Raw genomic sequence first — 72089 nt, 5'->3', positions numbered from 1 at the left:
TGTGTGTCTGTGTGTGTCTGTGTGTGTGTGTCTGTGTGTGTCTGTCTGTGTGTGTCTGTGTGTGTGTGCCTGTGTGTGTGTGTGTCTGTGTGTGTGTCTCTGTGTGTCTGTGTGTGTGTGCCTGTGTGTGTGTCTGTGTGTGTGTCTGTGTGTGTCTGTGTGTGTGTCTGTCCGTCTGCTACAGCAGAGGTGTAGGGAATTCCAACAAGACCTACATCTCTGCTTTATTGACCTGGTCAAGGCCTATGATACCATCAGTAGGCCTGGGCTCTGGGTCGTTCTTCGTGCTTTTGGAGTACCTGACCCTCTGCTCACGATCATTAAGGACCTTCATGATGGTGAGCGGGCCCGGGTAAAACTACGTGGCCTGGAGTCAGAGCCATTCCCTGTACACCTTGGGGTGCGACAGGGATGTCCTCTGGCTCCCACATTATTTAACATCTATTTTGACCACGTAGTTCGTGAAGCCTTCAATAGCTGTACCGGGGGAATCTCCATATGGTACAGATATAATGGGAGGCTAATCGATGCCCGGGTGCGGTCAAGGGATGGCTCCCTATTGCTCAACCACGTTATGTATGCTGATGATTTGGTAATAGCTGCTCAGTCAGAGGAGGAGTTGGAGACGCTGCTGCTGAGACTGGAGCGTGCCACTAAGAGGTGGGGCCTTACCATCAGCCCCACCAAAACTAAGCACCTGCCTGGGTATTTTGTACCATCGGACACTCCACCCCCACAACTCCCAATCGGTGATGGGGCAGTTGTGGAGAGAGTGGAGAGTTTCCCATACCTGGGCAGTGTGCTTATGTCTGGCTCCAGTTTAACAGCAGAGGTCTCACTCCGAATCAGTCGAGCGGCAATATCTTTTCATCGGTTGCGTAACGCTGTGTGGAAGCTACCTGGTCTGTCGCTCCGCACTAAGCTTCAGGTCTTCTCGGCTACGGTCATTCCCTCCCTTCTCTACGCTTGCGAAAAGTGGACCCCCCTAATGGAACATCTTCGCCGGTCAGAAACATTTAGGCTGGCCTGCCTACGATCCATCCTGGGTTTAACCAGACTGGATTGTGTGAGGAGCTCACAAATCCTTGAAAGATCTGGGCAGGGTCCCATCGGTGAGCTCCTCCGGCAGGCAAGGCTGCGATGGCTGGGTCATGTAGCCCGCATGCCCAGCCACCGCATGCCGAAACAGCTTTTGTTTGGCCGGATTGAGGGGGCTGAGCGGGCGCGGCACGGGCTAGAGAAGAGATGGAGTGATGTGGTACAGGAGGACGTGGAGCTGAGTGGACTTGCCGATGACTGGTACCAGCGGTGTCAAGATCGGCCTCTGTGGAGGAGGCTCGTGAAGGATGCTACTGGGCAGTTGGAGGCAGTCGCCCTCCAACAACAACGGAGGGCGGAGGAGCGACGCTCAGAACAACGAGCGGAGCGCCGGGTGGCTAAAGCACAGCAGGTTGGCACAGTAGGGGGCACAGGTGGTGCATCAGCCAGTCATCTCAGTCAGTCGACCCGTGACACCTGGGTCTGCCCAGTGACCTCCTGCCAGCGGGCGTTCGACACTTCACGTGGCCTCACGGTGCACATAGCCTGGCACAAGCGTCGTGGTGACGTCACCGCCACTTAGTGGCGAATGGCGGTTGTTGTTGTTGTTGTGTGTCTGTGTATGTCTGTGTTCCTGTGTGTGTCTGTGTGTGTGTCTGTGTGTGTGTCTCTGTGTGTGTGTGTCTCTGTGTGTGTGTCTGTGTGTGTATGTGTGTGTCTCTGTGTGTGTGTCTGTGTGTGCCTCTGTGTGTGTGTCTGTGTGTCTGTGTGTGTGTCTGTGAGTGTGTGTCTGTGTGCGTCTGTGTGTGTGTGTCTGTGTGTGGGTGTCTGTGTGTGTCTCTGTGTGTGTGTGTCTGTGTGTGTGTCTGTGTGTGTGTGTCTGTGTGTGTGTCTGTGTGTGTGTCTGTGTGTGTCTCTGTGTGTATGTCTGTGTGTGTGTGTCTGTGTGTGTATGTGTGTGTCTCTATGTGTGTGTGTCTGTGTGTGCCTCTGTGTGTGTGTCTGTGTGTCTGTGTGTGTCTGTCTGTCTGTGTGTGTGTCTGTGTGTGTGTCTCTGTGTGTGTGTTTGTGTGTCTGTGTGTATGTCTGTGTGTGTCTCTGTGTGTGTGTTTGTGTGTGTGTGTCTGTGTGTGTGCCTTTGTGTGTCTCTGTGTGTGTGTCTGTGTGTCTGTGTGTTTGTCTGTGTGTCTGTGTGTGTCTCTGTGTGTGTCTGTGTGTGTGTGTCTGTGTGTCTGTGTGTGTGTGTCTGTGTGTGTCTGTGTGTGTGTGTCTGTGTGTGTCTGTGTGTGTGGCACAAAGTGGGGATGACCCTGCTGAGGCTTTCGGTGCCTGAAATATTGGAAGAAGTCACCCTCTGTGAGTGACTGGCTGAGGTGCCATCTGTTGAGGAAGTACTGAAGGCGATCCGGAGTCTGAGACCAGGAAAGGCAGCGGGCAGAGATGATCTCCCAAGCGAAATGCTGAGGGAGGGTGGTGTTTGTGCACAGACTGCCCTATATGACATCATAACAACAGTCTGGACCACTGGACGGGTGCCGCAGGATTGGAAGGATGCCCTGGTGGTCCCCCTTTTTAAGAAGGGGGACCGCACAGACTGTAACAACTACTGGGGCATCTCACTCCTCAGTGTGCCGGGGAAGGTCCTGGCAAGGATTATTCAGCATCGCCTTGCCAGGCACGCTGAGGAGAAGCTTGCGGAGCCCCAATGCGGTTTTAGGAAAGGGCGGTCCTGCACAGATGCCATATTTTCTGTCCGTAAGCTACAGCAGAGGTGTAGGGAATTCCAACAAGACCTACATCTCTGCTTTATTGACCTGGTCAAGGCCTATGATACCATCTATAGGCCTGGGCTCTGGGTTGTTCTTCGTGCTTTTGGAGTACCTGACCCTCTGCTCACGATCTTTAAGGACCATCATGATGGTAAGCGGGCCCGGGTAAAACTACGTGGCCGGGAGTCAGAGCCATTCCCTGTACACCTTGGGGTGCGACAGAGATGTCCTCTCGCTCCCACATTATTTAACATCTATTTTGACCACGTAGTTCGTGAAGCCTTCAATAGCTGTACCTGGGGAATCTCCATGTGGTACAGATATGATGGGAGGCTGATTGATGCCCTGGTGCGGTCAAGGGATGGCTCCCTATTGCACAACCACGTTATGTATGCTGATGATTTGGTAATAGCTGCTCATTCAGAGGAGGAGTTGGAGACGCTGCTGCTGAGACTGGAGTGTGCCACTAAGAGGTGGGTCCTTACCATCAGCCCCACCAAAACTAAGCACCTGCCTGGGTATTTTGTACCATCGGACACTCCACCCCCACAACTCCCAATCGGTGATGGGGCAGTTGTGGAGAGAGTGGAGAGTTCCCCATACCTGGGCAGTGTGCTTATGACCGGCTCCAGTTTAACAGCAGAGGTCTCACTCCGAATCAGTCGAGCGGCAATATCTTTTCATCGGTTGCGTAACGCTGTGTGGAAGCTACCTGGTCTGTCGCTCCGCACTAAGCTTCAGGTCTTCTTGGCCACGGTCATTCCCTCCCTTCTCTATGCTTGCGAAACGTGGACCCCCCTAATGGAACATTTTCGCCGGTTAGAAACATTTAGGTTGGCCTGCCTACGATCCATCCTGGGTTTAACCAGACTGCATTGTGTGAGGAGCTCACAAATCCTTGAAAGATCTGGGCACGGTCCCATCGGTGAGCTCCTCCGGCGGGCAAGGCTGCGATGGCTGGGTCATGTAGCCCGCATGCCCAGCCACCGCATGCCGAAACAGCTTTTGTTCGGCCGGATTGAGGGGGCTAAACGGGCGCGGCACGGGCTAGAGAATACCTGGAGTGATGTGGTACAGGAGGACGTGGAGCTGAGTGAACTTGCGATGACTGGTACCAGCGGTGTCAAGACAGCCCTGTGTGGAGGAGGCTCGTGAAGGATGCTACTGGGCAGTTGGAGGTAGTCGCCCTCCAACAACAACGGAGGGCGGAGGAGCGACGCTCACAACAACTAGCGGAGCGCCGGGTGGCTGAAGCACAGCGGGTTGGCACAGTAGGGGGCACAGGTGGTGCATCAGCCAGTCATCTCAGTCAGTCGACCCGTGGCACCTGGGTCTGCCCCGTGACCTCCTGCCAGCGGGCGTTCGACACTTCACGTGGCCTCAGGGTGCACATAGCCTGGCACAAGCGTCGTGGTGACGTCACCGCCACTTAGTGGCGAATGGCGGTTGTTGTTGTTGTTGTCTGTGTGTATGTATGTATGTCTGTGTGTGTGTCTTTGTCTTGTGTCTGTGTGTGTGTCTGTGTGTATGTCTGTGTGTGTGTCTGTGTGTGTGTCTGTGTGTGTCTGTGTGTGTGTGTCTTTGTGTGTCTGTGTGTGTATGTTGTGGGGAAGCGGTGGTGTAGCGGTTAGCGCATTGCGCTACGAACCCGGCCTCAAATGAGTACCTGGTGCGTTGCCACGAAGGAGACAAAGGCGGCCGGGCGTGGTGCTGGCCACCCACCCCCTCGTATGCCGTAGCGGCCTTCATAGGTGCTCACTAACAGCACTTTCCCCTACACCATATGTAGGCTACACGGGGGTTCTATGCCTGTGTGCACGTGTCTGTCTGTTTGCGTCTGCATCATCTTCACCAAAGGCAAAGATCCCCTTTATAGCTTGATCAGACTGTTGGGGCAAGTGCTTTTAATGAGCACCTATGAAGGCCAGCACGGCACACGAGGGGGGTGGCCAACATCGCACCGGGCACCCATTTAAGGCTGAGTCGACTTAAGGGAGACTCGAGACCGGTTCAAATAATCGCCACTGTTATTGGTTGAACTCAGGTGGATGGGTACATAACCACTACGCCACCGCTCCTCCTCCACTATCACCACTACCAACAGTAGCAGCAGCAGCATGATAATATTTCCCATGATTTCTGTGATAATGATGATCACCACCACCACCACCACCACCATCGGCATCAAGCAACAATCAACAGTGTCATCATTTGTGCCACCACAACGGTCATTTCCATAATCACCACCACCACAACCAGCAGCAGCATCAGCAGCATCGTTTTTAGTTTGTTCCACCGGTAAATGTTATTTCGCGATGCACCATTCACCAACGCACGTGGCACCGCTTATCCGTCAAGACGTCTTCCCACCTCCGATCAGCAGCAGGTACGGTGCGAAAGAACTTCAACATACATACTACTATACATTACACTGCCACAGTACACTATCCACTACACTATACACTGCACCGGTAAACACAACGCTACGATACACTACACTGCTATACTTCGTTTTAAACGAATTTCTTTCGAACTGCTTTTTGTGTTCAGTTTGTTGTTCTTCCCCCGCACCTCCGATGAACAGCACGGCTGGCCACGTACGGTGCGAAAGAAGTTCAACCTACGTATAAACACATGCATTCCTCATTTATTCGGAGAGGTCAACCAATCACGCACCAGCGTCCGGGTGTATGAGAGGTGTCTTTGCTAATGGCCACATACATTATGTGAAACAGTTTCTGGAAAAAGACTATTAAACATTAATTGCTCATTAGTCTTTTATATTCTTGGTTCTTTCGGTAAAGTCACGTAGAAGGGAAACAATAAAATAATAAAAATATAAAACAATAAAATTCTCACGACGTTTTATTATTTTATTGTTTCCCTTCTACGTGACTTTACCGAAAGAACCAAGAATATGAATCCCTGCAGTCATGAAAGCTTTAAATCATTAGTTTTTGTTGACTATGACGTAGCATTTCAGTCAGTGGAAAAGACGACCTCGTAACAGAAGTAACTGTGGTAGTCCCTGATAGATGTTTTTGGGTTAGATCGCGTAAATATAAATGTGTCGTTAAACCCGCCACCACCCGACACAGCCAATTAGTAAGGTTTGTCACGTAAACAGAACGTGACAATTCGCTACTAGTTCAGCACACCGGTCTGTTGGAGAGCAAACCCACAACACTTACAGTAAACCAACAACATTTAGCATCTAAGTACGACGTTTCGCCAGTAATTACAACTAGCTTCATCAGGCGACGTCCAGATTTGTGGAAAAAGCCTCCTGTTTCGTTCATAAATGTGTGTACATAGTACCTTGACGTTTCAAGCCATAGCCCTTTTTGAGAGTAAAGACTTTACACTTGTAGATTGTTTTTACGCTTGTGGGGGTAAAGTCAGATTTCCCACAACAATTTTTTCGTGTTATCTCTTTATATTCTGCATGAGGGATATTGCTCGGAACATCAGACCACTGATTTACGTACGTGGATCGTTGTTAATACGTAGTATTAATTAGAACGCTTTTTTTTAAAATTATTATTGGTATTGCGTTCCCCTGCCATTCGTCATTATCGTCAGCCATGGTCTATTCACTGCTGGATGAAAGCCCCCCCCCCCCCCGCCACTGACGTCTCTCATGATCCTGCGATGTATGTACTTATGTTGAACTTCTTTCGCACCGTACGTAGCCAACCGTGCTGAATTGGGCGGGCGGGGCGGGGTGTAACAAACTCAGCACAACGTGGCGATCAATTATAGCACCCGCGTACGAGCCGATTTCATTGCTCCGTCTCCCCCCGGTGGAGCAGAGGAGTCCCATCCCCGCCATGGCTGCAGCTGCCCCATCCCAACATGATTCCTGCCCCATCCCAACATGATCCTGCCCCATCCCAACATGATCCTGCCCCATCCCAACATGATCCTGCCCCATCCCAACATGATCCTGCCCCATCCCAACATGATCCTGCCCCATCCCAACATGATTCCTGCCCCATCCCAACATGATCCTGCCCCATCCCAACATGATCCTGCCCCATCCCAACATGATCCTGCCCCATCCCAACATGATCCTGCCCCATCCCAACATGATCCTGCCCCATCCCAACATGATCCTACCCCATCCCAACATGATCCTGCCCCATCCCAACATGATCCTGCCCCATCCCAACATGATCCTGCCCCATCCCAACATGATCCTGCCCCATCCCAACATGATCCTGCCCCATCCCAACATGATCCTGCCCCATCCCAACATGATCCTGCCCCATCCCAACATGATCCTGCCCCATCCCAACATGATCCTGCCCCATCCCAACATGATTCTGCCCCATTCCAACATGATTCCTGCACCGTCGACCATCCCCGTCCCTTCCAGCGACGCGTCCTGCCAAAGCCGCCGCTCACCTTTTAGCACAGATAGAGTTACGCCATTAGCCCGTTGTACTGCACGTTCTCTAACCCCTATGTCTTCCTCTATGTTGAGTCACTCTCCCACTGAAATCGTTCCGTGCGCACCCTTCGGCTTAGTCTCACCGCTACCACAGCTGAATAATTGTCCCAATGCTCCCGATTTGCCGCTTCCCCTAAGCCTTTATGGACCACGGCGAGGTACGAACCGCGGTGATTGCGTGAAGCGGTTTCGGTGGTGAGGTCGACCCTCCCCCCCCCTCTCGCCTGCCCCCCCCCCACGCCTCTCCCTTCGATAGGCTGGGCCCATTACCCAGAAGTGCACACCTGAAGCCCGGGGGCTAGCGAGAGCAGGGCTCGCTAAAGGCTCTTCACGTGATGGGCTCTGCAAAAAAGACCGTTCTTCAAACAGCCCACGCACGCACGCACCCACGCGCTCTTCTTCCCGAAGCACTGCACGTACTGGCGACTGGACGGCGGACCCTTTTCAATCATCATCATTATTGTAACTGTATTATTGGCCGTGCCCAAATAACAGCTGCTGCTAACACACAAATAAACACGGGCGCCTGCCTTTCACTAATTTGTCCTAAATGGATGCATTATTAGTCAAAGCGTGACACACGCGAGATCATTTCTGATGGGTATTTATATTTCTTTCATTTTTCACGATTCGTTGGCCTGAAACCGAAGACACGGATGCGAAATTGCGTTCCACCGTTCGCTTCCCTTTACCTAGCGCCTATCCACACCGCCCCCTCTCTAACCCCCTTGAGTTGTCACGACCGAGACATCAGCATATTCCCGCTGCTCGAATACTTATTCACTTAGGGTCTTCGCGAAGGCCCGCAAACTTCAAATTTCGCACGAAACTAAAGCAACGAGGGAGCATCGCCGTGGCCCGTATTCACAACGCACGCTTTGTAGCAAACAAAAAAGAAATAAAATACTCGTCCCAGTACGTAACCTACTCAGCAGCAGGTGTAAATGCGTACGTGGTAACGTTTTGAAAGAGGCGGTTGCTGGAGCGGCGTGACCAAATTGTTGGCGCACGTTCGCTATATGAACCTGGCGACCTGAGTTCAATTTTCCGGCGCTGGCTAACGTCACGGTGGCGAGATGTTAACTACCTCGCCTGTTTGCGTGTCTCTCTCTCTCTCTCCCCGTGGTCGTGTGGAAATTGTCTCCGGCTCCTCCGGTTTTCACCTGCACATTTACAATGAACATCACGCGTTTAGAGTATTCGGCTGCTGCTATAAATGTCCACGTGATAAGCCCACTTCGTTGAGCTATCATTTGTGGCCAGATCGCTTTTGAACCAGAGCAATGGGCCTTACCTGGTAATATAAAAAAAATAGTTAAATGTTTAGTTTTAGGCCTCACCCGGTCAGGCCCACTGAGCTGGTACATACAAAAAATGTTAGTTTCGATATACATTTTGTATGCATATACGTACTCCAGGGATAATACCAACTCTCGTTTGAAGTGTATGAAGTACGAGTGGTATTATTGACACTTGTAGAAATCAACTTTACCCTTTCGCAGTATAAAAAAAAAACGGGAAAGTTTCTGAACCACATGGTATAAATTTGGACACCATCAAAGAGAAGAGTATTCATTAGTATCAAAGCGCCATCCTGAGAGAGAGAGAGAATTGGGACTCCGCGAGGCTTCCCCAACGGGCTGGAAGTTGACTGAGCCCTCAATCCCTCCGGAAGAGATGAGACAAATGCCACTGCTGTTTTTAAAAAAGGACTTTATTTAGGTGTTTCTTTTTAAAACAGTTTCCCCCTGCAGCAGACCATGCCTTCTCACCTGATAACGGACGCTTGTGTTGCGCCCGAAACGTCGTGATTCATTTGATTTTATTTCTACCTACGTGACTTTACCGAAAGAACAAAAGAGCATGGATTCCTGCAGTGACGAAAGCTTCAAATTAAGATTTTATTTAGGTTCGTATCGAGGAAACCCTCTGGAAGCCTCGGGACTTCCTTCCGTGCGGGAGAGTCACATTCCGCGGATGACTTCTTCGACACGAGCGGGGGAACCGGAATCTCGAGTCCCAGCGAGGCAGCATCTCGGGCTCAAAGCGAGGTGCCATCGTATTACTGGTAGGAACGAAGTTGTAAACTGAGTGTACCAGCCTGCAATAGATTAATGTGTCCGTCCGTCCGTCCGTCCCCTTTCAATACTTTAACGAAGTGAAATCTCGTGCTGTTGGGTGTAAAAATCAGCAATAGACAGCGCAGAGACTTGTCCTACCAGCCCACCCTGCAGGGACCTGTTAAAATGACGTAGTCAAATAACGCAAATCAAAGGGGGCTCGTGCTGTGACATCGCCGAGCACCTATTGTCGCGCACCAACGGGAGGAAGGCGTCTCCTACAGCTTCGTTAGCGGCGACCGTTACGACGCCGAACCTCAAGGCGTGCGCCTTTCGCGAAGGGGATTCCTCAAACGAGCGGCACAGCCTTCCCTTGGCGAGGCACACGCGGAGAAAATTCGCGTTAAGCATGCGGAATTGTGACTTATTGCGCCAAATGAGCTCATCCTGGCAACCTAATTCGACCGTATCACCTTCTTACGTTTTCGCCGGCACAGGAGGCGATAATGAAAGAGTTCACCCGGGAGCCAGAGCATCGGCGCTCGCTTTTAATTCGGAAACTGATTTCACGAGGAATATTTAATCGAGGTGCCTGCACGCGACACATCCTGGCCCCGGGTGTGAACCAATCAATCAAATATTATTTAGTACCGTACGGCCGCCCTTCGCGACAACATTGTCACAGAGCGCTTCTCAGATGGACACAATTAGACAGGTACACAACATTATATCGCTACGAAATGTAAGTGACACAACGCAATGAAAGCTACGCACGTTGCTTAAACAAACAAAACCCCACAACGGGTTATCAATCCACTCCCTGAGCGAGTAAGCAGGCCCCATACGCCGACCATCAAAGAGTGATCTCAAGCTGACAAAAATATCAACCCATTGGGATTTGCGTCAGACCTGAAGAGATGGGTCTTCAGCAGCCGCTTACATGTCAGAATCAGAATATTCATTTAAACTGGAGGAATCCGATAGGCTGCAGAGCTCTTTTCCCACAGATGTCCAACATGTACAAAGACGACGAGCTTCCCTTATGCCAATGGTGAGGCCGTTCCACGACCCGAATGCAGTCACCCAGGCAGCTTCGATCGGGAATGACCAAAGTGCACTCCAGTCTCGAGTGGACGTTAAAGACCCGCGTGACCCTCTTTCACCATACATCTAACGTCCCATCTGCGGAAATTACTCACGAGACCGATCCCGAACCCCAGGCTCTTAGCGGTGCCCTCGTCGCCAGAGAGACATTTCGCCATTTAATTGTGGGAAGTTTTCCTCCGGCGAGGCAGCGGTCAAGGCCCTTCGTCTCACAGTCAGAAGGTCGAGAGTCCAAATTTCCCCGGTATGGGTCGACTCGGTGCCTTGAACACTTTGTCAGGAGGGGCCGGTCTCTCCCCCTCCCCCTCGGCCACGTGAATGTGGAATTTCCACCACTTAGCTTAGTGATGCCATCGGAGATGAGCGCCATTTTATTGCTCGCTGAAGCAAGGAGAACGTCATCACAATCATCAGCCACGATCTATCAACTGCTGGATGAGGGCCCCCCGGTACCCCTGCATGCGTGTATGTTGAACTTCTGTCGCACCGTACGTAGCCAACCGTGCTAATCGGAGGTGCGGGGGATGGACAACAAACGAAAAACGAAGTAACAGTTAAACAAAAAAAAGAGTTTTCAATCTCGATGTACTCCTTTTCTGTGTAAGCGCTTCGTGAACGAGCCCGCTCGTCTTGATCCAGCGGTTGGACAGCAGTGATCTCCGGAACGTCGTCCGCAGACGAATCCCACGTGGTCCTGTGACGTCACAAAGCATCTCACGACGCAACGGCTGTGTCGCAAGTGCCGTAAGTCAATTTCCAGCGGTTGGGTACGACTCTGCCCTTCGTCAAATCGGAGCACGTCATACTTTCTCCGTTCATGTGATCGCCTTTATTACATTTTAACGTGATAGTTGCTACATGTACAAAAGCCTTTTCCCAGACTTTACGGGAATTGCAAAGCCGTGTTCGGTTGGCACCCATTGATTTGTACCGATATCTGGTGGTGGTGATGGTGGTGGTGTTGCTGCGTTGAACTGTGTCAAGAATAATAATCAGAAATCTTTATTTTATACTGGAGGAATCCGATAAGCTACAAAGCTCTCTGTTAACAGATGTCCAGTATTGGCGAGTCAGAAAGTTACAACAACAAACAATAATAAAAATATGAGAGGAGTGCAAAGTATAGGAAAGATAAGCAAATGACGAAAACAAAAAATATCTTTATTTTACCAGGTAAAGCCCATTGAGCTATTAGCTTCTTTTTCAGAAACCACCTGGCCACACACGATTGCTCAATAAGCAAATGACAAAAAAAATATTTTTATTTTACCAGGTAAAGCCCATTGAGCTATTAGCTTCTTTTTCAGAAACCACCTGGCCACACACGATTGCTCAACGAAGTGGCTAATGACGTGGACATTTATAGCAGCTAAATAATATATAATCATTTTGATTTAAAGCTTTCGTGACTGCAGGCATTCATATTCTTGGTTCTTTCGGTAAAGTCACGTAGAAGGGAAACAATAAAATAATAAAAATATAAAACAATAAAGTTCTCACGACGTTTCGACTGCAACACAAGCAATCATCATCAGGTGTGAAAACCACAGCAAGAACATTTGAAAAAAAATTGCTGTGGTTTTCACACCTGATGATGATTGCTTGTGTTGCAGTCGAAACGTCGTGATAATTTTATTGTTTCATATTTTTATTATTTTATTGTTTCTCTTCTACGTGACTTTACCGAAAGAACCAAGAATATAATATATAATGATGTTTCTAAATGTAAAGGAAAACCAGAGAAAACATCCACGTGACCACGGGGAGAACAAGCAAACTCTAAATATACAGGCGTCAGGGTCGGGGCGAAACCACAACCCCCTGTTTATTGCTGCACCAAGCGAAGAAGATTTTCTTATTTCGTACGGCTAATGCAGATGCAGAGTAACAACCACAATTTCACATTCAGGTGGTCAATCCAGATAACCGTGTCAGGAGCAACGGAGTGTACCGCTGCGATGTCTCCTTTGTATTTGTGGAATTGGGCAGCCTTGCGTCGTTATATCATATCACGCCACCGTTGGCACCCATTAAGTAAGTAAATAATAAATAAAACAACATACTGTGGTAGACTGCACAGTGTTGAGAAACCCTATAGAACGGTGCTTCTTAACCGGGGGTGCACCACGCACCCCCTAGGGGTGCGAGACATGACCAGATTTTTTTTAAGTAAATCACCGAAATAAACATTTAGCACGGGCACGGAAATGCAACTACTTCGTGCCATCAAACCCATGTATGTATTCAAAATTGTAAAAAAAATAAAAATACGACTGGGAACCAAATTTGGTGTAATGCTGCAGTCAAGGTTAAGAATCACTGCTGTAGACCGACTGAGAAATATTTCAGGGGTTTGGGTCGACAGGCCGAATAATATAAACTCCCCGACACTTGAGAACCCATTTTAATCACGGGCGACTGAATCCCAGATTCGGATCCAGGACCTCAGCGGTGTCGAGCCCCGGAGCTGCGCGGGTCACATCGACAGAGGCCTCCCGCTAATGAGAGCTCACCTGCAGACAAAGCCAACGCTGTAAACGTGCCTTGCCCTAGCTGGCTCAGTGATGAGGACACATTCCACGAGACTATACGACCGTGGTGTGTGTGTGTGTACGTGCGTGCGTACGCACACGAGCACACACACACATCGCCGATGAGCACGGTTGGCTACGTACGGTGCGAAAGAAATTTCAACATACGTACGTGGGGGAGGGGTCGTGCAGCGGTTTAGCGCGCTGCCAATGACGCTAGTAAAACTAGCGTAAAACTAGCGTCATTGGCGGATGTGTTAAGTTTATATTTGTGCTTAGGCTGCACTGTCATGTCAATATCACACACACACACATAAGCATGTTGAAAATATGCTTTAAATAACAAATCCGGGTGCGTTGTACAATTATTTTTTTATATGTATATTTTTTATGAATACAGAGTATTCCACATCTGCAGGCATTCGAATGATGACAAAAAAATAATAATAATGCCACCATTGCCTTGAGCGCTGATGCATTGCTATGACAACCATGTTACCACCCCCCTCCCTCCCACGCACGTGGCTGCACCCGGGCCCATCGTGAACAACAACAACAACAACCTCGCGTGCATTCCGCCAGACTCAACCCCAACTCACACGCCCCCTTCTCTTGTAACCCACCGACCCACCCACGATGATTTCGTACCAATTCGCTAGTCGGTTCTTGACCGTGTGGCGGTTGTTTGTGTGGATTGTTTTGTTTGTGTGTGCGGTGTGTTGTTGTTGTTGTCGATGGCGTGAACCAGATCCTCTATGGATAATGAGCATGCGTCACTCAATGGCGGTTTAGCACGAGCCCAAGATACAAGCATGCAACAAGAAAATAATTTGTCCATGAACGGCGATTTGTCGCGGAAGAGTTTTGCAGCCGTTCCTGCCTTTAATTCCACCCATCTTACTTCTCGGGGAACATATCTAGAACACATCTAGAACATATCCAAAACACATCTAGAACACATCTAGACAGCGATAGTAGGTGGGGGCAAGGGTGGTGGGGGGGGGGTACACGAGAAATAATGATGGAACATTTACAAATGAAAAGTGTGACGCCTACGACGACGAGACGAGGTGGGGTGGGTGGAGGTTGCGGTGGGATGGAGGGAGGGGGGAGGTAGGGAATAATTAAATAATTAATGCCCCGATTGTCAAAAGACAAAAAAAAAGATGAACAAGCGCCCGAACGAGGAATCCGATGAAAAGGGGCATAACAGCGGCGCCGCAATTACGAGAGGCAATGCACTGGGGTCCGAATGCAGGCGCCATGCCGCGCGTGTAATGGCCGCAATCACGCGACGCGAGGCCCTCCTGCGTGGACGCTAATTTTCAAATTAACGATTTCCCCCCCCCCCCCACCACCACCACACAACCCCCCCACACACACACACACCCATTCACACAACACTACCCTCCATCCTCCCCGCGGCAGCCTCAGTGAGAACACCTGATTCAAGGATCGTGGCGAGAGGTCCGGGTCGCCGTGCGACTCAGCGAGACAAACGCGAATTTCAATTTCTATTCGGGGGGGGGCAGGGGGGGGGGGTGCTGCTTCAGCTTATTTCGTGCATTTTTACGAATTGCGGTTTTTGTTTTGTTAAACAATAACAAAAATCAGGAACATTCTCGGTGTCTGGGAAACCAGATAACGGAACGAATGCAATTTTTGTTTTTTTCTTCATGAAATTCCATAATTAATTATAATAATTTACATGTATTTGTAATTGCTCGTGCGTAACGGGTAACGAAGGGCGAAACGCGAGTGACTATATTCTTGAGATGCTGGGCTGCCCATTGCCATGGGAATGTTGGAATTTCCATCGCAGTCGAGGAGCGTTGCCAACCGAGGTTTTCTGGTTTTGAGCGGGGGCACAGTTTGACTTTGACATTGAAAGTAAGGATGTGATCATCTTGCGCAACGCGGTGGCGCCCGTCAAAAGCACAGTAAGCAAACGCTCACGGATCCCAAGCAACTCAAGTGGTCTAGGATTTAAAATAATAATACATGGGTGCATGAAATAAACATCTCAATCCAAATCGTAACGAACATAATCCACTAATGACCGCTAAAGAGCAAATGCATTTCTCCAATCTCTATCTTGTCTGCAGTCATCTTCTCTAATCTCTGTCTCTTCCCGTATCGTCTAAATTCACTACACGTCTGTCTCATCTGCGTCTCTTTTCTATCATCTCACGCAGGAGTTTATTAATCGAAAGAGGTGAGTGTCTCCTACCCCGGATGCCCCCTCCCCCCCAAAATGTTCCGTAGGGCCCCCAAATGGGCCAACTCCAACCACTGTTTGAACCCTTAACGTTAAAACCACTCTCGTGGGTTACATTTGGTACAGGATGGGCAAATTAAATCTATACCAAACACAACTGTGGCATGGCAATTGAGGCCTAGAAATACCAAAGTGTGCAACCCCCCCACCCACCCCTCCCCATATAGTAAAAAAACATTAAATGTGGCATTATTCAGAAAAAAGGTGAAGCAAATACAATTCCCAGTCAATGTGAAAAAGCGCTAAGGCTACGATTTTAGCCACGGTAATTTTCTCGTGAAATTCAAGACCAAAGTGCGGTGGGGGAAAAAATTCCCTGCTCCCCCCCCCCCCCCACCAATAATTTACGGAAAGGTCACAATAATGTGGGTGGCTCTCCCCCTCTCCCTTGGGTAGGACATAGTGCATTATTGAAAATAAATAAAGGAAGCGCCTAATCCAATGTGTTTCGACAGCCATTTCCAAGATTTCACTTTAGACTTTACTAAAAGTCACGATTTTCGTGACCACATGTGATCGTAATACAAAAATCGTTGCCCATATCCAGTGTTCATAGAAAAGAGACAACACCATTTAAGATGAAGATAAATTGTCACCATCCCCAACGAGCACTGGTCAGTACCCATCTCTGCCGGTGGCTCGAGACAGTTGTGTGCGTTCAACATTTTTATTCCCGGGACCCGGCTTCTCACAAAGGGGTACTATTGTTATTTTTATACTTACATTTGATCAGGTATGGCCCACTGAGCTATATACAGTAGCTGTTTTTTTTTTTAGAAGCGACCTAGCCACAAATGATCGCAAAAAAAAAGCGGCTAATCATTTGGAAATGTATAGCAGCCAGATACCCGAAACGCATATTTCTAAATGTGGAGAGAAAAGCGTAGAGGCCCCGGAGAGCAATCCACGCGACCACAGAAGGAACGTGCAAACTCCAAATATACATGCGTCAGGGTCGGGAGTCGAACCCACGCCCATCTTGCATACCAGGGGAGGTAGTTAACATCTCGCCACCGTCGCACCCCTGATATTAGTTGGCTGATTGTGAGTTGAGTGTTCCAAACTGCACGCTGATCCATTTCTAGGTACTCCACTGATTGCTAATGACCCTCTTACTATCTTCTCAACAGGTGACTGAATATTGTTAAGGCAATGTTTTACGGAGGGAGAGAGTTAAAGGATTGTATAAGTGCAAATGAGATTATACGGGAGACATGTAGAGACTTTAAATTAAATATGTAGTTCTCTCAATGATTCCTCTCCTAATATTTTAGTGGGGTGTTTATAAATGGGTTAGCCTGGGTAAGGTTGTCTATGCAAGAGCTCATTGAAAGTTCTGTGGAGTGGTGCCTAAATGCCAGCATTGTATCAGAGTTTTAGATGTACATTTAATAAAGATTATCATAATAACAATATATGAACCCTGTAACTTTTATAGGTGCTTCATATCATCTTGGTTCCGTGTTAACTGAAAAATGGAGCAATTTGTAAATATTCACCAATCTATTGTATAGACAATTAAGAGAAACCGGACACCTCTTATTAGACGGTGAGAGCACATTTGTGGTCAGGGCAGTTTTCCAGTGGCAACGAAGCGACCTTAGCTGTGATCTCTGAGCGGCCGAACAATCTATACGCGTGGTGCTTATTCTTAATTGGGAGGGGAAAACTGGATGACTCAGAGAAAAATCCACGCGACCACGGCGAGAACATGCAAACTCCACATATAAAGGCATCAGGCTCAGGCTCGAACCCACAACCTCCTGTACATCAGGCGAGGTAGTTGACATCGCGCCACTGTGGCGTCCTCAACAGGATCCTCAACAAGATCTATCTCATATTCTTAGTTTTTTCGGTAAAGTCACTCAAACGGTCATCTTCAGGATGACCGTTTGAGTTATGGTCGAAACGTCGTGAGAATTTTTTTTATTGTTATATATATATTTTATTATTTTGTTGTTTCTCTTCAACGTGACTTTACCGAAAAAACTAAGAATATGAATTACTGCAGTCACGAAAGCTTTAAATCAAAATTTAAGATCTATCTCGCATTCTTCTTCGTATTCGTATGGCCGATGTTCATGCAAAGCAACAGCTGTAATTTGACCTGGAGGTGGTTGAACCAGATGACTGTATCAGGTAAGGCAGTACGGTGCATCGCTGTGATGATGCCTCCTGCCTTGTGTTTGTGAATCGGGCATTGAGTCCTTAGGTGTCCCATGATTCTTTTCTGGTAGGTGACCACAGTCGGACGCCGAACATTTTCTGTTTTATTTTTGATTTGTGGATCGCCTAACGGAAGTACAATAAATGACATGGCGCATTGAACTGAAACAAGATTGGAACCGGACGTCAATCTGTAACAGGTGTCACGGGGGAAAAAAATGTTAAAAGCGTCTCTCTGCTCCAATAAGCGTGGGGGGATGCTCATGTCTCTTTGAGGCACAGACCCATTAACCAATAAGCGTGGGGGGATGCTCATGTCTCTTTGAGGCACAGACCCATTAAGTGGAAATTCCACATTCCCATGGCGGTGGCCATACGTATGTATGCACGTCGAACTTGTTTCACACCATGCGCAGCCAACCATGCTAATCGGAGGTGCGGGGAAAGGACAACTAAAACACAATGCAGTTCTAACAAAAATAGTTTTTTTTAAATCTATATTTTAGCATGGTTCCAGTGGTTTCCAAATATCAGAGTGGCCTCCTGATATCGGATGTGGCTTCCTAATATCGGCCAGTAAATGCTGCCAAAGTGCTCCCTATTTTTACTGACTCCAGAGGGATGAGAGGTGGATTCGACCCCAATGGGGTATGCATGGAGGGGCGCCACGGTGGCTTGGAGATGTTAACTACCTCGCATGGTATACAGGAGGTCGTGGGTTTGATCCCGACCCTGACGCCTGCTGCTGCTGTATATTTGGAGTTTGCGTGTCTCTCTCATCATCACGGTGGCTAGGAGATGTTAACTACCTCGCCTGGTATACAGGAGGTCGTGGGTTTGATCCCGACCCTGACGCCTGCTGCTGCTGTATATTTGGAGTTTGCGTGTCTCTCTCTCTCTCTCATCATCACGGTGGCTAGGAGATGTTAACTACCTCGCCTGGTATACAGGAGGTCGTGGGTTTGATCCCGACCCTGACGCCTACTGCTGCTGTATATTTGGAGTTTGCGTGTCTCTCTCTCTCTCTCTCATCATCACGGTGGCTAGGAGATGTTAACTACCTCGCCTGGTATACAGGAGGTCGTGGGTTTGATCCCGACCCTGACGCCTGCTGCTGTATATTTGGAGTTTGCGTGTCTCTCTCTCTAATCATCATCATCACGGTGGCTAGGATATGTTAACTACCTCGCCTGGTATACAGGAGGTCGTGGGTTTGATCCCGACGCTGACGCCTGCTGCTGCTGTATATTTGGAGTTTGCGTGTCTCTCTCTCCCCGTGGTTGTGTGTATTTTTCTCCAGGCCCTCCGGGTTTTTCCGTCCACGTTTAGAATCAACATCACGCGCGTCACGTATTTGGCTGCTATAAATGTCCACTTGATGATAATCAACTTCGTTGAGCGATCATTTTTGTGATAGCCAGGCCGCTTCTGAAACAAGAGATGTAAAGCTTAGCGGGCCTCACCTTGTAAAATAAAAAAAAAATAGTTGACAGTTTAATAGTCGTATGCGCCCGGATCGCCGCTCGTGATGTACGTGACCAGGAATTAAAAACTAGTCCTTGTTGTTTCGAGTGGAGTACAGCACCGACCACTGCTATCCTCGCACCCCCTAATACCCACGCCACCGTGAGAAGAACGCCAATAGTTCTCGCCACTTTGCAGCTTTTCATTGAGCCGGAGGGGTTGAAAGGTGTGGCCAAAGCACATCACGAGTTGCAAAGTGGATGTCACCTGCAAGAAAAAAACCGTGTTGCTAAAAAATAAAAGTTTCAAACTCGGTTTCGAAGAAACTAATAAATAAATACATCCTTGTACAAATGAGCAATGGGACAGCAATCGCCTCCGTTAGCTGCCCCCTGAACTAGCATTGGTGATTCCACATTCTCGTGGCAGGGGCCGGGGTTGGCCAACGTAGAACAGAACAACCGCTGCTGACTTGCCTCAAAACGGCACTAATTGTTTCTCTCTCGACTCTGGGATTTTTGTTTATTTGAATCGGAGCACACTATCTGACATGAACAACGTGGTTCAGAAGCACAGTCGCGACCCAAGGAAGTAAAACAATCATCTAAAGGTGCCCTGAGGAACGCGGAAAGATGCGTGCTTTGATTTGCATGGATGGAGAGACGCAAAAGTGGAACGCGTGGATTAAAGAGCCTACGCAGGGTCATATATACCGTGTCATTAATATACGGTACAGTTTAGGTCGTGGATGCGTTCCTGAAATGTGCGACGACGGATATCGAAACGACGTAAAATCGAAGCGATTGATGGGGTAGGTGGTGGAGGCGATGGCTGAGAGGTCATATATACCATATCATTAATATACAGTACAGTTTAGGTCTGGGATGCGTTCTTAAAATGTGCAACGACGGATATCGAAACGACGTAAAATCGAAGCGATTGATGGGGTAGGTGGTGGAGGCGATGGCTGAGAGGTCATTTATACCATATCATTAATATACAGTACAGTTTAGGTCGGGGATGCGTTCTTAAAATGTGCGACGACGGATATCGAAACGACGTAAAATCGAAGCGATTGATGGGGTAGGTGGTGGTGGCGATGGCTGAGAGGCGGCGGATAATGAGAAGGGACGGATGACGATGATGCCGTCAGCGAGGTGAGCGTTTGGTGTCTCTGGCAACGCAAATCGGGTAGCGGTGTTAATCATGAAGTGACGACGTATTTACGAAACGACGTGAAATGGGGGAGACGTAAATCGGGGTTATTATCGTACGTATGTGCGTTGAACTTCTTTCGCACCGTACGTAGCCAACCGTGCTAATCGGAGGTGCGAGGGGAAGGACAACAAACTAAACACACCCAAAAAAGCAGTGGCTCTCGAGAAATTCGTTTTTTTAAAATCTCATATCGGAAGGGAGAGCGTTCCAGACGGCCGCAAGAAGCGCGTCTGTTTCGTGTGGGCTCGGGCAGCACGCCGCCGCTGTGAGGGATGGTGGTCGACGGCCAGGGATCGTTATGGAGTGGCAGCCAAGGTAAAGGAACGCTGACGAGTTGGGCGGCTCCAACAGAAGGAGGCAGTGTTGTCAGCTCGTGTGCAGTTTGGCGGTAGGTCGCGTCAATACGAATGTGTCGTTAACCCACCCACCACCACCGCATGGCCGATTAAGTAACGTTTGTCACGTCAACGTTTTGTTTATGGGACAAAGGGGCCGTCCATAAATGACGTCACGCACCTAGGGGTGTGGGGGGGGGGGTCAGACATTTGTGACGATGTGTGACGAGGGGGGGGGGGATTTGAGAAATGTGACGTTACATCAAAATGCGCAACTTTAATTCAATAGACTTTTTAATAAATGTTTTCTCCTACAACATCAAAGTGCAGCGCCACATTAAATAAGCACTACAATGACAATAGTTTAAAGCGCTTTAAAGCATGCTTTACTTTCAAAATGGAAATATGGTTTTGGGGAGGGGGGGGGGGGCAGAGCTTTGTGACGTCATATTTGAGGGGGGGGGGTCTGACTTTTTGTGACGCCGCGTGACGAGGGAGGGGGGGGGGTCAAAAATCGTCCAACATCGCGTGACGTCATTTATGGACGGCCCCAAACTACTTCAGCACACCGGTAGGTCGGAGAGTAAAACCCACCACTCGAGGACCGTGACGTCGCGCTTGCGATTGCAACAAGCAGCCTCATCGGGCGATTTGCCAGAAGTGTGAAGAAGTCCCCACGCTTTCGCTCTTGAATACAGCAGTGAAGGCCACGGGCGGCGGCATCTTCGGGAGCCCTTCATCCAGCAGTGGATTGACCATGGCTGCTGCTGGAGCACTCCGACCACCCGGTAATTCATCCATGTACTGCACTCAACTTAGACCTTCATATGCGCGGCTGCCCCCCCCCACCCCCCACCACGCTCCCTCACTTTGCCAAGGCCTCATGCTGTTTCTGGCTTTGAGTGCAGCCTTTTTCTCAGATTTGCATCACAATACTTAATTGTGTGTTGAATTTAATGGCTGATTGTATGCAAGGTATGTGTGGCCGTTGATTGTTGAATTGTACACTCGCGAAAACATCTTCAGGATGGAGGAGGAGGAGGAGGCAGAATGAAGGGTGATTTGCGTCGCTTTCAATTTGTGTTCCACCCATGAGCATCGGGGCAGGGACCGAAGCTCCGTTTCCAAGGCTGGCAAGACATTCCCACTGGTGCCATTAATAACCATTTCCTTATTGGTCGGTAGGTTGCCCCAGTGGTAGCGCTTGTTCCGTCACAGCAAGAAGCGCCTCGGTTTGGATCCCGACTCCACGTTCTGCATAGGACAAGATCATTACGCACAAGGTGCTTGCCATCAATGAACCGCAATCATTGCCGGATTATCCCAGTAGCACAAGTAGCTACACATACTACGGGCCCCGCACTTTCAAGGGCTCCGCGCTAAATGCTTTCAAGCCTTCAATTCCGGTTCAGTGATTCTGCACTTGCTCTACTACTATAGCACTATACCGCCTTCAACTTTTATGGACTGGGTGTTTAAGGTTAGCGATATTGTCGTATTATCTGGCTGTATAGCAAATGAAAAAAATGCAATGACTTTACTATGCAAGTAAAAAAAATTGTGTTTTAATATTTACGTGTTTTTTTTTTAATTTAGGGCTCCTTTATAACATATGCTACAGGCCCCGCACTAGCTTGATCCGGCACTGACCACAACACCTTGATCATCTCGTCAAGGAGCATACACCATCACGTATCCTCGCAGCAGCGGCTTTTGGATAGCCATCGAACAAAGACGGTCGCTGCATTGTGCGCTTTCAGATGTGTTTCTGCCGCCATCTGGAACGCTCTTGCGTCCGATATTGAGAAGCCAGTGGTGTTACGCACTATTAAGGCTAGATTGAAAACTCATTTCTTTGTGACTGATTATTGTGTTGAGTTTGTTGTCCTTCCCCCGCACCTCCGATGTTTATTTCATCAGGTAAGGCCCACTGAGCTCCATAGCTTTTTGTCAGTAGTGACATGGCCACACATGATGTGGAAATGAATAGCAGCCAACCACTTTGAACGCGTGATGCTGATTCTAAATGCGGAGGAAAAGACCGGAGGACCCGGAGAAAAAATCCACGCAACCACGTTGAGAGAGACATGCACACTAAAAATATACAGCAGCAGCTTGTCAGGGTCGGGAGCGAAAACCCACGACCTCCTGCATACCAGGCGAGGTAGTTAACATCTCGCCACCGTGTCGCCGTTCCCGGTTCTGCTATATTGTGCCCCGATGCCTACTTAATTGAGGTCGATATTGGCACGTTTAAAATAAATAAAAAAATGCTTGTTTGACCGAACTTATCGCAATGGAATTATTTTGTGCTGCTGTGAAATATCTGGTCTGCCTGCGCTCACGGACTTTTACAGCAATTGCCTGCAGAAATAACTGGGTAGCATTTGGCAAGGTAGCTGTTGACTCGGTACAAGCTGGAGCGATGGGGAGTCACTCTGCCCACTCGGAGAGCCTGCCAATTGTCATCTCTCTCTCTCTCCACATTGATTTTGAAACCTCCCCGAGTCGGTCTGTGCTTATAGCCTCATCTTTGTACGGAATGTCACCGTATTACCGCATTGCTTAAAATTATGTTCTTAAGAAAATTTCGCTGAGGTTCACCGATTGAGGAATTTCTAATATATTCCGTTTAAACCCTGAGCGTCATCTTCGAGCCTCACTTAAAGCCATCTTTTTCGGAGGCAGCTATTGTTTTGCCTGCATTGATCTGCAATGTTCCTATCCAAATCATGTTTTGTCCTTCGGCGCCGATGAACCCCCAATTGTTGCTCTCAGTGTTTTCACATTTTTTTTGTTGGGCTTTTGTTCCACGGTAATTCAGGGTGCACATTTTCACGAATGCAGTTGTCTTGTGACGCGGCTTCGAATCGTTATTGAGCGCCATTCAAGCGGTTGTGCATTGATGTGCGTTGCCTCGACTGCAGTGTTCATCTTTATTTACATATTGTAATGCCCGTGCACAACATCGTGGTTTAGTGGCGACGGTAGCAACATTGAGAATTCTCATCCCAACTTCGCCCATCATCGTTCGAGGGTAAAACAAGCGAAAGCTATACACCACTCTTAACATTTTACTTGTGTGGCCAAACGCACGAACAAAATGGAGACTGCTTGTCGAACTCATTTTTACACAAAGTGCTCGCCACAGATGAACCTAAATGCCTTGATGATCTCGTCAAAGGGGGATGAGCCATCACGCAAACTCTGGTCATACTCGCAGCAGAGGATTTTGGCTAACCATCGAACAAAGACGGTCACCTTATCATACACTCTCAGATGCGCTTCTGTGGCCGTCTGGAACGCTGATTTATTTAGAACTGCTTTTTGTGTTATGGTCTCCACGGTGGCGAGATGTTAACTACCTCGCCTGGTATACAGGAGGTCGTGGGTTCAATCCCAACCCTGACGATACCTGTATATTTGGAGTTTGCATGTCTTTCTCCCCGTGGGTGCATGGATTTTTCTCTGGGTCCTCCGGTTTCTCCCTCCACATTTAGAAACATGCGTTGAGAGTACTTGGCTGCTTATACGTTTCCACGTGATAAGCCACTTAATTGGGCTATCATTTGTGGCCAGGTCGCTTCTACAAAAGAGCTACATAGCTCAGTGGGCCTTACCTGGTAAAATTTAAAAAAATGTGTTTAGTTCAGTAAATAGTTGAGTTTGTTGTCCTCCGATTAGCGCGGTTGGCTACGTACGGAGCAAAATAAGTTAAATATATAGACATACTATATATCACGGCCATAGCCATGGAGTGAACATTGGGGGGGACCAAATCTTCCAGGGGGTCTGGGGTTCCCCTCCAGAAAAAAATATACATTTGAAAACTAATTTCCTGCCATTTCCTGCCCAAAATATTAAAAAATTCACTAACACATGGGATGGAATTTTTTTTTTACAATAATGTCTAATAGTGTATTGTATTACATTGCTCTGATTTTTCTTTTTCACCTTTTCTTGTGTCATTGTATGTAATGGCAGAGATTAGGGATTAATAAAGTACAACCATAACCACAATCATATAAACAGAAATCTATTTTATAGCAATATATTGGGGGGGGGGGACATTTTGAGCATATTTGAATATTGGGGGGGATGTGTCCCAATACATATTGGGAGGGACGTGGCCACCCCAATATATATTATAATTACGGCCTTGCTATATACATATATACAATATGTACTGTATACATACAATGACTGCACACACAAAAACATTTTTTTGTTTATTTCGGCTCTTAATTGGGCTGAATTACATTTCACAGAATTTAAATATCAGTGTGCGTGCCGATGTGAATTGTCTTTTAAACTGATTGGTCTGATGCTGGTGAGACTAGACCATGAAGAAGGCTGTCTCTGGTGTAGGCCACTCAGTTTCAAAGACAATGCATTTGTTATCAGAGCGTGTTTGTTCGTGTGCATGTTCGCCACAAGTACATGCGGTTAATGCAGAGGTGATTCCTTGCAAAAGATTTGTATTTGGTGGTTGAACATCTTCACACCTGTTTCATTGCCAGAAAGGGTAAAAACCTATTGTTATTTTAATACTTTGATTACTGGCAAATAGCTCCGTCCCATGATAAAGCGAAGTGTCTTAAATTTCACCTGCGGCAGGAACGCACGTGTCCTCGCTGTCAAGGGAGACCTCTCTCGCGTGATTGTTTGGAGCCGATGAAACGAACAAACTTTCCCAGCAAATTCAACATAGAGGGAGGTGCACAGATAATAAACTCGGTTGGTCAATTAATACATTGTCTATTGGGAATGATTAGTCTGCACAAGGTGAAATTTACTGTAAGAACATTGAGTTTTGATTGCACGTAAGTGTAGCCGAGTAACAGGCACAGCTAATATCCGTTGAATCCTACGGAGGCAGGTATTGAAGCATGCATATTAAAACTGCAGATTTATGTCCATGCAATTCACAGAATGTGGTAAGGTGAAAAATCAAATAAACCAATGCTTCTTAAATGTAATTATTATTGCAGACATCGGACTTTCGTTTCAGAAAACAATGAAGTGAAAAAGTAGTGCATTAAGCATTCGTTTGTGAAATTTATACCGTATGCCCATTGCGCCCTATTGTGTATCTTAGTAATATAATTCTGAATTTGTAAAAACGGTGTTATTAAACTTGTTTTTCATCTTCTGTATGTAACATTCTCATTACTCTAAGCAGTGTCTTGACATACTGTTGTTTTGGAACATTATACAGTCTGTTCTCCTATAACGCAGTGTTTTGTTTTGATGACGCGAATTGGATATAACGCGATGGGATGTATTAGGGAACGCATTTTTTTTTTATCGCGCGGATGTGAATTGGATATAACGCGATCGAGTGAAGAGAACTACAGTGAGGGAAAAAAGTATTTGATCCCCTGTTGATTTTGTACGTTTGCCCACTGACAAAGGAATAATCAGTGTATAATTTTAATGGTAGGTTTATTTGAACAGTGAGAGACAGAATAACAACAACAAAAATCCAGACAAACGCATGTCAAAAATGTTATAAATTGATTTGCATTTTAATGAGGGAAATAAGTATTTGACCCCCTCTCAATCAGAAAGATTTCTGGCTCCCAGGTGTCTTTTATACAGGTAACGAGCTGAGATTAGGAGCACACTCTTAAAGGGAGTGCTCCTTATCTCAGCTTGTTACCTGTATAAAAGACACCTGTCCACAGAAGCAATCAATCAATCAGATTCCAAACTCTCCACCATGGCCAAGACCAAAGAGCTCTCAAAGGATGTCAGGGACAAGATTGTAGACCTACACAAGGCTGGAATGGGCTACAAGACCATTGCCAAGCAGCTTGGTGAGAAGGTGACAACAGTTGGTGCGATAATTCACAAATGGAAGAAACACAAAAGAACTGTCAATCTCCCTCGGCCTGTGGCTCCATTCAAGATCTCACCTCGTGGAGTTGCAATGATCATGAGAACGGTGAGGAATCAGCCCAGAACTACACGGGAGGATCTTGTCAATGATCTAAAGGCAGCTGGGACCATAATCACCAAGAAAACAATTGGTAACACTACGCCGTGAAGGACTGAAATCCTGCAGCGCCCACAAGGTCCCCCTGCTCAAGAAAGCACATATACATGCCGTCTGAAGTTTGCCAATGAACATCTGAATGATTCAGAGGACAACTGGGTGAAAGTGTTGTGGTCAGGTGAGAACAAAATAGAGCTCTTTGGCATCAACTCAACTCGCCGTGTTTGGAGGAGGAGGAATGCTGCCTATGACCCCAAGAACACCATCCCCACCGTCAAACATGGAGGTGGAAACATTATGCTTTAGGGGTGTTTTTCTGCTAAGGGGACAGGACAACTTCACTGCATCAAAGGGACGATGGACGGGGCCATGTACCGTCAAATCTTGGGTGAGAACCTCCTTCCCTCAGCCAGGGCATTGAAAATGGGTCGTGGATGGGTATTCCAGCATGACAATGACCCAAAAGACACGGCCAAGGCAACAAAGGAGTGGCTCAAGAAGAAGCAAATTAAGGTCCTGGAGTGGCCTAGCCAGCCTCCAGACCTTAATCCCATAGAAAATCTGTGGAGGGAGCTGAAGGTTCGAGTTGCCAAACGTCAGCCTCGAAACCTTAATGACTTGGAGACAAAATCCCTCCTGAGATGTGTGCAAACCTGGTGGCCAACTACAAGAAACGTCTGACCTCTGTGATTGCCAGCAAGGGTTTTGCCACCAAGTACTAAGTCATGTTTTGCAGAGGGGTCACATACTTATTTCCCTCATTAAAATGCAAATCAATTTATAAAAATTTTGACATGCGTTTTTCTGGATTTTGTTGTCGTTATTCTGTCTCTCACTGTTCAAACAAACCTACCATTAAAATTATAGACTGATCATTTCTTTATCAGTGGGCAAACGTACAAAATCAGCCGGGGATCAAATACTTTTTTCCCTCACTGTACGTCGCCTGAGTAGGGATAAGCGGCTGTACGGCTGCCTCGGCGTAGCATCATTACCCAAGGCGGGATGCTGCTGGATGCTTCTAAACGCTACCTATGGGCCTCAGTCTTTATTCAGCCTGCGTACGCATTTCACATGTCATCGAGGACTGTGCTTTACCCTATATTATATATCATTTAATATAACGCCATTTTCCCCATCATACGGTGTTCTTCAGGAACGCAACTACCGCGTTATACGAGAACAAACTGTACATGTGACACGGTGGGCAAGTGGCAACATGTGTGGAGCTCTGTGCATTGAAACCCGGCGACATGGGTTTTATTCCTGATTCACGACTAACTTTGAGTGGCGAGTGACATCTCAAACGGTCCTGGCCCTGCTTCATTGACCCAGACCATGGGGCAGCCCCAGAGCTAAAAACCACGAATCTCTGCGGCAAGTGGAAAATGAGATACCGCTGGGCCACATCACCTCCTAAATAGATAAGTTGTGAATAAAACAGGAATGATGGCTGCCCCTACATCAACGGTGGAAAACCTCTGGCAAGCCATTCCATTCTGTGTCCGGTCAGCCGTCAAAAATCATTGCTTTCAAGATCAGACTAAAAGCTTTCTGTTTAGTTTAATTTCGTTTTTTTCCCCCCCATGCCATCCACGCTTCCATCTCAGCTTGTTGCAGAATATGGCGCTTGACAAACCTTGGATTCATTGATTGATAGAATATACGCGTCGTGATGTCGCAGATAAGTGAAGCTGAAATGTCGCAGGAACAGGACATGCTGCGATGTTACAGAAATAAGAGAATGCTGCGATGTCACAGCCTTTTCAGTGCTCTGGGACGGGTCCATGGCTCAAGCTCCCTCAATATAATCTGGCAAAAATCCCCCGTATAGCCTGAACAGACGTTTGGGGCAAGTGCTTTTAGCGAGGACCTATGAAGGCCACCATGGCACACGAGGGGGTGGGTGGCCAACACCACGCCCGACTGCCTTTGTCTCCCCAGTGGCGATGTTTACACACCACACCAGGTACTCATTTGAGGCTGAATCTACCCAGGGGAGGCCCAGGATCGGTTCAGATAATCGTCACTGGGTTGTGTTGGTGGCCGTGAGTGGGAATCGAACTCGGGTCACCGTGTTTGTAGCGCAGCGTGCTAACTGCTGCACAACTGCTCCCCGCACCACACTCCATACCAGGGACGTAAAATACAATATCAACAAAAAGCAATGGTTCTTACACACGCGATATGATGCACGCATGCATCGTAAGCTTCAATGCCAACTTCAATCATGAGTGGCCCAGTCGTTATCACGTTACGCTATTACAAGCAGCAACTTGGATTAATAAAGCCGTCTTTCTCTGTCTGTAACACACAGGTCAAGTTAACCCTTCAAACAACGTCCATCCATATCCACACAAGTTCCAACCCCGTGTCCGGGGAAGGAGGTGGGGCTTACGCAGAAAGAGGAGGAGCTAAGGGAACAAGGGGGTGGGGCTCTAAAAAAGGAAAGGTGCAGGGAGCTGAAAGAGGAAGAGGCAGGGCCTAATCAGGAAGGAGTGGGACTTAAGGAGGTAGCAGATAGATGTGGCCACAGGCCAATTAAGTTGAGCATAAAGTTGTGTTGATATTAAGAGCATATTCTATATAAACCAGATGAATTGATCAAAGGGTTGGCCAACACTTGTCAATAATAATAATAATACCGGTAGGAAACGTAGTGGACTGGAAGCCCAACCGGGATTAATTCACAGGAGGCAGGGGATTAATTGTGTATGTCTGTGGATGTCTGTCCACGTGGGAGGGGTGGGGCTGGGTGGAGAGGGGAGGGTAGGGAGGGGCTGGGTGGGGAGGGGCTGGTTAGGGAGGGGAAGGTGGGGAGGGGCTGGGTGGGGAGGGTGGGGCTGTGTGGGGGGTGGGAGGGGTGGGGCTGGGTGGGGTGGGGCTGGGTAGGGAGGGGCTGGTCACCCGTGGTGCCCTTATAAAACTCAACGTTTAACCTACTCACGCCGGCTTGTGCCCGCCCTCACAGTTGGGCATATTGCGGAATACACCACGTGGTGCCGCCGTTGACCCTGGCCATTGACCGAGCAACCCAACGTTCCTACCAGCTCCCTCCGCAGGAATATGTTCAAGTGCTTAAACGAAAAGGCCTTTTCTGCCAAGGTGATAATGTCACATGCCTCGTGGACATTCCCCTGCCCAAGACATTGTTGCATGCGACATTATCTCGAGACGTCACACGCGTGGCATTTTTTATGCTCTCAGAAGGTAGCGCTATTATCACTCATAAATACTGCGGTTAGATGCACGTTTTAAAGCGAAAATCCATGCATTTGCATGCACTTATTCTTGGCTCTACACTGTAGTATGATGGTCCATTCGCAGCTGCAGGGGACATGTAAATCTTTAAATAAATACGTACGAATCGAAAAACATCAATTCTGGGATATAACACATCACCCCACCTCTGTGACGATTACATTAATTGTTGTGATTCCAGGTTGCAATTTGAATTAAGAATGAATTATTTTGTCTATTTCCTCTTGGTTTCTTGTTAATATATTTGTTTGCTCAATAACGTCATCGTCATATTGGCATATGATTTGCAAACCATACTGCCTCTACTTGATTACTGTGATATCGTGTATAAATCAGCCCCAAGTACTGTACTGAAGAAGCTTGATTCCATCTATCACTCGGCCTTAAGATTTGCATTGAACTGCCAATATAGGACTCGCCACTGTGATCTCTACATTGGGTCAAACTTAACATCTCTTAATGTTAGACGGCTTATACACCAGATCTTATTTATTTACGATGTACTTACAAAAAAATCCGCAGACTACTTGCTGGATCTTCTCTCTGTTTCAAAGAACAAATTTGACCTCAGGTCTTCGCTCATCTACCAGCTTCACATTCCCTATTGCCGTACAAAAACCGGAGGAAGGGCCTTTGCTATTGATGGCCCCAGGGTCTGGAATGCTATTGCCAATAAACTGCAACTTGAATCACTACCTATGAGATCTTCACTCAAAACTGCTCTAGAGGAGTTGTACACCCCTAGCTGCCACTGCTATTCAGTGGCCTAAAATAAAATAAATGTTTCACTCCGGATGACCGCTGCAAAGTATTATCTGTATTTTGATTTAAAGGTGCATTGAAAAATGTGATACTCCGACTGATGCCCCTGTTGTTTGTGGAGTGACTCATGAAGCCAGCTGTGGCTCTAGGGTTTGGTGTTACATGTTATGTAATTTATTGTTAAAAACTCGGTCACAGTTCCTATGATCACTGTTACATTGCATTTATGGCTTTATTTTGGTGATTTCTAAAAGTTTTTGGTTTGGCCAGGTTTTTGTTTATTGTAGTGCGGAGTTAGACTGATGGCCTTAATCTAAGTTTTGTTGTTGTTGTTTGACTTGCATCCCACTGGGATTTTTGCACACAGCGTTGGTGTACGGTGCTATATCAGGAATATTTTGATGTTTTTTTCCTGGAATTTATGTTTGCACATGCACAAAGTCACTTTAAGATGTTTTCTTGTTCATGTTTTTGTTTTGTTTGTTTGTTGCGGTTGCACCCGATTCAAGAGCCGAATGGCTCACAGGGCTATACCAAATAAATAATACTATGAAACTATGAAACCCTGTAAATATGTATATATGGAGTGGAGGCATCCCTCGCGCAACGCGACCCACATGGCACAAATTCACAGTTACGCGATTCATATTTTAGGGACATACTCGCACTTACACGATGCGTTTCATAGTTACGGGCTCAAGAAACAAAAATTGTAACGTAAGCATTTTCTAAATAGTAACGTTTAATGATGAAAATTGAAAGTTAAACACAAATATTTCGCAGGTTAACCAACTGTAATCTCGATCTGATGGCGTCACCCCGTCATGGCAGGGCCCAGTGTCACGGGCTGGGCGTAGCCATCTGCTGCTGCTGCTGCTAGCTTCGGTTGTTCTTTTTGTCGAAGGAAATATGTCGAAGTAATTTTACATACCCCTTGCAGAAAGGAGCACATTGAATACGAGTGCCAAAACGAAAGGCGAAAGCAGTGGACAGGAGTGTCAAAAGGTCAGGAAAGGGTTGAGCAATGGATGTGAAGCTACACGTTTTACAGAAGTACGATGAGAGGTGCCGTGACATGTGTACATGTTGAACTTCTTCCGCACCGTACGTAGCCAACCGTGATAATGGGAGGTGTCATGGATGTTGCTTGGGCCTTAAATTTGTTAGAATCAATAGTGCGTACAATACAAGTAGAATTGAATAATGTTCAACAAGTACTGAAGCCTCAAGTTCGTCAAAGATTGTATGGCCCAGTGATAACGCCTTCGAAAACATGGAAAGACCATTGTAACACGTACGTCTATGAGAAAATAGGCTTCATCCAGCGAGATTTTTCAGGAGGGACGCTCTATATACTGTATATTTGTTTTAAAACAAGAGAATCAATGCGTGTTCTTGTGAACCGTATGATCAATATCGTCCAATGAATCGATACATCGATACAACCCTGATTCTTACACATGGGATTGATGCACCTCTTGTAAACTTATGAACTTACATGAATTGCAACCTTAGTCTCCACACTACATCTCTCTTGTGATATCACAGCCTTATTGTTGTCTGTAACATGGTCTTCTCTGCAACGTTGCAGTGTATTCTGTGGCCTGTGACATTATAACGTGTCCATACATTGACGCGGAGACAGAATGGAATGGCCTGTCGCAAATTACTCAATTGTGATTAGGTACAGCAAGCAATGCCCCCTACTGGCAGACTAATGCCCTAGGAAGGATGCTTTGCTGCCTCTCCGTTATTTTCTGTGGTTCTTTCTCAAGTCTCCGAGTCGTCCCCTCTCTCTCCTCTCTCTATACCTGCCAACCCCTTACCAGTGCCCTACCTTATTACAGACCAATTCAGACCTTATTGGTCACCCCGTGCCCTTATAAATCTCAACGTCCATCCTACAAAGTCCCATCATCACAAGGGAGAAACGCAAACACATAGACAAAAACAATGTTGCCCTTATTGAAACGGCTGTACGCCGTATGGCCCTGAAAACTACATTTCCCAGTACAAGAAGACGGGTAAACCGTATGGGTTGACAGGTATGATCTCTCTCTATTCGAGAGCGGAGCTGCTCTAGAAATCAGAGCCAGTCAATTAAACCTGCAGCAACCGCATGGACCCCATTAACGCAGTATAGGCTATGGGATGCCATCTGCTGGAAATTGATGGATGGTACAAACTCAATGTTATTCTCAAACTCGATTCTCTGCTCGTCAAAGAGAAAAAAAAGCCAATGACGAAGGACGTCTGCTCGCCACGGGGAGGGCTTCAGGAGAGAAGAGTTCACGCAGGCTTGCTTTTTCTCTGTCGAAGGAGCGCAGACTACGTGTGTATGTTGAACTTCTTTCGCACCGTACGTAACCAGCCTTGCCAATCGGAGGTGCGGGGAAATGATAACAAACTAACACACGCAAACAGGTCCCTGCAGGGTGGGCTGGTAGGAACATTGGAATTTTGCGCAATTTTATTTTTACACCCCAACAGCACGAGATTTCACTTCGTTAAAGTATTGAAAGGGGACGGACGGACACATTAATCTATTGCAGGCTGGTACACTCAGTTTATCAGTTTACAACTTCGTTCCTACCAGTAAAAGGAGACTACATGGGTACCACAGTGATACAACACTTCGGAAGATCCTAATTTAACTTTCCTTTCGCATTCACGTGATAACTGGAAGTGACAAAATTCACTGAACTCGAATATTTTACCGCTCAAAAGCGGTGACACAAAGTGCCGTAGTGTGACGGCACTGTTGTTAGCACCAATATATCTTCACATCAACATATAAATGTTACGTAAAATCGGAAAAAGATCCGAAATTGTCCTTAGAAATACGATGGGGTTTTTATTATTCTTATCCGAAACTCTAAATACCTCACGAGACAAGAGCTTCAAACTCTGCAAGCGAGGGCACTTGCAGGCGTTTTAACACGTCAACGCACTTGACAGCAGTGCCGTGACCTAACAATGCCACGGCACGCTTCACCGTCACTTGCTAACGAATCCAATCTAAATTTAAAGGGCGCCTTCACTTGAGGCGCTTGCCACAACGGCGACGCAGAACGGGATAAGGGGCCGTCCATAAATGACATCACGCACCTTGGGGGGGGGGAGGGGGTACGACAATGTGACGAGGGGGGGGGGGTTGAGAAATGTGACGTCACATCAAAATGCGAAACTTTAAATGAATATAGAATTGTTATAACAACACTAATTGTTATAACAACACTCCTACAACATCAGAGTGCAGCGCCACATTAAATACGCACTACAATGACAATAGTTTAAAGCGATTTGAAGCATGCTTTATTTTCAGAATGGAAATGTTTTTTTTGGGGGGAGGGGGGCAGAGCCTTGTGACGTCATATTTGAGGGGGGGTCTGACTTTTTGTGACGCCGTGTGACGAGGGGGGGGGGGGGGTCAAAATTCGTCCAAAATCGCGTGACGTCATTTATGGACGGCGCCTAATGTACCGTGTAGTTGGCAGGGGCAGTGCCACAAGGAGGTGTTGGGGAATGAGTGACAGCGGCGACAGAGGAGTACTTTGTGGGGAGGGGTGGGGGTTGGTCACTAAAGGGCTTAAGCATGGGGAGGGACGGGAAGGAGTGGAGGGGACAATGGGAGGGAAGAGAATGGGCAACAGAGAAGAGTGGGAGGCTTCATTATAATGGAGCTACAAGCGTGTTAATCAAGCGGCATTCGTTCAAACAAGCCCGGCTCTAAAAAAAATGGGACCTTTTTTGCCAGTATCAAAGTGTGAAAAAAATAAGAATTAAGTTGGCATTATCCACACATACTTGTGAACATGCAAACAACTTCACTCCTTGCAAAAGGTTTCGATTTGGTACTTGAACATCTTAACACCTGTTTTATTGCCAGAAAGCGTAAATCCTATTCTAAAATTTTCAAGCCTGACTCTGCTTATGAGACACAGAATCAGAATATTTATTCACACTGGAGGAATCCGATGAGCTATGAAGCTCTTTTTTCACAGATGTCCAGTTAGGGGCGGTTAAGAACAACAGTACAAAAAAAAAACCGATAGCAGTGCAAAGTACAAGAAAGGTAAACAATCTTGATTTGAAGCTTTCGTGATCGCCAAGAATATTTGGTTCTTTCGGTAAAGTCACGCAAGTAGAAAAATAAAATAATTATTTTTTGTTTCATTAAATTTTTCTACCTACGTGACTTTACCGAAAGAACCATTAGAGTAAAGGTAAACAAATCAGCCAAACACATACAAGACACATCCTACAAGGCAGAACCCCACTTGGGCATTAACTGATTTGATCAGAAGCGACCTGCCCACAAGTGACAGCTCAACAAAGTGGCCTTATATTTCGATTTAAAGCTTTCGTGACTGCAAGAATTCATCTTCTTTGGTTCTTTCGGTAAAGTCATTGTAGAATGAGAATAAAATAATAAAATAAAACAATAAAATTCTCACGACGTTTCGGCCACAACGCAAGCGGCCTTCTTCAGGTGAAGGAACAAAAAACTGTCGGGACGACAGAGCTGGGGAACAATGGGGCCAGACGCGCACGCTCGCTGCGCGCTTACGTCACGAAGCAGCGTAACGACGTTGGACGCGCACGCTCTCGCTGCGCGCTTACGTCACGAAGCAGCGTAATGACGTCGACGGTCGCTCGTCAACCAATGGGAGAGGCGCGATTGTGATCGTCTGAGAACGCGGCGGCCCTGTTTCGCCAGTCCGCCGTGCACAGCAACAGAGGATCATCTTCTGCACTCTGGCCAACATTTAAACTCCCGCCGCCTTCTTACAAAACAATAACAACAAGCAAGCGTCATGCCGGTCCGCTACCTCGGCGCGCTGCTCGGTCTGGCGGCGCTCGCCACCTCCAGCCTCGCCGCGGCTGCCGCCACGGCGATCCCCGGCAAAGCCTCGGCCTCGCCTAACAAGGCTGCCGCGTTCAACCGCACCGAGTCCCCCAGCAAGGAGGCCTCGGCGCCTGACGGCGCGTACAAGTCCCCGTTCGACAACCTCATGATCCAGCGCGCTCTCTACGTCCTCATCGGCGTCACGGCCGTGGTGGTCATATACTTTATCATCCGCACCATTAGGTACGGACCTTGTTTGCTGCTAAGGGTGATCGCCAAAGCCGCTCTTGACCAATGCGGTGAAGTTTTTGATTACTGTACAGGTTGGTCCACATGTCTTGTGATTCTCCAATTAATTGACCGAGAACATCCCCCCTCCCCCACCTTTGCATATAAATTTATGTATTAAATAAGTCTCACTTACTAAAGAAACATTGCGTTTTAGAGAAATAAAGGGGGCGGGGGTGGGGGGTCGCAAGACATCTATATCACTTTGTGCAACACAATTGGGTATTGCTCTGCGAGTTTACATAGCGTCTAATTCGGTGTTCTTAGCTAATATTCAGAGGTGTGTGGGGGGGTTACTTTCGCCGATAAGACATCGATGTTGAAGGCCGCCACACCGCCTGCAAGGGGTGTTTCAAAATGCGGTGGATTGTCGGGTGGCCGCACTGAAGGCCACCAGGGACCGCTAGTGGTCCGTGGGCCTTGCAGTGAACGCCACTGGTACCATAGCTGACAACCCATACGGGTTACCCGTATTCTTGTACAGAGAAATTGAGTTTTCACGTCCGTAGGACGACGTACAGCCGTTTTAATACGGGAAAAATAAAATTGTCTGTTTCTCCCTTGTGATGGGACTTTGTAGGATGAACGTTGAGATTTTTAAGGGCACGTGGTGACCAATAAGGTCTGAATTTGTCTGTAATTTAGGCACTGATAATGGGTTGACATGTATGCTGGTCGAATGCAACCGCATCTCAAGACGCTTGACGGAAGCCGTGGGCATATTGAATTTGTTGTACGTATTTTGTTCAGAGGCAGTCGGTCGTAGGCAGAGGAGAAGATGAAGCTATTGAGCAGGGGGTTGGAGGCACGGGTGATTCAGGAAAGGGAACTTTCAGGCCATGGGGCTGGACGCAGGAATAAGGAGCAACGTTTCACTCAGAATCAGAACCTTGATTTGTCCTGGAGAAATCCGATGAGCTATGAAGCTCTTTTTCGCAGATGTGCAGTCGTAGAAAACGCCACGACCTGTGCCCTTTAACCGTACCCACTTGCCCAGCTGCTGGTGCTACATGGAAATCCTTGAGGTGGGAGTCACCAATAGTCTCTGTTGACAGCGTGGGCAAGCGGTCGAGAAGGAACAAGCGATACGGGGTGCTGAGCACATCAGCTGAGCACATCGAACTCGCCGCCCTGGAGCAGGAGGACGATGACGACGATGAGGACACCACCCTCTTCGAAGCTCGCCAGGGCCGGAGATGAGGTGCATTTCACATGTCAGCGCATCTGCATGTAACGACAACACCGTTCGCCAATAAGTGGTGAGGACGTCACCACGGCGTCTGTGCCAGGCCCAGGTGCACTTTTGAGGCCACGTGAAGTGTCGAAGGTTTGCTGGCAGGAGGTCACGGGACAGTCCCAGGTGCCATGGGTTGACTGACTGAGATTACTGGCAGATGCAGTAGCTGTGCCCTCTACTGTGCTAACTGTATCTAACAAACAGCTCTCTACATGCACACTGGGACACATCACCTACTTCCCAGTGCTCAATAGTAGAGTAATTGTGCACATTTGTTGCCTAACTACATAAGATGTACCACAGCCTACGAATTATTAATTCCTTCTGACAACTGTGGTGAAGGTGCTTTAAATGTAAATGTTATTCTCCCATTGCCTAAAGGAATATGCAACCCACAAACAGGTAGATCTTGATTTAAAGCTTCCGTGACTCCAGGGATTCATATTATTGGTTCTTTCGGTAAAGTCGCGTAGAAGGGATACAATAAAATAATAAAAATATAAAACAATAAAATTTTCACGACGTTACGACTGCAACACAAGCAATCACCATCAGGTGTGAAAACCACCAAGAAAATGTTCTTGTTGTGGTGTGAAAATTTTCTTGTGTGAAAACCACAACAAGAAAATGTTCTTCTTGTGGTTTTCACACCTGATGATTGCTTGTGTTGCAGTCTAAACGTCGTGAGAATATTGTTTTATATTTTTATTATTTTATTGTTTCTCTTCTACGTGACTTTACCGAAAGAACCAAGAATATAGGTACATCTTTTCTAGATTTGATGCTTTCGTGACTGCAAGGATCCATACTCTTTGGTTCTACTCGGTAAAGTCACGTAGGTAAAAAATAAAACAACAAAAATAATATTCTCACGACGTTTCGGCCACAACACAAGCGGCCTTCATCAGGTGAAGGGACCAGACTGTCTCGAGGACAGCGCTGCAGTGAAACACAGCCAAGCTCAGACCGCGACCTTTAAGCTTTGTCAAGGCACCTTAATTACTCTCACATAGCTTAAAGGTCGCGGTCTGAGCTTGGCTGTGTTCACTCCAGCGCTGTCCTCGAGACAGTCTGGTCCCTTCACCTGATGAAGGCCGCTTGTGTTGTGGCCGAAACGTGATTTTTGTTGTTTTATTTTTTACCTACGTGACTTTACCGAATAGAACCAAAGAGTATAGGTAGATCTTGTTATGTAGATAAAAATAAAGAGACTCACCTTTGTTCCCACATCTGCCGCTGGATGAGAGGTGATGGGCAGAGCTTGGTGAAGTCACCAACATCGTCAGTGGCATCAACCTGGGCTTGACTTGTCGGGGGTTTCCGGCCTTCAGGAGTAATCGACCACAAACAAGTAGTCGAGTCAATTTAATTGAGTTAATTTAATTGATTAATTGTCCTAGCTTTACAGCATTGGACCTCCTTTGCCAGTACCAAAATATAATAATAGGGTTTTTCCCCTTTTTTGGCAACAAAACTGAAACCTTTTTTTACAAGGATTCATGTCTGCATTAACCACAATACTTGCAGTCAAAATGCAAACAAAAAACACACTCTTATAATATATGCATTGTCCTTGAAACTGATTGGTCCACACCAGAGACAGCTTTCTTTAGAGCCTAGTCTCAATTGGTGCTAGACCAGATGACGCCAAAAGGCAGACATGAATCCTTGTAAAAAAAAAGGTTTCAGTTTTGTTGCCAGAAAAAAGGGGAAAAACCCTATTATTATGTCCTAGCTTTATATCAAAGGCGTGATGTTATTGTGGTATGGGCTGCTGTACTCTCTAATTCATAATCACTGCAGTAATGTCCTGATAGCGCTAATCCGGGTCTCCTGAGAGGCACTTAATTTGTTTTCTCATCAACAGTTCTTCATTAATAGTTTCGGACAGCTCCGAACCCAAGACCCTGGTCTTTTCTTTATTGTAAAGATAAGCACATTTCTAAGTGCTTTTTTTCCCTTTAAATGCAGAACACTGATTTATTTAATATGCAATTTGTATTGAGGTTTGAGTGTGCTTAGTTTATAAGAATTACTAATATAATACGCCAAGAATGTGTGTCCCTGTGTGACGTCACTCCACGAGGCCCACCCCCCCACGTGAAGTCACTCCACGGGCCCACCCCACCTCATTAATATTCATGAGTGGGTGGATTTTTACACTAACGCAGACGAAGGTGGAGCTGAATTAAATAATTTATTCCGCAAAGTCGCTTCAAATATGACTTTGCTTTACAGAAAATGATGGTAAAAAAGAAATCTAAGCAGCACAGTGCTACATTCGTGTGTGACGTCACTGCAAAAGAGCCCCCCCCCCCCTTAATTTCCATGCCCACGTGGACATTTACACTAACGCACAAAGTCACGCACTCCACATGCCGCACCCCTTCCCTCATTAATAATCATGAGCGGGTGACGTCACTACACATGCTGCATCCCTCATTAATAATCATGAGCGGGTAACGTCACTCCACATGCCGCACCCCTTCCATTAATAATCATGAGTGGGTAACGTCACTCCACATGCCGCACCCCTCCCATTAATAATCATGAGCGGGTGATGTCACTCCACTTGCCGCATCCCTCCACAATAACCATTAACGGGTGACGTTACTCCACATGGGGCACCCCTCCCCTCATTAATAATCATGAGCGGGTGACGTCACTCCACTTGCTGCATCCCTCCACAATAACCATTAACGGGTGACGTTACTCCACATGGGGCACCCCTCCCCTCATTAATAATCATGAGCGGGTGACGTCACTCCACTTGCCGCATCCCTCCACAATAACCATTAACGGGTGACGTTACTCCACATGGGGCACCCCTCCCCTCATTAATAATCATGAGCGGGTGACGTCACTCCCCTTGCCGCATCCCTCCACAATAACCATTAACGGGTGACGTTACTCCACATGGGGCACCCCTCCCCTCATTAATAATCATGAGCCGGTGACGTCACTCCACATGCCGCATCCCTCCACAATAACCATTAACGGGTGACGTTACGCCACATGGGGCACCCCCCCCCCCCCCCCCCCCTCGTCAAAAATCATGAGCTGAACAATTTTTCTATTGAATATTTCAGATTAACTGCAATATACAACCGTCCTTGGACGGGCAATAAAAGCTAGTAGTATATGTTTGTGTGAGAGGTAGAGTGGAGTAATACTATAATTAATTAACAACATTGCAATCCCATTGATCTTAATTTGTTTTATGACCCTGCACATCAGTGCCAAGGGATTGTCAGCCTGTCCTTAACTTCTCCTAGGTCAGGGGTCAGAAAACAAAATAACAAGAGGAGGCTTTTTTTTCTCGAATTCAGTTAAATAAATACTCAGTATTTCAAGAAGTGCAATGCATGTGAATACGAGACGGTGACTCTAAATAAATAACGTCACATGTGGTTCCGGAGCTGCAGGTTGCCGACTCCTGGACTAAGTAATTTCATCTTCTTTGGTTCTTTCGGTAAAGTCACGTAGAATGAGAATAAAATAATAAATTGATCAAATAAAATGACACTAATATTCTCACGACGTTTCGGCCACAACACAAGCGGCCTTCATCCTCCAGACAGTCTCGTCCCTTCACCTGATGAAGGCCGCTTGTGTTGTGGCCGAAACGTCGTGAGAATATTATTGTGTTATTTTATTTAATCAATTTATTATTTTATTCTCATTCTACGTGACTTTACCGAAAGAAGCAAAGAAGATAAGTAATTTCAGCATGAAATGAGTGTTTGAGATGATATGTCTGCAATCGACAACACTGGGGAGACCAAGGTGGCTGGGCAAAGTTACTGTTCACACCTCGCATTCTCCCCTGGCCTTAGCAAGGCACTTTCAGGCAGCAGATTCCCTACTTGGCACCAATGGGGGCTCTTTGTTATCGTATTGAAAGAGTCGTGCTTTGTTGACATGCAAATGCTCTGTGTTTCATCCACAGGACACCACGCGATGTTGGATGTAGGAGTTCACCGACTGCACTGGGGGGAAAAAAAAAATGAAAGGCCAAGCAAAGAGCGACAGTGCTTTTGCCGTTCACCAGAAAAGTTTTGTACATAAATTTCACACTCGCGTGTTGGTAGAATTAATGAGTGTTGTTCGGGAGCCTGAAATCTTATTATCTTCCGAGAAGCATCAACACTTTGGGAGGGATAATGAAAAGGTTTGGATTCGGTGTGCGATCCACTTTCAGTGGGTCTCTTGGTAGGAATTTATTTTTGTTATAAAGAAGTAAATGTGAATGATATAACTTCAAGTCGAATTAACTTTCAAGGAAAATAGATATGTGCGTGTGTTCATCCTATTTTGTATCGTGTCTAATGATGCTGTCAAAGTCAATCTGTGCAACAAGTGGCTGAGTGGCCCGGGGAGTATAGCTATACTTAGGTCAGGGCACTAAGCCATCAATGCCAAAAGTATGGGTTGGATCCCAGTCACCAATGACTGACTAAAATAAACACAGAATTAGTGTTTTTTTGAATTAGTTAAGGAATACTGTTGATATTGTTTGAGTTTTTTAATACTTTGGTGAGGGCTTTGTTTGTTTTCAGGTTAACAGTCTTGAGTCGTTTCACGAGTTCATGTTTTCTGAGCTGACCGGTAACTATTAACATGGTGTCATCTCATAAAACACGATATCACTTACTACCAAACAGGGATTTTGGTTAAGAGCTGCCACAAACAGTCGATTGCCCTCCCATTTCAGCAATTAACTCTGTTTTCACCAACAACCCAAATGTCCTTGGTGCTCACCCCTCCGAGCAATACTCGAGGAGAATAACCGTGCTTAGCCTCAGATGTAATATATTTTAGTGCCGGCTACCATATTGTGATCCTGATGTGTCTTCGTGTTGTACTTCGTGTCGTGCTGCGTGTTGTTCGGCACGATGACTGACATGGAGAGCTGCAATCATCCGGGTGTGAAATATGTTTGATTCAAAGGGGCTCTGCATGATTAAGAATTAAGTGAAAAGGCTGCATGCCTCTCACATCGAGCTTTTATTTTTTCTAAGGAGTACACATTGTCCTGTTTCACTTTATTTAGTAAGTGACAAATGTCAACGTTCTCTTTACGCTTTGTCATGTATTTGTTTTTATTGTTACATGTATAATGACCAATATGACATTCATGTATGTCATCAAAAACATTGCCATGTGGACTCAGCGCAGTGCAAGTTTACGATTTTCGGGCTTTCCTTATCCAAATTTGGTGAACAAAACTTTGGTTGTGAAAAGCGTATAAAGTTTTCTTGTTTTTTTCACTGCCGTTTTCAATTCTGTCCTTTCTCTTCCAAAAAGACTAATGTCTTGTCTAAAGGGTGTTCTCATCCACCAGTTAAATGAAGACAAAATTGGGCAACCAGTGTATGTATCCACCCATTCACTTTATACCTTTATTTCCAAAGTTAAACTTCATAATTACTTTTAAAAAGTCACCGCGTTTGCCAGGCATGGTGCGGCATCCCTGCGATCCAGTGCTTCTATGTGTGGTTGCTGGATCACGTGAACGTCACTGTGTGACTGATCTTGCAGGGCTATGACGTAGCTACTAGATGGCAATAAAGCAAGTGGGTTTGGTGACCTGTCCTTATGACCTACTGATTGTCATCCCTTAGTATGCATGGGATTGTTTTCAGATATGCCAATTTTCTCCCACTTGCAAAAATAAGCATCAAAGAGTATTTGGCAAAACATCCCAATGTAAGATTATTCCTGAAAAAAAAACCGGATCCATTGATTATTTTAATTAATAGTTCAGGTGGTGAATTGTACAGAAAGATACAATAAAACCGCATATACGAACCATACAGCTATTTGTGACAATGTTGATTATGGAAGAATAATAAACTCGTAGGTCTGAGGGTATGAACACTTCAGCATTCGTGTTCCCTTAGTAACATTGCGGGGGAGTCAAGTTCAAAGTGCATGCCACTTAGCCACTTTGTTGGCATTTGAAACGTTCTGTTCTCGTGGCCACCTCGTTACATCTTCGACCGATTACCAAAGGGCACCAACTGCTTACCATTGTCCGTGAGAGACACTGCAGCGTTGTCAGAGAGCAATGTTTTAGCATTAACATTCTATTTCTAGGAGGGAATTTATTATTTTTGTGCGACTGACGTCTCTGAATTCTACCGTGCAAAATAATGAACCTGGGCCTTCACATGATGAATGGACATTTAGTCATGTCAGAGTGTGTCCATATATATTTGGGTAATGCTCATCTTTCTGTAAAATTGATAAATTGCGCAAATTCTTTTTCCCCATGGTGGGGCCCAGTCTGTCCATTTACATACCACTGTTGACCTCCATTGTGTACTGCTGCTTCCAATTTCCCCCAGGGGTTTGACTTTTGCAATCTTTCTATTGTGCATCAAGCACAGTGCTACGTGGCCTGCTTTGACTCTCGTGTGCGTATGCACATTCTCAGGGCTTAGCTCGTCCTAAATTTATTCCCGTGTCGCTGTAATATGTTTTTTTGCACTTTAAGCCTCGTTTATTATTGCCCATGTCTGTATGCTTCAGGTGAACTGGGAGTGACCGTTTTGCAGTGACAATTCTGTAATTTGCCAGATGTTGCCATGCCTGTCGTACACTGCTTTGGAGGTGGGGGTTGCTGGATCATGCAGAGATCATTGTGTGCACGAGACATGCAACGCAGTGTTATCCTCTTGCATGCCTGGGCTTTGTCCAGATACTCCGGTTTGCTACCACATGCAAAATGTGTAGAAAAGGATTATCAGTTTGTTTTACGTCATGGTTTTCTGTAATAATGCTTTGGATGAGCAAGATTGTTTAAAAAACACATGACCCTTCAAACCTCTCTCTTAAAGGAAAAGCATCTCCCTGGGGTGATGCTCTCTGGTGGACACTCTCAGACAGTGGTAGAAATTCCACATTTCCATGCAGGTGGCCGGTATCTCAAAAGGACGACCACATTCGATTGTGATAACGAGGTGGTACGATTGACTCGAAGGAACGACTGGCACATTTTACCCTGACCACGTTGTTGAACTCTTGTCCAGATCGTCGAGTCGAACACTCTAACCACTTGCATTTGGTTATAGTTTCTCTTTAGAAGTAATACGTGTTGGTGAGTAAGAAAGAACACGTGGCTTTAGTTGGGAGTCAATTCAAAGTTTCCCACCCTGCTCAAATGTGCAATGGCGTGGAGAGCATCTGCGTAAGTTGCTCTGAACCAGTTGTGGTAATTCCTCATTCCTGTGGCGGGTGCCAGGCAATCCCATAGGACTATAAATGCCATATTAGCTGTGAGTACGGGTCCAGTCTTAATGTGAAGTTGATTTCGAATTAATTAATTGGACATCCTCTTTGTGCCTGCGTGGTTAAGCGTGCAGGTGTGGCACGTGGATGAATTAACAGCGACACTCATCCGTTGTACGTCGCATAGTCTATACTCTTTGGTTTATTCGGTGAAGTCACCGTCTTCACCTGAAGACGGTTGCTTGTGTGGCGATCGAAACGTCGTGATCTATTATTTTTCTACCGACGTGACTTTACCGAAAGAACCAAAGAGTATGGGATTCCTGCAGTCACGAAAGCTTCAAATCAAAAGTCGCATAGCCTGTCCACTTTTTTACCACTGGACACAGCCACGTGTTGCTGTATCCAGGAATGTATGCTGATGGCTTGATGTACAATGTAACTTGCAGGTTGCTTTGCCCAGGTGTCTTGATTTACGTTTTGAGTAAGTTGTGATGTAATGCTTTTGTCATATTTTTTTTTATTTTGAAACTGGGTAGGGTTAATGATCACTGTACATACCTGTCTGTACAAATACACGTTTTGGCTTTGGGTGCACTGCGATGTCTGTTTTCATTGTGAAACAAATTAAAGTACTTTTAACATGAAGCATTTCATGGCTTTTGTGTTTCGGATTAAATTACGGTGTATTCCTCACAGATGTACTACAGTAGCAAGTCATATCCTTAGCTATCCTCCGTTCCTCATTGCCACTACAGTACCTTGCCTTCACCTGTTGCAGGCTTCCTCGCTGCTGCGCTACGAACCTCGTCACGCTTAGAAATCATCAGCATTGGGGACTTGGTCCTTGTCGGTTCTTGGCCCTGGGATCTCATTGGCATTAGACCTCATAATCGGCATCGAGCCTGCGGACATCGTGCTGGGGCTCTCAGTGGAACTCGTCGCATTATGAGACCTCGTCTGCATTGAGCACATAGACCGTCTGGCATGGGGCGGTGGCACGGCCAAGTTGTGGCATGCGTTGCTACTTGTTAGTGGCTCGCCGTGGTTCGAGCTCCACGGCCGCCCTGGTTCGAGCTCCACGGCCGCCCTGGTTCGAGCTCCACGGCCGCCCTGGTTAATACTGCTGAGGTGAACGTTCAAGCAGGGAGATGCTGACTCGGGGTAATGTGTGTTATATTATTAATTATTATTACGAATTGTTTTAACATAAAAAGGTACGTTATATTGTTATACTGATAAAACAAAAGCATCATGATGTGGCCTTAAAAGGAAACAGGTGACGTTTTGGGGAATGGCCTTAATTGCACGTAAATAGGTCAGAGAAATTACATTTAAAAATAAATGTTTTCCGATAACCAATTTTTTAGTTTCGATCAAATAGAATACCAAATTATTATTTGTTTTTTTTCGGTAAAGTCACGTAGAAATAAGAAATAATAAAATTACATAATAGTGTACGACGTTTCTATTGCAACACAAGCAATCATCATCAGGTACAGAAGAGCTAAATTTACGAGAGAGAGGAGACATAACCGCAGATATATATACAGACACAGATACAACAGGGGATACAGAGAGAGAGAAACGTGGGAGCACACTAAACGTGGGAGCACACTAAATCAAACAGGGTTAAGCAAAATTTTGCTAAACCCTGTTTGATTTAGTGTGCTCTCTCTATCCCCTGTTGTATCTGTGTCTGTATATATATCTGCGGTTATGTCTCTCTCGTAAATTTAGCTCTTCTGTACCTGATGATGATTGCTTGTGTTGCAATAGAAACGTCGTACACTACTATGTAATTTTATTATTTCTTATTTCTACGTGACTTTACCGAAAAAAACAAAGAATAATTCCTGCAGTCACGAAAGCTCAAAATTCAAGTTTGAATACCAAATTACATCAGTAGGGGTCGCGCTTGCAACGCCACGTGGAGCGGTCGAGCCACAGGGCTCGTGTATGACATCACAGCAATGGAACGTGACATTGACAAATTACTGTAAACATGCATTTCCAGGTTTCTTAATTAAGTTCTTCCAGTCGTTGATATCTTGTAAAATAACTAGACATGCTACACTATTCATAATAGAAGACTTGTTTTTGGGTTTCATCGCGTCGTTAAACCCGCCACCAACCGACAGCCAATTAATAAGGTTATTCACCTTAACAAAACGTGCAAATTCGTAACTCGTACGGCACACCGGTGTGTTGGAGAGTAAACTCACAACATTTACAATTCGAGTTACGACGTTTCGCCAGTAATTACAACCAGCATCATAATTCTACAACCAGCATCATAATTCGACAACCGCACTATGGCCTTAATAAAACATAGGGCGCTACGGTGGCGAGACAATAACTACCTCGCCCTGGTATTATTTAGGAGTTTGCATGTTCTCTCTTTCCGTGGTCGTGTGGATTTTTCTCCCGAGTCCTCCGGTTCCCCCCCCCCCCTCCTTACATTTAGAATCAACATCACGCGTTAAGAGTAATTGGCCGCTTCTGTAAATTTCTCACACGTGGTGATGAGCCGCCACTTCGTTGAGCTTGGCATTCGCGATCGCCAGGGTCGCTTCTGAAAAAGATCGACAGCAGCAGCAACACGTGCCGCAGCTTGGCCGTGGCCACCATCCCCATGCCTTTTGGCGTTCTCTGGTCCAACACCGGTGAGACAGGGCCCTAAAGAAGGTTGGTGTAGACCAGGGGTGGGGAACGTCCTGCCCACGGGCCGTATAGGGCCCGCGAAATCATTTGGTCTCTGGCCCTGCCAAGGCAACCGCAGGCGGGACTCGAAATTCAATAAATCTAGGAGCAAACCTGGAAAAGCAGTTGCGAGTAGCAGCAACATCGTCAATACCGGCTAACATCATCACACGCCTCGCCAAAGAGAAGCAGTTCCAGCCATCACATTAGGGATTGAGTTAATGAAATGTTTGACCAAATATAACAGGCACATTTTTAAGTTGATAATTTTGTATGGCCCGCGAATGATGTTATAAATATCCAAATGGCCCTTGGCAGAAAAAAGGTTCCCCACCCCTGGTGTAGACCAATCCGTCTCAAAGACAATGCATATACAGGGTACTTAAAAAAAACTGTTAACACTTAAATGGGACTATGGTTTTTAATGGGAAAAGAACGGATAATGAATACACTGTAACATGATAACAAATGTAATTTTGATTTAAAGCTTTCGTGACTGCAGTAATTCATATTCTATATTTACCTCGCCCTGGTATTATTTAGGGGTTTGCATGTTCTCTCTTTCCGTGGTCGTGTGGATTATATATATTATATATATATTTTATTGTTTCCCTTCAACGTGACTTTACCGAAAGAGCTAAAAACAAATGTAATGTTTATAGCTTCAAAAAGTGTCTCCACTTGTTCGCCATCATTGTTAACACATTGCCTGGAATCTTCTCCAGGTAGACTCCAGAGCCTGGAGGCACGACATTTATTGTGGTATTGTTGCAAATTCTCAGAAGTGTTAAAACATTTTTGAAACACCCTGTACATTACCAGAGCATGATTTTGTTTGAATGTTCCCCACAGGTACGTGTGGTTCATGCAGGCATGATTCCTTACAAAAGGTTTTTGTTTGGTGTTTGAATATCTCAACACCTCCTGTTTCTTTGCCAGAAAGGGTACAAACTTATTCTTTATTTTTGTCATACTTTGAAACTGGCAAAAAAAGGTCCCATGTTCAGTCAGTGGGCCCTTAGGGGTCGTCCATAAATGACGTCACGCACCTAGGGGGGGGGGGTTAGACATTTTTGACGATGTGTGACGATGGGGGGGGGGGGGGTTGAGAAATGTGACGTCACATCAAAATGCGCAACTCTAAATAAATATAGACAACACGTTCTACTTAATTAAAGACTTTTTAATGTTTTCTCTTACAACATCAGAGTGCAGCGCCACATTAAATACGCACTACAATGAAAATAGCTTAAAGCGATTTGAAGCATGTTTTATATTTTTTTGGGGGGGTGGGTGGGCAGAGCTTTGTGACGTCATATTTGAAGGGGGGTCTGACTGGTATAAAATAAAATAGTATTGGGAGGGTGCGGGTTGTGACGTCATCGCGCGAGCCACGTCGCAGCAGCAGCAACAACGAAAAAAAAACCACGACGACGTCACCTCTCAGTGCGAACTTTTAAACCAACCGCCGTGACGTCATCCGGCGCGCGCGGCACGTGACCGCTGCTTCCTTCCTATCTCCCTCCTCCTCCTCATCCTCCGTTCCATTCAACTGAGGCCTCTTGTGCTGTTAAAACTCGCAACGACCATGGGTAACTATCCTTGTGGAACACTCGCCTCGCTACCGCCGCCGCCGCCGTTTGTTGTTGTTGTTGTTTTAATGACGAGGAGCGAAGTTGTCTTGATTATGATCCTGGGTTGTCAAGGTGGGTGGTGGGGTGGATGGCCTCTCCCCGCACCTCCGTTCGACTTCTCCCCCGCCGACGTTGACGTGGCAACTGAGGCTCGAAACGTCCGCAACGAGTCGGGGTTTTTTCGTTCGCGCGTCCGATCGTGGCGTGTCGTGGTGTTGTTCTTCTTCTTCTTCGTCGTTAACCCTCTTTACGCGGCGCATTTCGCTGACCGGCAAAAACGAGCATTCGTCGGTCAAAGAAGAATCGTCGGTGCGTTTCGCTTTCAAATGTCGGGAGTGGAGTGTGGGAGTGGGGAGTGGGGGGCGGGAGGTGTTTTTTTTTTGCCCGTGCCAACGGGATGGGAATGCCTCCCCTCCCTCCCACCTTGGGGGATTTTGTCGACTCGTGAAATGTCACACAAATACGTCGAGTTGATTTAATCTAGACTGCAGGTGACTTTCCTATGATCTAACACTTGTTACTGCCACCGTTAAAATGATCAGGCCAAGGTCGGAGCCAATGGAGTCAACATTGGTGGTGGTGGGGGTACAAATCTTCCAGGGGTCTGGGCCCCCCCCCCTCCGGCCCCCCCCCTCCAGGAAAAAAAATCTAAATTTGAAAATTAATTTCCTGTCTAAAATATATATAAAAAATTCATCAACACATAGGATTGACTTTTTATTTATTTTTAACAATAATGTCTAATAGTGTATATTGTATTACATTGCTCTGTTTTTTTCTTTTTTTTACCTTTTCTTGTTTCATTGTATGTAATGGCAAAGATTAGGGATTTATAAAGTACAACCATAACCACAATCATATAGAGTAAACATAAATCTTTTTTTATAGAAATATATTGGGGGGGGGGGGGGGGGGTGGCTACATTTTGAGCATATTTGAATATTGGAGGGGATGTGTCCCAATATATAGTTCATGATTACGGCCTTGGATCAGGCCATGGTCAATCAACTGCTGGATGAAGTGCCTCCCCCACATCGTGCGGGTCGTGGAGAAGATTGTAACACATACTCTTTGGTTCTTTCGGTAAAGTCACGTAGGTAGAAAAATAAAATAAATAATATATCACGACTTTTCGATCGCAACACAAGATTGTAACCATACATCCCCACGCTGGGCAGTGCGTGGTTTGTGAATGTTGGCTGAGGAGGCGCCAAGACTGAGCGTGATGCCACTTGCCACTGATGTTAGCCGTGGCCGGGACGAGAACGCTGGAGAGATGGGTTATATCGGATGACTTCTAGAGCGCATGTCATATATCCTTTATTTAAAACAGAGGTTTTCGATTGGGGTACATTCTCTATTAAAGTCCTTTATTTTGACCAGGTGAGGTATGGTCAGATAACCCCACAGCCATCAGAGTATCGAGACCTGCGTGTACATTCATACACTTTTTGATCAGACTAACAGCCAGGTGGCCTTGTGATTAGAGCACCCACAATCCATTTGGGAGTTGGCTCAGACAATCCCTCGATGGTTGATAAAGTTCGTGCTATTTTGTGAAAAAGTCAGTAGTGGTCTTCTTATGAAGTGAGTGGCAGCTACCATGGCAATGTGGAATTTTCAAAGTGGTTCATGGCCGCAGGTGGAAAATAACCACCACCCGTTGCTCAGTTCAACAAGGAGACACTTTAACTCGACTTATTCCCCATCATACTTTCAGGGTCGATAACATAAGTACCACGTTGTGGCAAGTCAAGAGTTGTGCTATGGATATGCTCTCTCCAGTCATATAATGTGAAATGTCCACTGGTCCGCCAGTGAAGATGATTGCTACCCATGCATCAATCGATTAAAGTATATTTGTACGTTCAAGTTGAATGCATAGAATTGTGTGTGTGTGAGAGTATTGGTTATTTTGGGTTCAGTATGTAATTGTTTTAACCCATACAAACACTTAGAGAGCACTACAAAGTGCCATGGTGAAAACAAACGTCCTAAATTTAATTGAGATTCAGAAAAACGATCAAATATAGGCCAAGTAGGGAACACTGTCGTTTAATCATACAGAATAGTTCCTCAACTGGTGAAGGCATCGAGTTGCCCACTGAGCTATGGCCTGCTGAAACGTAGAGATAGGCTATTGGGATCAGACAGGACAGACTGGACCCATTTTTGGTGACATACAGATGTCATGACGTCACAACACCGCGTGATGTTGCATTGACGTCATGTGACCCACAAGCGCACGCTAGTCTTATTTTATGGCCTGCCAGAAAATACTGTTTAAAAGCCTTTTGACATAGTATTCTGCATTTTACTTTGATTGCTGCTTGCAATTCATGTTTGCACCTATTCTCTTAGTTTGTCTTTGGCCTTCATATGTTACCCTGGGTCTTAACTATTTTAGCTTTATGAATAGCCAAGCAGTTTGCTTGTAATCATCAATATGATTTCCAAATTCCTCTGCTAATTTATACGTGTATTTACCCAAAATGTGCCTTACTCCTAAAGTGTTTGTTAAACTTGTGAGGTCAGTTTGTGCTGTGTAGGAACCTAAATTCCAAATTAGAAAGTACAAGAGGATTCTGTAAAGCTGTCCCCACATAATTAGCTTCTCAGTTCTCTCGTGTGGTAGCGATAATTATTCAAATAGGTCATACGCATTAGTCATTGGCTAGCCACTGCAGGATAAATCCCCCCTTATGCCATCACCATTCCTCATGGCCATTATGCCACTGGCACATGAATAGATCTCATCGCTTCATCTGCGCAATCACCCTCTGACGCATTCCCTTCATTTGCTACTGTTCTGTTACCGTTCATGTTCATTGGCCAAATTTCGTTTTCACGTTGTGTCTTGCCTAAGCCCACTTAACAGTTAATATGATGTCTCTGCTTGGCATTTGGCTTCCTAATTCATATGCACCTCTTTTCTGTTTTTTCACTGCAATTCTGAACATGCTTCTATTAAAATCACGATGCTTCTATTCAAACCTTTTCAGTTTTTCTATTTGCTTTTGCCTCCCCGCCTAATTTGAGTAAAATAAAGCATATTCTTGGTTCTTTCGGTAAAGTCATGTAGAAGGGAAACAATAAAATAATAAAAATATAAAACAATAAAATTATCACGACGTTTCGACTGCAACACAAGCAATCGTCATCAGGTGTGGTTTTCACACCTGATGATGATTGCTTGTGTTGCAATCATCATCAGGTGTTTCCCTTCTACGTGACTTTACCGAAAGAACCAAGAATATGAATCCCTGCAGTCACGAAAGCTTTAAATCAAAATTGAAAATAGGGCACTTTAATTAATCTCGTGTTTGCTGCCCGAAAATGTTTGTGTGTTCAGTCGCGAGGTCAGCAGAGAGCTTTCAAAGCGGCGGTAGCAGCAGCGGTGACGACTGCACCGTGCTTAAAATAAGTGGGGTCAAGGGAGACGCTTTGTCACATCTCCATTCACGCATAGAAGTACTCTCGGTCCCCAAAAAATGATATGTTTCATTGAATTGAAAAAAATCAATGTCACTCAATTGTGTGCAGTGGGCCCCGTGTGTGTGATGTACATTCTCACATTGAATAGATCCCGGCGAAGAATTAATGGTTGAATGGAAGTGGTTCATTTTCGGTGGCTGCTGCTGCTATTGCTTCTGCTGCTTTTGAGTTGCACACTGCTGCAGAATTATAATTGTTTTCAACCGACCAGCTCATTCATTGTTGTTAGTAATTAGCCTTGCATGGGTGTAAAAATGGTTATACAAATGGTCATGCTATTATTCAGTGGAAGCGTAGATGGCCTTTATAACCAGGTAAGAGCCCATTGAATCGATAGTTCTGTTGATCATTCCCCAGTGGAGACCTGTGTTAAATGAAGTTGAACAAAACAGCAAATGCCATTGTGTAAACAAAAAAAACCACGAAGAATAAAAATAGATATTGAATAATAGATCATACAATATGCAATCGTGAAATGTATATAATAAGCATTTGAAAAAATATATTTACATTATTCATGTGCATTAGTTGGGTCGATGACCAAATCACCTGGAATTCACCTGATCCCTTCAGATCCTGGAAGCTAAGCAGTGTTGACCCTGGGTAGTGCTTGGATGGGTAACCACGATGCACTACATGTTTTGGGACAGCAGAGGCCATTGCAGCATCAGTAAGACTCATTTTGAGATGCTGCTTTCCCACCACAGGATTGTGGAATCTTGATCCGTGTATGAAAACCTATAATAGAGATGAACACCAACCCACGCTCATTTGAGCACGGAGGCAATTTGGCACGATGTCGATTCACTCGATTAAAACAAAATCTTAAAATTTTCACATTTGAGACTGGGGCAGCAAACGTGGCATACAATGGCCTACTCGTGTGAATGTCCTCATGAGGGGTTTTTCTTTTATCGCCCCCCAACAACATAGTATGTGGTTGTTCGGGGGCGCCTGCGGTGCCACCGGACAACCACTGCCTGCGGCGGCCCCCAACAGACTGGTCAAGTAAATCATTACGATCCACGCGCACAGCGTGCGGTGGGCCTTCATCCAGCAGCGGATTTAAGCACCAAAAATAACTACAGTACTAATGTAATTAGAACCGTGTGTATATGTCCGTACGTAATAGATGTGTGTGTAGTGCACGTGTGTTTTACCGTCAAAATTATTATTGAAAATTATTATCGTCACCACCTGCTTGAGTAATTCCATGCAGCAGTGAACAGGCACTGACAGCGAAACAATAACATGAAATATGGCTCCATTGTAACAACGCTTACTACAAGGCTTTGGCCAGCTACCATAGATACAGTTATCAGATGCCTCCCAATACATCACAAACATAATGGACTTAAGCTTTGGCATTGTCTGAAACTAAGTTGGTGTTTCTATTTAGACGCAGGTAATAGCCCAAAGGAATAAAGTCTGTTTCATTTTGTAAGGAAGTCAGACTCATAGGTTTGATTTCAGCTGCTGAGGCCCCATGGAAATAAGCAGCTAAGCAACAAGGATGACCACAGCCCAAGACCGTCGACAGTTATTTTATAACCAGAGGAAAAACTAAAAGTATTCACACACAACTCACACCAAAAACTTACTGCAAACAGGATACACAAGAAATATTGCTTAAAAACAAATATAAAAGTCGAAAAATCCCGTCAGTTGTGTAAATACACCACCCAGCCTCGGACATGATGCTATCACATAGTTGCAGCATATTCGGTTGTGGCAGAAGCAAATCTGCTTCATGGTCTTAAAACAAACTTAGCCAAGGTACATTTGGAATTGTAAATATGGAAATTAAGTATAAAATGATATATGACATGAAACGTGACGGAACTTACTGCACACCGGATAAACAGCGGATGATGGATCACATTATTCAATGGACACAAGAGGGTACACTTTATATACACCATAAACATTACGGAAGCTAAGTTGTATTATTCACATTTGTGGCAGAGGTCATCCTGCAGCATGGCCTTCAACCATGCATAAGAAGGGACATTTTAAATATTAAAATTGGTTATGAGGACATTCTAAAATGTGACTGCTGTGAAAGACAGAGCACTGGAACCAGCCTGAGTTCACAATCTAGACATGGCCATAGAGCACTTAGGATGTGCCCCCCGTAAGGTTTCTTGAACTTCCTGTTGGGTGGACAATGTACGTTAAATGGTGAGCTGATTTGGATTCAAGAACTTTGAAGATCGTCGGCCCGCGTACATCTCTGCGTAACTCCAGGGAGGTTAGGTTATTCTTAGAGTAAAGCTCACAGTGCGGAGTTCTCTATAATGAAACATAGTTATCTGGCACTCACAGTTGAGAGGTTGTTAAGTGCAGACAATATTCAGAGCATAACTGAGCGGTTCACCTCGCAAAGGCCTAACAGAAATAGTAGAGGAAGTATCCCTCGCTCAGCAATGCCCCCCCACTCCTTCCCCCACCATTCCCATCTACCCACCCTTGGGTGCCCCCCCTTGTGCATGCCAATCCTCCAGGCATCCCCCATCCTCCTGTAGTCCCCCCCCCCCACCCTATAAAGTTTAACAAAAATCTTCCAGGTAAGACCCACCACGCTGTATAGCTCTTTTTCAGAAGCGACCTGTCATGCACAAATGATCACTCAACAAAGTGGCTTATCATCATGTGGAAATGTATAGCAGCCAAATACTTTAAACGCACGTTGATTCTAAACGTGGAGGGGAAAAAACGGAGGCCCCGTAAAAAAAAAAAAAACCCACACGCCCGCAGGAGAGAGAGAGAGACACGGAAATTCCAAATATACAGCAGCAGGCGTCACTGTCGGGATCGAATCCACGACCTCCTGCATACCAGGCGAGGGAGATAACATCTCGCCACCGTGGCACCCGCACCGCCTCCCCAAGCGCATCATTGCCAGTGGGGCGTGGCCCCTCGTGCCAGGCACCCTGCATTGTGGCCCCCCCCACCCCTCCCCCACCCTATGCTGGGCTCCTTTCCCCTGATATCACTCACTGGACGTGAAGCAATGGGGAGGGAGCCAATGAGAACACTGGGGGATGATCGACGGCACCACGGCGAATGTGTATCTATTTATATAGATGTACTGCTGTGGAAAAGCCACAGGACTCGTCCTGTGTGACGACTGGCTCACCTGTTCCATCCGCCCATCCAGTATTCATATATACATAAGATGCACCGCCTTTTTGAGAAACATCAGCAAGCTTTCGATTAACGCGAGGTGACGCGCTTTAGCAATGATACTGCTCGTCGCCCCAAATGCGGCACAAGCACCGTGGTGACGTCACCGCGACTTGGCGGCAGTCGTCGTGTGCGAATTAACGTGCGTATATGTATTTGGTGATGTATTTCTGCGTGTGTATGTAGCCGTGAGCCCAGCGGTGTCATTCCTGCTGTCGTCGCTGCTGTCCCTGCTGCTGTTTGCCGGCATGCAAATGTACAGCCGGCAGCTGGCGGGGGGCGAGTGGCTCACCATCTTCGGAGGATTCCTGGGATCCGTGCTCTTCCTCTTCTCCCTCACCGTATCCTTGGAGGCAGAGCCCGGCATGGCTGCCCTTCCCCCCCCCCCCCAGTCGAGAGCAGCCGGGCGATCGTGCGTCTGGCATTCTGGCTTTTTGCATCACTGAGCCAACCGCAGCCCCTCCCCCCCCCCCCCCGGGTTGTATTCTAATCGACGAGGATTCCACCTTTAACTCTTGAGGCCCTTAGCTGTGCATTAATTCAGGATGGGCAGGATTCAAGCTTTTCTCGTTTAGATCAATGTTCGTGGATTTATTAACAAATATGTTAATCCACGTCGGTGCAAACGGAAACAAACAAAAAGCAGCAATGCATCCGTGTGAATCCGGCGCTTGTATCATGAGAATAGTTCAACTTCAATCGGTGATTGTCACATCTGTGGTGGTGGCGGCAGCCTGAGACTGTTTTACTCTGTTTGCACTTGTGATAATGTAGTTGGAGCACTCGATTCGCAATCTTCTCTCCATTGTTGATGAAACGACGATTGCCTTGATGGAAACACAACTGTTGTTGTTCTGTGGATAGAACAAAAACACCCGCCATACTAACGTGGAATGTATGCCACTGGCTCAGTGCAGCTCATGGAGATGATCGCTACTTGATAATGAAACTAAACTCAACATTTTTTTTATATTTTACCAGGTAAGCACCACTGAGCTATAGCTATTTTTCAGAAGTGACCTGGCCACAAATGATAGCTCAACGAAGTGGCCTATCATGTGGAAATTTAGAGCAGCCAAATACTCTACGTATATATTTCTCAATGTGGAGGGGAAAATCAGAGGACCAGCAGAAAAATGCACACTCATTAGAGTGGAGTGACATTTTAACTTGTGGTAAAAAATAATCCTTCACATAATGATGTCTTTCTCCTCTAAAATGAGCAATGCACATTCCCAATGTTTCATTGGATGTTGAGCATTTAGACCTGTAATTTGATGTAAAAAAGTAATGATGCCGATGATAACAATGAAGGTAATGATAATAGATTTATCCATATTGTCAAATACCGTGAGTTGAAAAAAATGAGCGGCTCCGGTTACTAATTACCCCATTGAGGAATGTCTCTGCTCTCGTTATCATCACGAGATGTAACTTGATTCCGCTTCAAAGCCCGCAGTATCACGTGGGTACAAAAAAATGCTGATTCAGCACTACATGCATCTCTGGCTTAAAACACAATTTTTCAATTTTCGTTTATTGATGTATTGGGTGCAACGGCATACACTTAATCTGTGATTCGGGGGCAAGGTTGATGGATCACACCAAAACACAGCCTGCAGGGCAAAGAGAAGGCAGTATCAGCGAGTAGGTTTGTGAACTATTTGTGGAAATTGAAGCGTGCTGTCCCCCGTTCTATGCGTGGGGTTTCTCTTATTCTGATCTGGAGCTCTGCCTTCACGGTGGCTCCTTGCCTGCCATCCTCGCCATCCTCGCCATCCTCTGTTATCTGCCTTCCTCTTTTCCACAAATGCCCTTTCAGCTCCTCAAACATTCCAAGCCTCCGGCTTCATTCTTTCCCTTAAATTCTTCTGTCTATGATGTAGGTTTTCTGTACTCTCCTCCCATTTTCTCACACCCCACATACTAAAAAGTCAGAAACTAACTGAGCTTTGTGTAAAGTATTGATATGCTTACTTTCATTGATCATGAATTCAGTTTTTTATTTTTATCACCGTCATAATCATCAGAACCGCGTGGCCATTTTTTTTATTTTACTAGTGGAAGAAAAAACCAGAGCCTCTTGGAGAATACCCACTCGCACAAGAGGATAACACCGCCTAAAAATCTGCACAGTCAAATGGACGTGAACTCACTTGCTGGACTGCCAATGGCCTGGCAAGCATGTTTGGGAGTTTCACAACACACAGAGATCACTGCGATCTGCCAATCCCCACCTCCAAAATGCTGGATGGGGTTATATTTTTTTTTAAAGAATCAGAACTACCAACCCGATGCAAACTGGTCCAGTGCTGACCATTCTGGCCACTGTTTGTTTATCCCTCCTGCCGAAATAATAAAAATGTATACAAAAAATGTGTTTTCGGTTTAGCGTAGCCCCATCATTTAGACAGAGTGCTCTTGCCAATAACGTCCTGTAACCCAGCAGCATTTGTTTAACAAGCCTGACTTGCTGATGACACCCCGAATGTCTTGCTTGCCTAAACATATACGTTGCTAGATAATGTTGGTTTGCAGAGCCAACAGGCTGATGTAGTTTTAAAAATAAAAATGTACAATTTGAGACACGGAACAGAGTTACGCTTGCACAAGAATAATGACGAGGTCATGCACACAGCAGGCCAAGTAATAATAAACCGTAGCTACACTTTTATTATTCCGCTCTCGGCTTCTCTCTTGGGCCGCCGCCGCTCTGTATTCGAATGCTTCGGCGCGGAGCCTCCTTTGCCTTTTACTCACCACTGGACCACTTTAATGGAGACCCTGAAAGCGGCCATTTATTTCACCGCAGGCCTTTCCCAGTTTAAAGCCCGAAGCCCCACTTTCTTCCCTGTAATTTGGAAGCAGATGCGTTGCTCGTACGGAGGCGGTGTGCGACGGCGTCGATGCGAGGGGGGGCGCGCAGCTGGTGTTACCTGTGGCGTGAAAAATTGCCTAGACGCTTGTAGGCGGCAGTGGCTTCGCGGTTAGCACGCTCGACCCGAATCCTGTTGCCCGTAGGTTCTACTCCAGCTTGCTGCAGCGCTGTGGAAACATTGGCAATGCAAAAAAGTGTTGTCTTGTCGCAATGGGACACCAGCATAGAGGGAAGCAGTACGATGGGAATCCTGATGAGAGGGCAACAAAGCTGATCATCAATAGATGGCTGCTAAAAATAAGTGAACACTTTGTGATGCGTGTATATCTTTGCCACATGGCGAGAGTGGCTCCAGGCATATAGGAGTATTGCATTTCTACGCACTGGAAATTCTTGTCGGCCCAAATCTTGCATGAGTGGAGAGGTGCTTTGCCTCGGCTTAGCATTGTTCAATATCGCACGGCATCATTAGCTGATGTTTGATCCTCGTCAATGATTTCACGTGCTCTTTAACATCCACTTTGCAGTAGACTGCACGCTTTGGTAATTGCAGCGGCCCGCAGTGTTAAAACATGTTCGCTGAAAGGGGATAATAATGGCTCTTGTTCGGCGCTAATTTTCTTCTGGATTGAGGCCAAGTGGACAGGCACAGGGAATTCTAGTCCCTTGACGTTGAAATAAATCACATTATACCTGGGCAACAAAGGCTACATTGTCCCGTCTGAATGCTTGGCAGCCCGCGGACAGTTAGCGTTCAGTGCGCAGGTACAAGCACGATCGAATCGCCCATGAAATGACAGGGAGAGGTAGCTGCCCCAACAAAAGTTGAATGGTACTGTTGAAAGTAACGTTATTTAAAAAAAAAAGGATTGTCAAGTTTTATTGTCATTGGTTTGCACGTGCCCGAAACAACCTTGTTTTGTTATAAAAACTGAAAAAAATGTCGAAATTTGCAAAAAGGTTTAGATCTGCAGAAAAATTAATGGGAGAACATACCGAGGTAATTGTGCAAAACCCACACTCGAGAGAGGAGAGCGGTTTGCTCCTGACAATGTGGGGATGTGGGCACCACGGTGGTGAGGTGTTAACTACCTCGCCTGGTCTACAGGAAGTCATGGGTTCGATTCCAACCCCTGTCGCCTGTATATTTGGAGTTTTCATGTTCTCCCAGTAGTCACGTGGATTTTTCTCCGGGTCCTCCGGTTTTTCCCCTCATTTAGAATCGACATCGTGCGTTCAGAGTATTCTGGCTGCTCTAAATTTCCACATGATAACAAGCCACTTTGTTGAGCTATCGTTTGTGGCCAGGCCGCTTCGGAAAAATGCGCGTGACCAGCACAGCGCAGACAAAAATAAAAGTGTGCAACTGTGTTGGCTAAACATCGCAGTGCTGAAAACTTACCTGCCTACTACAACGTCACCGCCAAATGCAGAAACTTGACAGGACCCTCCTGGAAAAAAGAGTCTTGAGATTCGGGTGAGACATTTCTCGGTATACAAGCCTCTCAAAAAAGTGTACAGTGATGTTACAGACGCCATTAAACCCTTCGCTTATAACACAGACATTTGGAGCCTTACCGTGTGGAATTAATGCAGATTCTATGGAAACGTAATGCACTCGCCGAACTGATTAATCGAAAGCAGCGATCGACAGAGCAGTTTATTATTTCAGCTGGTCACCATCGCAGCTGTCCCGTGGCCGTAACGTTGTACCGCCGGCGGAACGGCGCGTGTAAATAACGACGGCCTCGTCAAGGTCACTCATCGCTTTCCGCGTCGGGTCACGAACTTTTCAATCGCGCTGCCGGAACGTGCGCGGGGACGGGCGGCTCGGCTGGAGGGATTAGGCCGAGGGGCCGTGACGGCTAGAGGCGGCCCCCCCGTGATTGATGCGTCGCGAGGTGGCGCGCGGCGGCGAGCCCCAGCGAGCGAGCGTGAGCATTCTGCCGCCTGTAATGAACCCTCTTGAGTGATCGTCGGTAATCGCCGCGCTTTGCTCGAGCTGCGAGGTGATCCACGAACGCTGCCGCAGCTGCCTCTGTTATTGTTCATTCATTAGGTTATGAGCTCATCTCTTTCCCCTTAGGCGGAAAAGCTCCCCGTGCTCGGCTGCGAGGCAATGAAGTGTCTGCGTTTTTGCGATTGCGACGGTGCAATTCCATTTGGATTTCACGATGAGTCTTTAAGTGCACTTGTATTTCAAGGTGCTGTGCAATCGGGGGAAAAAGCAACAACGCATCTGATGAAGTAGATAGCGGGCTAATAATGATCTAATGTAAAACGGATTGCTGCGGACTCCGGTACATCTCTTGCTTCAAGAGCTTCAAGCCGTTTTGCGCAAGTGTCGGAACAAGAGAACAAACGGAAGTTTAGACGCATTACTCACGTTGACTTAAGGAAAGTGGGCAGGGCACGTCCGTAGCACGTCCGTAGCTAAAAGGGTTGAAATGGCGACTGGTCGAGGACCAGCAGCAAAGCGGCAGCCAAAGGAGCGAAGGTGCCCCAACAGGAAGCGTGCACTGCAAAGAGGGAGGAATGAAATAAGCCAATGCCGGTACTAGATGGGTTGTTGCATCGCAGGACCTTGATGGATGGCGATGGCTTGGGGAGACCTTCAGAATTAGGTTGATGGCTGATGATTAATTTAACAATGGAATTGTAGGATAGAGTGATAAATCGGTTTTAGTCCAAATTTAAATTGCCTCCCTGTGTGAATGAGCCATGGGGTAGTGCTCACCTCTGTTGGCTGCCCTGAGCGGTGGAAATTCCACATTCCTATGCTCTTGGGCCTTTGTCTTCAAATCAACCCCTGTTTATTTCCAACCAAAGTTGTTCTTATTTTGTTGTGTAGGGGTAGTTGGTGAACACAGCCTGATCACAAATGAGTGAAAAAATAAACTCCATTAAAGTTGGTTTCCCATTGAAGCCTGCGTTTTAAGCTCTGAATGCTACATATTTGGGTTTGATTGAGGGCATAGAAAAAATGTAAAAAAAATGTGCACAACGAAGGCCATTAAAGCGACTCCAGCGGTAGTTCTGTCTTGTCATTCTCGGGGGCAGCACTCCTGGCTGCGCACAGTTGCGATGGAATGGAAATTTCATCTCGCGACACGCTGATGGTGCAATTGGAAGAGAATTTGGGGAAGGGAAATAAAGGAGAAATGGAGCCTTCTGCCAGGTGTTTTGAGCTCCTTGCTGCCACAGCAGACAAAGCATGTGCACGGCACAATAGGGAACGTGACGCGATGATTATTTATGATAAGGGGCTCGAAAAAAAAACACGGTCGTGTTCGAGCGATGAATGTGCTGTTTCCTTAATGCCCTCGCGCAGGCTTTCAACAACCTGGAGAGCATCATCTTTGGCAAGGGATTCCAAGCCAGGATATTTCCAGAGAGTAAGCACCGTTTCCAGAAATAAATTAGAGAGACACGACAATGAGTTGGTCAAGCTCTCCCGGTCAAATTGAGACATCGGCGCTTGTCCCATGTTTACAGCCCTGCACGGCCAGTTGGGGATATTCCACATTCCTATGGCAGTGGTGAGTCTCCCCCATTGGACAGCTGCGGTTGACATTCCCCCGCAAAAGTGGTTGCTCATTGTATTGACCCGGAGGGATGATGGGCTTAGTCAACCCCCCCAATCAGGATGTGAACTCCGCGACCTTCCGATTGCAGGCCGCTCAATCTACCGCCGAGCAGCCTCCTGGCCGGATTAACAAAATCACAAAAGGTACCTTGGTTATAAACCAGGGGAACCTCGGTGGTAAGTGCATGTGTGGCTTCAGTGGAGCATTAAATGGGCAGTGAGAGTTATAGCTATGGTAATCTTTATATGTATATATGTGTATTTAGCGGAGCGGTGGTACGGTGATTAACGCGCTGGCGCTGTGAACCCAGCGACTGGAGTTTAATTCCCAGCCACGGTTAACGTCAGGGGTGAGTGACGTCGGCGCCGTGATATTCGCCGACCATCACAAATTGGCGTGATGAGGTATGGTCGAACAGGTCCCGTGACCAAATGTATGAAAAAAAAATCGATGTAATCTGGCCAAGTGGTGCTGGGGATAGCGCACACTTTCTTCACAGGCATGCATTTGAATCCCAGCCAGCGGTGTAACTCGGCCAATCATCCCTCCACTCTCAAGCAAATTCAATAAGTGGTCATAATATGGGAAGAGTGGCCACTGCCGCAGTAACGTGGAATTTCCACCACAGCCTCGGAGAGTCCTCGGTGGAGGTGAGCTTTACCTGGCATGTGCTCGGTAAGGCAGCAGAAAGCACACTGCCTTTTTTGAGTCCGAATGCCGATTTCACAATGGGATAATTGTAGAAAATGTTCATAAATACAGTCCCAATCTTTGACAAGTGGTGATTGTGTTTAACCCTAAAGCTGACTTTTTCTCAATGGTGTGTGTGTCTGTCTGTGTTGCAGTTGCGCTGTGCCTCCTGCTATCCATGTTTGCCTCTGGGCTCATCCACAGGGTGTGCGTCACCACGTGGTACGTATGTCCATCCCCGCTGCTCCCCAACGGCGGCAGGCTTTGATTAGCTTGTAGTAGGTGGCTACATTGCCCCACCGTGGGGCAGGCTGTGCTTTAGTTGGGGCAGTCAATTCGCAATCGTAATGGTGAACTAAACATCAAGCGGTGGATTGTGGGTATAACCGTGCGAGAGCACGGGTTAAGAACCAATCGCCCCATTCATCATTCACGCTGCCTGTAACCAAGTCGCCTAGAATGCGCCTGATCCCATCAGGCCTTGGAAGCTAAGCAGGTGTGAGCCTGGATAGCACTTTAGTGGGCGACTGCCATGCATGTATTGATGTTGAACCGCTTTCGCACCGGTATGTGGGCAACCGTGCAAATCGGAGGTGCGTAACAGGTGTTATAGGCCGTGGGGCTCGACGGTGGGCCCTCAGAGGGCGGTGGAGCACGACATTGGTGTGCTGTACTTCCGTGTCCCCATGTCGATGCTCCCCCGTGTATCACAGCAAATTGTATAACTGACTGACACTTTAGACAATGAAAGCTCTTGAGAGTGGAGATCACACGTGTCGTCGCAGTGCGTGGCGTGATTTCCATCTTTGACGTTGCAAGTTTGAGGCCACGAGTTGAAATGCATATCGGGGGGTCAACCCTTCCATTCCTCCTTCCAGATTTAATACAAACGGCGCACCACCCTTGTGTGAAAACCAACAGCGGGTTGTCATGTGGTTAGACTGCCCTCCCCTACCCCCTCCAGTGTAATGTGGAATTTCCACCACCGTGGACCCGAGGGCCAACCGATGGAGATGAGCGCCAGACCCCATCGTGCTCGAGCAGAAAGGAAGCCACTTTTGACTTTGACCTGTTCAGCGTGAATGCGTGCGTACAAGCGTGTCTGTGTGTGTTGGTTGGTTTTACGGGGAGCGGCAGTGTAGCGGTCAGCGTTGCTGCACAATGAACCCAGCAACTTGAAACGCGATTCCTGCTCTCGGTCAACACCAGTGACGATTACGCTGTGTAGCAAAAAAATATGTTGTTCCTGTGTAGTAAGTGTTATTGCCTAATTGCTTATGCCTCAGGTACAGAAAATGGCTGTCATTCCCCACAAACTTTGCTTTTGTGACCAGGACAGTGATTTTTTGAAATTGACCTATTTTTAATGAGAAAACGTGGTGTGCATTTGTGTCTTTGACATAAAGTCCTGGTCACAAAAGCAAAGTTTGTGGGCGAATAATAGCCATCTTCTATACTTTTTAGGAATAAGCAATTAAAAAAAGAACACTTAGTACCCAGGATAAAAAAAATTGTGTTACATAGTGTTACCTGAGCCAGTCCTCTGAGCTTCCGCTAGGTCGTCTCAGCCTGTATTGAGTACCGGTATGGTGGTGTGTGAACATCGCCATGGGGGAGACAAAGGCGGCCGGGAATTGTGCTGGCCACCTGACACCCGCGTGTACCGTGCCGACCTTCATGGGTGCTCGCTACAGCACTTGCCCCAGAAATCTGTTGAGGCTATGCAGGGGATCTTTGCCTTTCCGAGTTGGGGTTGGGTATCTACAGTGTGCGTTACGTGCGCGTTTGGTAGACGTGTGCGCATCGTTTTTTTGCGCGGAAAATAATTAACGGCGGGGGGTTTGTAGCAACGTTCTAAGACTACACGTTTTGCAGGTTTAATAACCGTAAAAAAATAAAATGCACGAGCGTTGTTGCGCCGCGAACAGGGAGAGGAATTGGGGCGCTCCGCGCGAGAGAAACGGCGCGGCAAAGTGGAATCGGCCATCGCTGAGAGTCTTATTAAACCAGTCGCTTCCTAGCGTCTGGTTTGCTTGGGCACAAAGCAACCTCCCCCCTCCCCACCACTGCACCTCTCGTGCCGTGCGGCATGAATAGAGAAATATGATAATAATGCAGCTCATTAGGATGAGAGATCGCGGTGCCGTCGCCAAAATGCATTCATCAAGAATTGGCAAGGCCCACAGAAAGTAAATCTCGTCAAGTAGAGGGAGCAGATTATTAGGGGTAGGTATAGTGGGTGGTGGGGGCGGAGTGGGTTGGGAGAGAGGGGATGTGTTCGGGGTCGGGTTCCCAAATGGGACTTGGATTTGCATTATTTTAACCCTTTCCCGTTTCTGAGACGTCTGCAGCTGGGGCGTGGTGTCGGCCACCCTCGTGTGCCGCGCCAGCCTTCGTAGGTGCTCGCTAAGAGCACTTGCTCTTAACAGTCCATCAAAGGCTTATTGCATCGTTGTCTTTGTGTGTGTGTGGTGTGTGAGTGCAGCTTCATATTCTCCCTGGTGGCTCTCTACTACCTGAATAAGATCTCGTCGACCGTATACCAGTCGGTGCCTACCGCGCAAACGGTCGTCAAGCCAGTGAAGAGCAAGAAGAAGTAGAGCTGCCGAGGGCTGGGGAGGGGGGAGACGCGACGCCGACCAGACTTCGTCAACCAAATGTTAGCGGAGAACCAGTGTGACAACAACAATAACAGCTGCTCCACACACGTTCCTCTGTGTGGTCTTATCCGCGTGGGTGCATGCAATTGTGAGCGAGCGAGCGTGCGTGTGCGTGCGTGTGTGTGTCGGGAGTGGGCGTCTTTGTTATGGTAATCACCTTTTCATATTACAGCACTCGAGGATGCGGTTGGGTCGGTCGCCGCCACGTGCCTGGCTGCCTTTTCTCCCTCGCCCGTGCCGCTGTTGACCACACCGCCGCCGTCCCCCCCCCCCCACCTCTCCCGAGGTTGTCATTTCAGGCCGAGTCACCGATCACTGCAGGGGAAATTCGCCAACCACCGCTACCGCTCTTCCCGCGAACACACTTGCCCCTTGCACTCTATAAGGTCAAACTTGGTGGGGTGGGGGGGGGGGGTATCGGGGGGAGGGGGCTCTGGTGGTTAGCGGACTGCGCTGCAGTCGCCAGCAATCTGCCGTACATTTTCCGGGGCTTTGTGCGTTGGCTCTCTAAAGCAGCGTGTGGCATCCCCTGCCAGTGAGCAGTCGTGTCGACTAAACGAAACAAAAAAACTACTGCGTAGGCCAAGATGCGAACTACTGTGATCGCAACGTCGTCCACGGCCTGACAAAGCAATGCAGCAAGAATGCAGTCTCGCGACCGGTTTCGACCTTCTGGGTCTCATCGACAGCGTAAGGGTTCTCGCCCGGGTAATCGGTTGTGAGATTGATGATAAAGACGCTGGTCGCTCTGCAAAGGGCGTTTTCGTAGTTTTTGTGGGCAGAACTGATCCGCATGAGCAAAACCCCATGTCTAGCTGCGGCAGCTGGTTTACATTGTACTCCTTCATTCCCAGACATCCGTACACTTTCCGTATTGCGGTTTTGGCTGCGTGTTAAAGTGGACTCGCTCAGCTCTCGGAGGCTGGTTAGCTGATTGGGCGCTCTTTTGTGGACGGCGGGCGTACTTTGGGGTTTTCTCCTTGATTTTGTGCAGCCCTCGGTTCACAGCGGCCTTGTGTTATCTAACACGCTGACCATCTCACTGCCACACGTTGTTATCGGTCACTGCTGTGGGTCAGCCTTCAGGTCAATTCATCCTAACGTGAGTGTCTGGTGTTGGTATTGTAGACGAAGGCCAGTGTGGCGGGTGAGCGAGACAGACAGCGACAGCCTGGCTTGCGTTTCGTTCGTTAGTGTGCCGAGCCGAGCCAGCCCTATTAGGTGTCCACCAAACAACTGCAGCCCCAACGTCCTTTGTACAACTTAACGGGGAAGTCTGTTTGTGTGTGTGTATGTGTGCGCCCATACGCGTGTGTGCCCACATTAGTCTGTGTCATAACGTGGAAGAACATATACGTGTGAGTTTTGGCAGCCAACTTATTAACAGGAACAACACCTTAATAAAATGTGATTTGTTAAATTCTGAACAGTGTGTTTTATTAGCTGGGGTTTACGCTGATTGTTCTGTTTTGCTCGTTATAATTACTTAACCGAGGCGCGTTTCATTTATACACGCAGCACATAATTATTCTCCATATCAGTCAATTTGCACTGTGGTGTTTGGTGCTTATACAATGCATGGTTGATTTACAAAGCATCTAAAATGCAACTGCACCAGCAGACCACCGCTACATGAGTTAGTGTGACACGATCACCGTATAGGGAGTCTTGTAAATATCCGCATGTGTAGAAGGCCGGCAAACCTGCAGCTCTGAAGCCGCGTGCACCCATTTCAAGGACTGCTTCATGACGTTATTCACACGCATTAAGGCTCTTGAAATATTGAGGGGTTTTTTTTCCACCGAATTTGGAAAAAAAAAGGACTTTTATTTTGGTTGCCGGACCCCTTCCTGCACTGGTAGGTGAGGTAGGGAATCACGATCTGTGTTCAAGACTGGAGGCTCGAGCCGATGAACTGTAAAGCTGTGTTTCGCACGTCCAGTTTGGGACGGCTTTGAATGGGGACAGGGACTCCACAGCACAGATGCCTGGGCGGCGTGGGGGGTGGGGGGTCGCAGTGGAGCTTTGTTGGGGGCTTTTGGCAGAAGACGTTGATTGTAGCGGAGGCTGTGGAGGGGAGTAGAGTGCATGGAGGGGGGGGGGGGGGGTAGAGTGAGATGAGAGGCAACGAGACCAGCTGTGGGGGAGGGAGGAATCGGTTGGTCGACTTGTTCAATCACGCCTTGCTGTTGGATCCTCTGCTCATAGTATACCGTTCGGGGCTTAAAGAAATAAAGTATCTGGTTGTGCTTTGCGGGGAAGTCACCCCCGCCCCTTGTGCGACGGGCTTCTGAAATTGCCACCGTTGGGCTGGGGAGAGCCGATGGGAGACGGGAGGGCACGCTTGAACCTCGTCACTTCGACACGAGTAAGCGTCGGAACGACGTGACGGGTTTCGTGTTTTCAAGGCGAGCAATGAACAGCGTTATTTGGGCAGGTCACAGCCCCCCGTTGATGTAAAAAAAAAATGTCCTGGGAGTGTAGGGTTCAAACGGTGTTTACTTACTCAAACCCCGAGAGTGCGTGTCGCGTGGCAGGCATCTCCAGTGGCACCTGAGCAAATCGGGCTGAAATTCCACGTTCCCAGAGGCAGAAGCCAGAGATCAGACACGCTGGAATTCCTACGCCGCCGAGTGATCCTCAAGTTACGAACTCATCGGCCAATCTGGCCTCCCAACCACCATCAGGATTTTAACTCTGTCGACATTCAAACCGTGTGGCAGTGCGCACAGCATCATCCGGCCGGATTCCACGGACGCAGCTGGTTCTCAAACGAAAATGCAGGATTACAAATATATTATACACTGATTATGTCTTCAATACAAAAAAAAAACAGCTTCAGACGTGATGATTTGTATCGTGCTGCACGTATTATTGCATGTTACAGGAGGGTGGGGTGGTGGTGGGGTGGTGGTGGACCAGCGGTGAGTGCACTATGTTATGAAACCTGAGTTGGATTCCAGGCCACTGCTAAAAGCAATGTCGAACATCAACATGTGCCGCTACCGTTGAACCAATTGGCACTGACCAGCTTGGTGAAGTATGGTCAAACCACCTCCATTACATGCGGCGGCCTTCATCCAGCAGTGGATTGACATGGGGCTGTTTACAATTGGGCACGACTCCAGATTCAATATGAAATAAATAAAACTTGAAATGAAACGTCAACACTGATCTTCGATAATGGTTTCACATTCACAACTGATTGAGTCACCAATTGCAAGCATCCATTGCTGCATCTTAATCAATTCAACCCCACTAAGCCGTGGGGTTTGTACACAAACCAGACCGTTCCAGAGTGTTGCTTGTGTTGAATCCGTCCGGAAATTTGTATTTTTATGGGATGTGTAAAATAATGTATAGTTACGTGGAAGGACGGATACGGGAAATCGTCGTAATTGTATTGAAGTACGTATTTTGAAAGGCATTTTGCGTTTGCATGGAACATAATATGTGATAGTTAAATCTATCGACGCAAAATTCCGCTCTGCCTCCAAATGTAAATACAAGTGAGTTTTAGTCCATCAGTCTATTGGCTTTCCAGATAGACATCAAGCATCATTCATCTAAGCAAAGTGTGTATCGGCTTTGGCTCTGGGTTCAAATCGGTCTCGATTTTGTTTGCGTTCTTAAACACAACACGCTGCTTGATCATTGTTGGTCTGTAAAGTCAATCGGCGGTCTAACTAAAATGCACGTTTATATTCATGTGGAGAGACAGAACACAGGTCCGCTTATGTTTTCTTGCACCCATGCGGTGCTACACAAGTTTATTTGCAGCTCCGAAGAAGTCGTGCAGCTTTCGTGACTGCAGGAATCCATACTCTTTGGTTCTTTCGGTAAAGTCACGTAAGTATAAAATAAATCACGACGTTTCGGGCGCAACACAAGCGTCCATCAACAGGCGGGAAAGCATGGTCTGCTGCTGAGGCAGACTGTTTTAAAAGGTTTGAAATGGGTGTAGCTCAAGGGTTATAAAGCAGTGGCCGGGGCTAGTGATGTTAATGTGAGACATTAGCGTGTAACTGTCAGATAGGAGAGGGGCCTCCTAAACGAGGCCATCGAAGTGGCTATGTTAATGTGAGGGATTAGCATGATGTTAATGTCAGAAATTAGAGGGCACGGAAGTGACTATGTTAATGTGAGGGATTAGCATGATGTTAATGTGAGAAATTAGAGGGCACGGAAGTGACTATGTTAATGTGAGGGATTAGCATGATGTTAATGTGAGAAATTAGAGGGCACGGAAGTGACTATGTTAATGTGATGGATTAGCATAATGTTAATGTGAGAAATTAGAGGGCACGGAAGTGACTATGTTAATGTGATGGATTAGCATAATGTTAATGTGAGAAATTAGAGGGCACGGAAGTGACTATGTTAATGTGATGGATTAGCATGATGTTAATGTGAGAGATTAGAGGGCACGGAAGTGGCTATGTTAATGTGAGGGATTAGCATGATGTTAATGTGAGAAATTAGAGGGCACGGAAGTGGCATGTTAATGTGAGGGATTAGCATGATGTTAATGCGAGAGATTAGCATGTAACTGTAGAAAAGAATGAGAAGAAGAGCGACCTCCTCGCCGAGGGAGTGCAACCCAACGGGTGTAATCCGAAGGGCCTGCGAGCATGAAAGTGCAATCCAAAAGACATGTGAGCATCAGAGTGCAATCCAAAGGCATGAGAGTGCAATGCAACCTTAGTTTTAACAAAAATTAAATTTCTAACACGTACTTCATAATCCCCTTCGGTACATTTTCCTTTCTCCGGCTTCTCTTTCACGTGAAAATGAGTTTCGGCTGTTAATGTCTATTTTTAAAATTCATGACTGATGACCTTGAGAAAGTTCAGTTATTCTTTAAGTCTTTACTGCAAAATTTGGGGGCATTTGGGGGGCAGTTGGGGGGCAGGGGTGGTGGTGGGGGGAGGAGGGCAGTCGGGAGGAGGGAGTGGGGGATGATGTCGCGAAATATATTTCATCTTTGCTCTTGAAATTAAAACAAAACAACTTCTCTGAGAAATGATCCCGTGAAAGGCCAATAAACTATTACCAGTGTGTCTTGTATTGTCAATGTTAGCGAGTAGCACCTATGAAGGTCGGGAACGGTACACGAAGGGCGTGGGTGGCCCACACCACGCCCCTACCGCCTTTGTCTCCCAAGTGGCGCATCAGGTACACATTGGAGGCTGAGCCGACCTAGGAGAGGCCCAGGACCGGTGCAGACAATCGCCACTGGTGTTGGCCGTGAGCGGGAATCGAACCCGGGTTCCACCACGCTAACCGCTGCACCACCGCTCCCCAAGATAGACTCCTCTCTATACCACCAACCACAACACTGTGTCCGTCCATTAGAGGTCAGATTGGCAGCATCCTTTGGGGAGTAATGTGTTACCGTACTGTCATTTGATTAGCGAAGGCAGGCACCGGTGTAATCACGCGATATAATTCCGCGTGTAGTGCAATGCAATGCCATTGTTTGGCGGCTGGCGTAGTGGGTAACACGTGCGCCTCACACGCAAGACGCGTCTGGTGTTCGATGCCCAATTCGAGCGCCTCTCTGCGTGGAGTTGGGCACGTGGGGGGGGGGGGGTTCCTTTGGGTTTCTTCCGATAGCTAAACAAAACCGTCACGGTACTCGAATTGTCAATAAATCTTGTGGGTTTACTCACTGACTTCATCAAACATGGTGGTAGCAGGAAAGTGGCCTTCCCATAAATGACGTCACGCGATTTTGGACGATTTTTGACCCCCCCCCCTTCGTCACACGACGTCACAAAAAGTCAGACCCCCCCCCTCAAATATGACGTCACAAAGCTCTGCCCCCCCCTAAAATAAAACATGCTTCAAATCGCTTTAAACTATTGTCATTGTAGTGCGTATTTAATGTGGCGCTGCACTCTGATGTTGTAGGAGAAAACATTTATTAAAAAGTCTATTTAATTAAGTAGAACGTGTTGTCTATATTTATTTAAAGTTGCGCATTTTGATGTGACGTCACATTTCTCAACCCCCCCTCCCCCTCATCAAACATCGTCACAAATGTCTGACCCCCCCCCCCCAGGTGCGTGACGTCATTTATGGACGGCCCCAAAGATGTAGGTGAATGTGATGTCGCATCTCACTGGACGTGAAAAGGAAGCACAGGGGAGATTCTACTAGGTGGAGTGGGGGGGAGGGAGACGGGGGGATATACCGACTCATTCTCAGACATAACCTAACCCGATCATTAACGAACAACGTAGAACAAAACATATTAAAGAATACTTTTAAAAAAACACGCTTTAATGAAACGTACCCTACTCGTAATGGCAATACTCCACGACTCCAGGAAGTGGACCCGAGGCTTGCCATAACGTCATGGACCATGGTGATTTAGGACCAACGTGAGTTGAGCGTGGACAATTAGACCCAAGCCGAAACATAACACGTCAAAATATTTTGATTTAAAGCTTTCGTGACTGCAGTAATTCATATTCTTAGTTTTTTCGGTAAAGTCACGTTGAAGAGAAACAACAAAATAACAAAATATATTTTGTTATTTTTTTTGTTATTTACCGAAAAAACTAAGAATACGTCAAAATATGATAGAATATAGTATTGTCATCAGTACGACGTAAATATACCAAGTTTGCAGTCGATACCACATTGGGAAGTGGGTTACAATTGAGTTACACGATTTGAGGATACAACAACAACGACAACAGACAGAGTGAGTTAATAGAAAGCGTGTAATGATAAAAAAATAATACAAAGTGCGCAAAGAAGATTGGAGAGACGATTGTTTTGAATTGCATTGCGAGACTGAAGGAGGGAGCACGTAGCTTAGAGCACATGCAGAGAGGTTAATGACATCATCCAAACTAAAGAGTGAAGAAAAGTGGGGAGGACACGTTGCCCGGAATGGAATTTTGGGCGATGTTCAAGAACATTGAGAATGAAGAGTGTTTATTCATACTGGAGAATTCCGATGAGGTATAAAGCTATTTTTCGGTCAAGCAATAGAACGTGTCCAAGAGAGCGTCCAATGAAGTGAGACGGAGCGATGGCATCAGCTCGTGTGCGAAGGCGCCCGGTGGATCATCGCATCGCAGGATTGTGCGCGTGTTGGCGGCTACTTGGGGAGACTCCTTCATCCAGCAGTGGATTGACCATGGCTGCTGATGATGGTGATGATGGTCCAAACCGGGGTGCCAGTGCAAGGACACGTGG

The 72089-nt window shown here is 46.6% G+C and overlaps 2 protein-coding genes across 2 annotated transcripts; both read left to right on the top strand.

Annotated features, from left to right (window-relative positions):
* Positions 1-35090: 35090 nt before the first annotated feature.
* LOC116953485 (membrane protein FAM174A-like) lies at positions 35091-40909 on the top strand. The gene is made up of 3 exons (XM_032973735.2): positions 35091-35529; positions 36630-36775; positions 40761-40909. Exons 1-2 carry the CDS (start codon positions 35255-35257, stop codon positions 36772-36774), a joined length of 420 nt encoding a protein of 139 aa, XP_032829626.1. The 5' UTR covers positions 35091-35254; the 3' UTR covers position 36775; positions 40761-40909.
* A 7291-nt stretch (positions 40910-48200) lies between these two features.
* Positions 48201-64862, top strand: KRTCAP2 (keratinocyte associated protein 2). Its single transcript, XM_032973686.2, has 5 exons — positions 48201-48339; positions 55249-55403; positions 61272-61335; positions 62373-62439; positions 64703-64862. Exons 1-5 carry the CDS (start codon positions 48336-48338, stop codon positions 64815-64817), a joined length of 405 nt encoding a protein of 134 aa, XP_032829577.1. The 5' UTR covers positions 48201-48335; the 3' UTR covers positions 64818-64862.
* Positions 64863-72089: the final 7227 nt, after the last annotated feature.

The sequence above is a fragment of the Petromyzon marinus genome, chromosome 52 (assembly GCF_048934315.1).
Source record: "Petromyzon marinus isolate PM22_M1 ecotype Great Lakes invasive population chromosome 52, UKy_Petmar_22M1.pri1.0, whole genome shotgun sequence".
Lineage (NCBI taxonomy): Eukaryota > Metazoa > Chordata > Hyperoartia > Petromyzontiformes > Petromyzontidae > Petromyzon > Petromyzon marinus.
Note: the sequence above shows the minus strand (reverse complement) of the source record. Positions and strands in the feature narration are given on the sequence as shown.

Bases quoted from the DNA above. Each gene is read 5' to 3' on its own strand.
- LOC116953485 (XM_032973735.2), top strand. From the start codon at position 35,255: ATGCCGGTCCGCTACCTCGGCGCGCTGCTCGGTCTGGCGGCGCTCGCC. The intron at 35,530-36,629 runs GTACGGACCTTG...CTCTGTTGACAG, and splicing joins TTTATCATCCGCACCATTAG to CGTGGGCAAGCGGTCGAGAA.
- KRTCAP2 (XM_032973686.2), top strand. The intron at 61,336-62,372 runs GTAAGCACCGTT...TCTGTGTTGCAG, and splicing joins AGCCAGGATATTTCCAGAGA to TTGCGCTGTGCCTCCTGCTA. The intron at 62,440-64,702 runs GTACGTATGTCC...GTGTGAGTGCAG, and splicing joins AGGGTGTGCGTCACCACGTG to CTTCATATTCTCCCTGGTGG.